This window comes from Hemitrygon akajei, unplaced genomic scaffold (genome assembly GCF_048418815.1).
Source record: "Hemitrygon akajei unplaced genomic scaffold, sHemAka1.3 Scf000089, whole genome shotgun sequence".
Taxonomy (NCBI): domain Eukaryota; kingdom Metazoa; phylum Chordata; class Chondrichthyes; order Myliobatiformes; family Dasyatidae; genus Hemitrygon; species Hemitrygon akajei.
In genome coordinates, this window is record NW_027331975.1 from 437,874 (window position 1) to 509,962 (window position 72,089).

Sequence of the window (72,089 nt, forward strand, 5' to 3'; positions counted from 1 at the left end):
GAAAACAATGATATGTCAACAACCTGTGCTTAAGGCACCTTACTTTGAAAAACCTTTTTCATTAGCTGTAGATGCTAGTGATGAGGCTGCGGGAGCAGTATTAATGCAAAGGAATGAGGGTGATGAGGTTGATCATCCAGTAGCTCACTTTTCTAAGAAATTTAATAAGCATCAAAGAAACTATCCGACAATAGAGAAAGAATTGTTATCTCTTGTTTTAGCTTTAGAACATTTTGACGCATATGTTGGTACAACTCAAAAACCACTTATTGTTTACACTGATCATAATCCGTTAGTGTTTCTGAGTAAGATGAAAAACAAAAACAGAAGGTTATTAAATTGGAATTGGATGTTACAAGAGTACAACATTGTGATAACTCATATTAAAGGTAAAGATAATGTGGTTGCTGATTGTCTATCTTGATGTTGAATGTACAATGTAAATTTTTTTATGGATTGCTTTTTTACAATTGTAACATTCCTACTGTATTGTAAGTTGTAAGATGTTATACGATGATTCTATGTATACTGTGTATGTTATAAAATTTATACATTTGTTTTTTTTGTAAATAATTGTTAAAATTTTGTTCTTGACAGACAATTTTTTTTGAGGGAGGTGTTACGTACCCGTGGGTATCTTGTACTTGTCATGTGACAGTGGTTTTGAAGCTATACTGGACTTAAGGTAATGGTCTTGTGATGGTGGAGTGACGTCATTTTCCCGCCAGTAGAGGTCATGTGACAGTTTTTTTTACAGGGTATAAAAAGAGGATCCCTCCCTGTGAGGAGGGGCAGTCCGTGGCTGGATTTGCCATTTTGATTCCATGCTGCTGCGTGGTCCAATGTTATGACGCAGTTTGGTTGGAAGTTGGAGTTTTATTTAATGCCTAAAGTTTAAAAGGTCATTGCCGGCAGTTACATTATAATACTGCCTGTTAAAATCAGTGGAGAATCAAGATCGGAGTTCGGGAGCTAAAAGATCGAGGAAAGTCGATTTCGACGGTGAAACAGGTTCGACCGTGTTTGCTCCTCATTCCGAAGGTATTCGTTGGCTGTCCCTAGGGTAACCCCTGCAAATAGTAGCAGAAAGGGTTGGGTACAGTTTTGTAAAGGAAAGGTCAGTGCCTTTAAGCCGTTTCATTTTCATCTTCGTAAATTCTCTGGGAAAAGTATATTTCGACTGGGAACCGCAGCAACACGACGTGAAAGAGAATTTAAATCGTCTGAAATTTATCTCCTTTAATGGACTGTAAGCATTTTGAACGTTTGCAGTACTACTTTGAAGAACTGTTTTTGCAACATCGCTTTAAGAACTGTTTTCGCTTTATTCCTTTAAAAACCGTTTAAGCTGCCGCACAGCAGCTGATTTCCGGTTACGTTTGTGGTTTGTTTACTTTTGGGGGGGGGTTTGTTTTTCAGTGTTTAATAAATGTTTTATTTGTTATAAAAACCCTGCCTCACTTATATATTTGTTGTTGCTGAATCCGTAACATAAATATGATAATACTCCTTTCAAAGTTATGGATTCCTTTACATATCTCGACGTTGTATTCACTAAAAAAGAATAAGGATCTATATAAAGCTAATTTTGTTCCATTGGTAGATTATATGAAGTATTTATTTAGCATATGGAACCCACTTATTTCACTTGCTGGCCGCATCCATATAGTCAAAATGATGATCTTACCAAAATTTTATACTTTTTCAGAATACCCTGTTTTTTGACGAAGGAGTTTTTTGATCGAATTGATTCTATTATCTCAAGTTTTATTTGGAATAATAAAAGACCACGAATTGGTAAATGTCACAAAAATTGAAAAAGGACGGAGGTCTTGCTTTGCCTAATCTAAGAATGTATTACTGGGCTGTTAATGTGCGATGTACGCCCTTTTGGTTACATTGGGTTGATAAGAATGAGCTTGGCCAATTTGGGTAGATTTGGAATGGAAAGCTGTGAAAAATTTTTTAACCTCGTTATTCGGAGCTGCTCTACCTATACGATTACCTAAAGTTGCTAATTTAAATGTATACCCTGTGATTAAGTATTCTTTACAAATTCGGCTCCAGTTGCGTAATTTTTCTAACCTTAAAAAAATTAAACTTTGTGGTTTAATTTATCGAAACTATTTTTAAGCCTTCTTTAAGTGATCCAAAAATTTTTTCTTATTTCGGTAAAAATAAAGGTATTAATTCTTTTTTGGATCTATTTAAAGAAGATAGACTAATGTCTTTTGAAGAATTAGTTGATAAATACACTCTTTCTTATTCACACTTCTTACAATACCTTCAAGTTAGACATTTCCTACAAAAATATTTAAGTAATTTTTCTTGCAAATTAGAGGCCCAACCTGTTAGATACTATTATGTGTATGAACCCTTTGATGAAGGGTTACATTGGAAGAATTTATAATTTACTATTACAATGGGATAAGCGCCGTTTTGTAAGATTATACAAGATTGGGAAAAGGTACCTAATTTGACTTTTATAACAGAGGACTGGATGCGGATCATTAAGATGGTTAACTCTTCTTCGATGTATGTTAGCCATTCATTGACACAATTTTAAATTGTTAATCGTTACTATTTAACGAAGGAGAGATTGTCTAAAATCTTTCCTAATGTTGATAGTTATTGTGATGGATGTAAAACTGAGAGAGCTACACTGACACACATGTTTTGGTCTTGCTCTATACTGGAACAGTTTTGGAAGTCAGCCTTTTCTACAATTTCTGCAGCACTTAAAATTAATTTACAACCTAACCAATTAACTGTGCTCTTTGGAATAATACCTCAAAATATCCGCTGTATTTCTTTGTCCGATCACCTTGTCATTGCGTTTGTTACATTGATAGCCAGGAGGGTCATTCTGTTGAAGTGGAAGGATACGTCGGCTCCCACTCTGTCACAACGGTTCTCTCAAGTGATGTTATGTCTTAGTTTGGAGAAAATCAGAAGTCAAACCTTCGAACCTATGTTTGATTTTGAGAAAGGATAGGATTCATTTGCTCGTTGCTGCAATTTGAGTTAATTATTAGATTTCCTTCACGATCTAATTGTAAATTTTGGTATATTTCTTTCTTGCTGGCGGTTTGATATTGATCTTTAGAGGCTTTTTTCCATGACACATGCCTCCTCGGTTGAACACCTAATGGGTTCCTTTATTTTCGTACCTTTTTCTTGTTTCAGTAGGGTGGGTTTTTTTTTTCTTTTCTTCTCGTTTTTGTGTCACCATATTTTTCAATCCTTAATATTGTTTCTTTTTTTCTTTTCAGACATCGTAACTGTTACTTACTTCGATGTACTCTTGTTATTTTGGATAATAATAAATAATAATAATAACAATAACAACAACAACAACAATAATAATAATAATAATAATAATAATAATAATAATATTTGAAAATAAGAATAAATGTTCCCCTTTAGTAAAGAATTGTTTTCCATTTCCTCTGTCAGACCGAACTCCTCCACTGATTTTCAGAAGCAAATGTGCTCCGTTAAATGTTACAAAATAAATCGACTTCAAGATAAATGCCTTTTAAAAGCAACACAGATATATATATATTATATATATATTAACTGAAGCCAGGTTTCATGGAAAATAACATGGTAAGTTCGCAGCTCATTTTGTTTTAAAGTAAATAGATTGCAATATCCCTTGAGGAGTTAAATTAGTGATACGGGAACAGTGAGTAAAAATAGTTTAACGTAAATGTTTGTGCAGTTGGTTGTCAATAATGTCCCTACCGTGATAGCCACGCTAAATGCCTCAGTGGAATTGTTCTCGCATCAATAAAAGTCTGCTCAACCGATCACCAGTTCATCTGAGCAGCTGAAACGCTGCTTCTGACCGAATATGGGATATTCGACAATTTACTACATCGCGGCCATTTTCTATCCCACTCTTGTAGCGGTTGGTGTCCCCGGTAAGATGCCGGAGCAGGTTACTTTATGTATGGTGCCGTCGTTACTCTGCTGCGGTATCCGCACTGTTACTAAGCACAGATGCTACCGTCGGCTGAACCGTGTTTCCGGAATGGAGGATTCAGGCATCTAATGGTTTTATTTCCATTTTCCATATTTCGCTCCCAGTGTTTTCTTCTTTTGTCAGTTAAGTTGGTGCTGATATTGTCAATGTTTCATAATTTCAACTCGCTCGGCTTTCTGAAGTGATGCGGGTCTTTGCTTTTCTAGGTCCGAGTCTCGATCAGTGCAGACACTTCGATCTTATTTAAATGACGGTCCAGTTTATTTTCGACACGTAGGACTGTTCTTCCGTGAGTCAGTAAATGAGAACTCGGACTTTATATCTCTACGATGTCAAGTTGTCACCGCTACAAATAATCCCGTCAGCTCTTTCACCTCTAATAATGGAAATGGTGCTGCTTACAGGAGCGACGGACTGCTCACCGATCCGTGAGTCATGGAACTAGGAAGCCTCGCTTTAAACTGTGGGAAGATCGCCAATCCACTGACACTCACATCCGTCGTTGTCCTCCAGCCGGAGTGCAGCGACCGAGACCGCACACACTGGATTCCCGCTTTCCACTTCCAAACAGACCATACCCTCCAAAGCATCGGTAGAATGGGGACAGTCACGGAGCTGACCGTATTTCTATTTTGTTTTCAAATTTCTTACAGTTAATTTAACGGCGATTGTGATCCTATCTCGGGGAAATTGCGGACTCTCCAAATGCATCACCCGTTACCTGGTTGGAATGGCGACAGCGGATCTGATGGTGGTTATCGTTGTTGCTTTAGTGGAACAGACCAACAATATCTACATTTATTCCAGATCCCTGCTCATCACTCCTGTATGCGCTCTGACACTTGTATTTCGGGTTGTAACGCGGGACTGTTCTGTTTGGTTCACGGTCAGTTTTACCTTCGATCGCTTCATCGCAATATGTTGCCGAAAGCTGCAGGAACGATACTGCACCGAGAGAACAGCAACGGTGGTTATAGTGACCGTGGTTATAGTGAGCTGCGGGAAATGTGCCCCGTTTTACCTTGCCCTTGAGCCATACGTCATCATTGACAACATGCCGTGGCGGTGCACCATCACATATGAATACGCTACTTCACCCGTGTGGAGAGGATACGCATTACTGGACCGTATTTTAACACCATTACTACCAATCGGCTTAATCCTGGTGTTTAACGGGTTAACCGTAAGTCATATCGTTGTGGCAAATAGAGTCCGTAGAAGGCTTCGGCACAGCGGCGACAATCAGAAAGATGCCGAGGTGGAAAAGCGCAGAAAATCGATGATTTTGCTGTTTTCTATATCAGCGAATTTCATATTATTTTGGGTGCCCTCTGTAGCCCATTCCCTGAAATGGCAAGCGCAAAACTATTTTTACGAGGACAGACATTTGAGTTCCCCGGTATACATCCTACAACAATTTGGGTTCATGTTGCAAATGCTCAGCATGTGTACCAATACTTGTATCTATACGCTGACACAGAGGAAATTCAGAGAAGAGCTGAGGAATGGAATGAAGTATGTGTTTACATTAAATGGCCATCGGTGCAGATAACGCCCCCGTCTAATGTCAATTCAGCGGAGTTTTCAAATAAAGCCGTTTTACAATGAACAGGTTTGGCAAATATGTCAAAAGTTCAAAAACCATATGCCTGGTCATCCGGAAATTGCAGAGTTGGCGGAAGATTGCTGACTTTATACAGTTCAGGTAAATAGCAATACAAACGCTCAATGCTGCTGGCCTGATTGTCATTTTGGTTAAAGTATGTTTCAAACTATCACAGACACTCGACTGTCACAAGGGCAGGGTTGGCTTCAGGGCTTTACGCATTTCAGATGTTCCAAAATGGACAGCGTCGGGTAACGGAGTGTGAAGGGAGTGCGATGAGAAACCAGGGATAGTATCGCAGCTACAGAAAGGGAGGACAACGTGGAGCGTTCGTTTCCTAATAGATAGCGAGACTAACACAGAAACATGAAGGGCGCGAACACCCCATTTGGTGTATTTTGTACAGCCGCCCACCAGTTTAACAAAAATACTGCAATGGTAACAGTGGCAACCGATCGGGAAGCGGAACCTGGACATGTGCAATGTTATTGGAACGGAAAACTAAAAGTTCCACAATATTACTTGGCACTTCCCCAGGGTAAAAGGTTTAGGTCTGGCATAATTTCTCAGTTGTGTCCAGGAAGGATTCATGTCACTATATGAAGAAAGGCAGACTGACGAACAGTCCATACCGGATCTAATATTAGAAAAGGGAACGGATCTCTCGGTGGGTCAGCATGTCAGAACGACAGAGCAGAACTCCCCGACATTCACCTTGCACAGGGATCGGGCCAGGAGGCGTGGAATGTGTTTAACTGGGGGTCTGCGATGTGTGGTGCTACCTGGCAAGAACTTGGGAACATACATTGGGAAATGATGTACTCAGGGAAATACGCAACAGATATGTGGGGATTGTTCAGGGAGCACTGACATGGGGTTTAGTATAGGCTTGTCTCAGTCAGGCTGGGAAAGAATGATGGCGTAAAGTAACCCTGAGTGACAAGAAAATTGGAACGAGTCAAGTGGAAGAAAGAAAGATAAGATTTAGGAAGAAAGGCTCAAGTAGGGACAGGAAGGAATTTAACAATAGGCTTAGATTAAGAAGGGGATTTGAGAAGTCCTTGGCGAGTTGCACTGTGAAGAACAGGAGGTGACTGGAGAGAGTGTGGGCAGATCAGAGGTAAAAGAGGAAAACTTGTGTCTGGAGTTCAAGGAGGCGGTGAAGCTGCTCACTGAATATATTGATCACTGTGAACACCGCGTAAAAAGGCAGATATGCTAGAACATGCCAACGCTGAGAATGAGGATGTGCAGGAAACTTGGAAAACATTATGATAGATGATTCCCCGGTGCTGAAAGGGATATAGTCCAGGTAGTAGATGATTTCCCGATACCGGAAGAGATATAGTCCAGGTGATTTCGGAAAGCGAGAGAAGAGATTACTGAGCTTTTATACAGGATAATTGGGTCTTCACTTGCTACGGAAGTAGAACTAGAAGACTGGAGTGTGGCAAATGTTATTCCTTTGTTGACGAAAGATAATAGGGATACTCCTTTGAATTATAGAACAAGGAGTCTTCCGTCAGTAGTAGGTACACTATTGGAGATTATTGCAGACTGAACTTATGAGCGTTTAGAGAAACGTAATTTGGTAAAGGAGATTCAACAACGGTTTTTGAGGGGCATGTTGTACTTTATTAGCCAGATTTAATGATTTGTAACAGTGAAAAACAAACAGAAGTATCAGAACAGTCGATGTGGGTGCATTAATTTTGGTCCGGCGTTTCATCAGTTCTCCATAATAGACTCATTCAGAAAGTCAGGAGGCATGGGATCGAGGGAAACCTGGCTGCGTTGATTCAGAATTATCTTCTTAACAGAAGACAGATGATGTAGTAGATAGAGTGAATTCTGGATGGAAGACAGCGGGCAGCCGTGTTCCGCACCAAGGATCGAAATTTCGGCACACTTTACTACTATTTTTGGACTCTGCATTTCCGAGAAACAGGGCTGAGGGGAATAACCGATTTTATCTGATCACGCAGCAGCACCTGGATAATTTATAGTATCAGGGCTGATGACGTATGCAAATCTCTGAGCTGTTGACTGCACAGCCACGTTATCTAAACTGACCTGCCATTTACATATTATAGGACAGATGCTACAATGAACGCAAAGCAATCTTTTCCAATGGATCCCTGCAACTTAAAACCAGCATTTCAAAGTGTTCAGCAGCAGCTTTTGCTGCTCATTAAAAGCACCATCCTTCCAAAATGCCAATTCCAAATTCCCAATTCAAGTACACACCAGTTTATCCCAATACTAGTTTACTTTTGAATCGTGGTTTTATCATATCAGGTGTAGATGCGCTCATATATCGATCTATTTATCCCTGAATCTGCATGGCCGGTATGAAATCCGAGTCTTCCTCTGAAATCAATAATAAATGAAACATACGAAACGACACAAACTGTAAACGCGGCGAGAGCAAAACGAATATCGGGTCTCAGACTTGTCTCCCTTCAAAACCTTCGCAGGCAATTGGAGAATAGAGAACAAACAACTTCCAAAGCAAAAGGCCTCAGCACGTATTCTACAGAACTTAGGAGAGTGAGATGTGGAGGGCTGAGGCTCACATACACTAACACTTCATAGAATTCCGGAAAGATACGCAGCCTCCGAATTTCGCATCAGTTCCTGGAAATCACTTCCCGCAAGGTGACGCAAACATTTTGTCACACGTATAGTGAAGAAGAAGATTAATTCAATCGTTCCCCAAGACAAACTAAGGAACATACGACTCACATAAAGCTATTTATGGCCGTAATCTTTCGCTCTCTCTTTCAATTGCACTCACTTATGTCCAAACCGTATGTTATAATTTAAATCCACAATGCATTCATATTTGCAAAATATCGCAGAAAATGGCGTGCCCTTGTTTGTTCAATTGTTAACAAATATCTGTAATAGCAACGATACAACATTTAATAAAGCCTTTCGACTTCAAGACAAAGAGACACCGAAAGCAATGTATTGTATTCAATTAATATTCGACACAATTGAAATATGACGTATCTACAACTCCAAGCATCCAACGACTGCCAAGATTTCCCACCTCCAATTTCTTTAAGGATAGGATTCGGATGAAATGACCCCTTTGTTGTATAGTATAGTATAGTATAGTATAGTATCGGGACGAATGATCCCCATTGCCACAGCCGAAGCAACAGATTTATTCACTGTACCGGGACCATTGTCACACCCACCTCCAGCCCGGAACTACTGTCTTTACTGAAGGAGTGAAGGTAAATTCCTGTAGGGTGATACTCCCTTTATCATCTCACATCTGCACTTCCATCTGCACACGCTGTAGCCATCCATTTTACTCAGTCTCCATGCTTCAATGTGTGCAAGAAAAGAGGGATCGAACAGTATCAACGACTTTCTAGATTGGTCGGTGCTGGAAAATACTGACGTTGTAACCCGGACATGCAGTCAGTCAGGTACAGGGAACCACTGCACAGAAACAGGGTCTCCAGACCGTCAGGTCTGTGAAGAACTATTTACACTGCCTACTCCCATCGACCTGCACCCGGACCGTGGCCATCCATGTCCCTCTAATCCATGTACTCATCAAATCACCTCTTAAACGTTGAAACCGGAATCTTAATAACCACTTGCGTGAGCCTGAGCTTTTAGGCTTCTGTACCTCCTTCCCGATGGTAACACTGTGTCGAGGGCGCGTCCTGTTAGTGGGCAATGTTAATGATGGAAGCCACTGTGACAAGAATCATCCCTTGTAACAATGATCAATGGGATACAGATAATCTGTATTTACCAACAATTATCTGTTATTATTTATACTAAAAGCACGTAGATTTACACACTATCTTCCTGTGTGCACCCAACTGGAAACCCTGACACTCCATGAAGAGTCAATGAAGAGAAAAGTTATTATCCGGGAAAAGAGTCTACGCTTTCCATAGAAACGTAGAAAACATAGAAAATCTACAGCACAATACAGGGCCTTCGGCCATAAAGTTGTGCCGAACATGTCCCTACCTTAGAAATGACTAGGCCTACCTATAGCCCTCTATTTTCCTAAGCTTTCATTTACCTATCCAAAAGTCTCTTAAAAAGACCTTATCCTATCCTCCTCCACCACTGTTGCCTGCAGCCTATACCACGCACTCTCCACTCTCTGAGTAAAAAAAAACCCTGACATCTCCGCTGTACCGACTCCCCAGCACCTTCAACCTGTGTCCTCTTGTGGCAACCATTTCAGTCCTGGGAAAAAGCCTCTGACTATCCACACGATCAATGCCTCTCATCATCTTCCGATCCTCATGTTCCCGATCTCCACGTGTCCGTGTGGTCCTACTTTTCGGCAATGGTTGGTCTCTGGCCGCTGGAGAGTTATCACCCCGGCATACATGAAGCTCCAGAACCTTATATTGTTCCTCATCAATTGAACCATTGGATCTCCAAACCATTGGCTCAAGGTCACCTGACCTACCTGGGTCACCTGGTTACTGATCATTGTACAGAGCTACAACCAACATATTTTACGTGGCTCTGCCCACCCCAGCCTTGGGTATTCATATCTTTGCACCCTGTCTGGCCCAAACCAGTTAAATGAGGCAACCCAGACAGAGTCTAACGAGGCTACAGATTGCTTCTTTGATATGTCTGTCATTTTACATAACAAGTAGCTGCTCCTCTGAGCATGGTCTCAGGTTTATTGCTCTGATTAGATTGTCCCAGAGTCAAGAATCAGTTCAGAGTCCACACCCTTCACATAACAAATGGCGACTTGTTTGAGAATGGACTCAGGTTTAGCAGATCATTACCTGAAGCTTCCTGTGTCCACATTCGGTTCCACTAATTAAATTACTAGACAATAGACAATAGGTGCAGAAGTAGACCATTTGGCCCTTCGAGCCTGCACCGCCATTTTGAGGTCATGGCTGATCATCAATACACGGTTCCTGCCTTGTCCCCATATCCCTTGATTCCCCTATCCATAAGATACCTATCTACCCGCTTCTTGAAAGCATCCAGAGAATTGGCCTCCACTGCCTTCCGAGGCAGTGCATTCCAGACCCCCACAACTCTCTTGGAGAAGAAGTTTTTCCTTAACTCTGTCCTAAATGACCTACCCCTTGTTCTCAAACCATGCCCTCTGGTACTGGATTCTCCCAGTATCTGGAACATATTTCCTGCCTCTATCTTGTCCAATCCGTTAATAATCTTATATGTTGCAATCAGATCCCCTCTCAATCTCCTTAATTCCAGCGTGTACAAGCCCAGTCTCTCTAACCTCTCTGCGTAAGAAAGTCCTGACATCCCAGGAATTAACCTTGTGAATCTACGCTGCACTTCCTCTACAGCCAGGATGTCCTTCCTTAACCCTGGAGACCAAAACTGTACACAATACTCCAGGTGAGGTCTCACCAGGGCCCTGTACAAATGCAAGAGGATTTCCTTGCTCTTGTACTCAATTCCCTTTGTAATCAAGGCCAACATTCCATTAGCCTTCTTCACGGCCTGCTGCACTTGCTCATTCACCTTCAGTGACAAATGAACAAGGACTCCTAGATCTCTTTGTATTTCTCCCTTACCTAACTTTACACCGTTCAGATAATAATCTGCCTTCCGGTTCTTGCTCCCAAAGTGGATAACCTCACATTTCTTCACATTAAACGTTATCTGCCAAGTATCTGTCCACTCACCCAGCCTATCCAAGTCACCCTGAATTCTCCTAACAACCTCATCACATGTCACACTGCCACCGAGCTTAGTATCATCAGCAAACCTGCTGATGTTATTCTCAATGCCTTCATCTAAATCGTTGACGTAAATCGAAAACAGCTGTGGTCCCAATACCGAGCCCTGTGGCACCCCACTTGTCACCACCTGCCATTCCGAGAAACACCCACTGACCGCTACCCTTTGCTTTCCATCTGCCAACCAGTTTTCTATCCATGTCAATGTCTTCCCCCCAATGCCATAAGCTTTGATTTTACCCATCAATCTCCTATGTGGGACCTTATCTAATGCCTTCTGAAAATCGAGGTACACTACATCCACTGGATCTCCCTTGTCTATCTTCGTGGTTACATCCTCGAAGAACTCCAATAGATTAGTCAAGCATGGTTTACCCTTGGTAAATCCATGCTGGCTCGGCACAATCCTGTCACTGCTATCTAAATATGCCACAATTTCATCTTTAATAACGGACTCTAGCATCTTCGCCACTACTGATGTTAGGTTGACAGGTCGATAGTTCTCTGTTTTCTCCCTCCCTCCTTTCTTAAAAAGTGGGATAACATTAGCCATTCTCCATTCATCAGGAACTGATCCTGAATCTAAGGAACATTGGAGAATGATTACCAATGCATCCTCAATTTCCAGGGCCACCTCCTTTAGTACCCTCGGATGCAGACCATCTGGACCTGGGGATTTGTCAGCCTTCAGTCCCATCAGTCTACTCATCACCGTTTTCTTCCTAATGTCAATCTGTTTCATTCCCTCTTTTACCATATGTCCTTGGCCCATCCATACATCTGGGAGATTGTTTGTGTCTTCCTTAGTAAAGACAGATCTAAATTCGTCTGCCATTTATCTGTTTCCCATAACAGTTTCACCCAATTCATTCTTCAAGGGCCCAACATTGTTCTTAATTATCTTCTTTCTCTTCACATACCTAAAAAAGTGTTTACTATTCTCCTTTATATTCCTGGCTAGCTTGCCTTCGTACCTCATTTTTTCTCCCCGTATTGCCTTTTTAGTTAAGTTCTGTTGTTCCTTAAAAATTTCCCAATCACCTATCCTCCCACTCACCTTAGTTCTGTCATACTTCCTTTTTACAATGCTATGCAATCTCTGACTACCTTTGTAAACCACTGTGGCCCCTTTCCCCCCTTTGAATCCTTCCTTCTCCGGGGGATGAACTGATTTTGCACCTTGTGCATTATTCCCAAGAATACCTGCCATTGCTGTCCCACTGTCTTTTCTGCTAGGATATCCGTCCAGTTAACTTTGGCCAGCTCCTCCCTCATGGCTCCATAGTCTCCTTTGTTCAACTGCAACACTGACACCTCCGAGCTGCCCTTATCCTTCTCAAATTGCAGATAAAAACTATTCTAGTGAAAGATCAGTTCATACTCCACAAAATGGGGGGAAACAGAGAGAATTGGTTTATCTGCTTCCCCTGTCCTTGATCAGACTGTAGTTTCTTCTGGCCAACAGTGTTTTATGAGCAATTCAAGCTGACGCGATTGTATCTTTCTCGGGTCTGCTGTCGTCTGAATGCACCAGGGTTGATGATGGAGGTTTTGCAGAGATGCCGAGTGCTGTAGGGGTCGACCGGTTTTACAGAAATGCGGTGTGATGTAGGGGTTGCAACGGTTTTGTTACGTGCCCCGTAACGGGTTAAAAGAACCAGCAGAAATGGAACACACCTGGAGTCTGGTATTGTTACAAACAAAACACTATTTATTAGTATCTACGTAATATAGTATTATAAAACCAGATAAGTCAAACTTGTTAGCAGAGTTTTTGCATATATAAATGTGTAAATATAAAACCCCAAACTCCTTCAGGCTTATGTAGTAAATGATGTAGTCTTATGATGGTATAGGAATGACGTCAGTTAAGTTCTTGATATTAAACTGTGTAGAATTGAGGGGGGGGGGGGGGAGAGAGAGAGGTGATTTGTTTTCGTTGTTATCGATCTTTCCGTTGTGCTCCGAAGACCTGTTAAAGTTATCGACTGTGAGCACACAAAAGGATACCTTGTTCACCTGGTAAAGCTATCAACACAGTCAAGGGTTAAACACATCGATAGCATTCCACCGGTCCCCTCTTTTCCACACTGAGAGCAAAACCCATTCTTTCGTGGGCACTGACAGCTCATCCAGTGTCTATTTCTTCTGTATTTCTGTCCGTGTCTTCCGTGTGTCTGTGTGCCTGTCTGAAAAGCCAGCTGACATTGTATATATCCTAAACATGCTGAACGCCAGCTGCCCATTATATAGCCCCACCCTTCCGTAACCATGGAGACTCACGAGCTGTTCGGTGCTCTCTCTCTCTGATTCAGTGTACAGCTACTCTCTCTCTTTTTAAAGGCACATTCCATATTGAATAATGCTTAGGATCTCGTCAAATCTCTCTCTCTTGTTGGGAAAAGATTTTGCTCAAGGAGCAAAATTCTTGTCTAACTGCAGATTACAGAATATAAAGCAATACATATCTGATTTACATGTAGCAGACTAGAGAAGCGTATAAAAATTCTAGTTTCTATTTCATTCTTAAACTTAACATCCAGACAATAAATCCAACTTGTTATTGTCATCACCTTTCACATACTTAGTTATAAAACCAAATCCTGTTACATTCAAAATGGCGTTTGATCACCCATTTTCTCTTTACCACTTCACCTCAGAACAATTAACCATCACGTGATCAGATCCAGCAGGGGTTTCAAGGACGGCCTGAACATTATCTTGCACAAGTGCTAACTCCTCACTCATGTTTTCTAAACCAAGCCCATTCGCTTAACTTCCAAATAACTCCTTTATTCCAAACAAGTCATTAATTCTGTCTCCAAGATCTTTAGTTCTGTATGTTTCCATAAGATTTACAAAATAGCCGGGGACAAACCGAAGAATGGAATTATGATAACTAGAGACATTTACAAAAAGTCTGCAGTAAATTTAAGGAAAACCCCAAGCCATTCTTGATGTATGTGAAGAAAAGGATAACTAGAGTGAGTGTAGGACCTATTGGGGATACAAGATGAAACAAGCCCCTGAAGTCGGGGGAAGAAGGGCAGGTCCTGAATGAAGTCTTCAGTACAGTATTCACCAATCAGAGGGACGTTTGTGAGGAGAGCGTTAAACGGGTGATGTGCGACAAAATATCGAAGTTAAGAGAGAGGATGTGCTGGAACTTCTGAAAAAAAAAACATTAGGATAGGTAAGTCCTCTTGTGTGGTCAGGGAAATCCCTGGGTGACTGCTGGAAGCGGTGAGTCCTACTTCAGTGCCGGCAAATTATTGGAGAACATTCTTAGACACAGGAGTCAGGAGAATTTGGAGAAGCATTACCTGATTTGGGAGAATCGGTATGGCTTTGTGAGAGGCAGATCATCTCTCACGGGCCTGGTTCAATTCTGTGAGGATGAGGCGGTCATCCTTCGGTTAAACATGGTAGGACCTTTCAGAACGTTAGAAGACTTGGCATCCTGGTAAAGGTGGCTTGCGGATTCAGGACTGACGCCTAAGAAGGCAGAGAATAGTTGTGGATGGAGCGTTTTCCCTTTGGATGCTGGTGCCAGTGGTGCCCTGCACAGATCTGTTATGAGACACCCCGGATTTCTGTGCTTTAAAACTGATGTGAATAAGGAAGTGGAACGGTGAGTTATTGTATTTCCAATGATGTGGAAGTTGGAGGAATTATGGATAGTATAGAAGATAATCAGAGTTTACAACAGGACAGTGACAGGACGCAGAGCAGTGCTGAGAAGTTACAGGTGGTGCTCAATCCGGAAAAGTACGAAATGATTCACTTCGGAAGGAGGAATTTGAAGTCAGAGAGGTGATACTTCTCGAGTCAACCGAGGGCCTCACGTTAGTACGAGTTCCACAATGGAAATAGAGTGATGAGACTTTCTCCAATAAGCCGAGGGCCGCATATCGGAACGAGAACCACAATCAGCACGGAGCAGTGCGCTGCAGGAGCAGAAGCAAGTGTGATTGACAGGTGAGCTTGAACACTTCCGCTGTTCTGCACATGCTCATAGTGACGCACGAAAGGCAATATACCTGACAGTAAATCAGGAGAAAAAAATACAACTTCGTGGCAAGTAATAGAACAGCCTTGGAACCTGCGGAGGATTCACAGATTTCACTTGCTACTTTTGTTCAAAGAGGGAATGGTTGGAGAAATAGTGGTAAAATTGTGGCAGGTTTGAAAATATGTTTAAAGTTAAATAGACTGCATCGCAGGTCACGGGTACGGGGTGGTCAGGTCATTCACTGGCAGAGGTCAAGTTCCTGCCAAACGGCCCATGTGTGCGCTGGAAAACATTGTTCTTCAAACTGTCCACAGCCCTCGCTAATTTCCCGAAAATAAGTTCCCTTTTTGATCACAGATCTCTGGAATATCGCAGTGGATCTTTTAAATTGTGAGGTGGAATACATGTACAGTATATTTTATTGTAACACGTGTCAGCTGTCACTGTGATTTCCAACACTCAAACCGCCCGGAATGACTGCAACGAACGAAGGAAAAGAATGAACGGATATTCCCCTTTAATAAAGAAGCGTTCTCCATTTCACCCGCCAGAACAAGCTCCTTCCCACAATTTCAGAAGCGAATGCGCTCCGTCAAATGTTACAAAATAAATCGACTTCATTATGAACGCCTCCATAAACACTGATACAAAAATGTCCTGTTTAAATAGCTGAGGTCAGTTATCATGGAATTTAAATTGGCAAATTCACATTATACTTTGTTTTAAAGTAAGTAGATTGCAATGTCCCTTGAGGAGTCAAATTCATGGCACGGTGACAGAGTGAGTAAAAATAGTTTAACGTAAGTGTTTGTGCAGTTGGTTGTCACTAATGTCCCTGACGTGATAACCACGCTAATGGCCTCAGTGGAATTGCTCTCTCCTCAATAAAAGTCTGCTAAACCGATCACCAGTCCATCTGAGCAGCTGAAACGCTCCGTGCAACTGAACGCTGCTTCTGGCGGAATATGGGATATGCGGCGATTTACTACATCGCGGCCATTTTCTATCCCACACTTGTAGCGGTTGGTGTCCCCGGTAAGATGCCGGAGCTGGTCACTTTATGTTTGGTGCCGTCGTTACTCTGCTGCGGTATCCACACTGTTACTGAGCACAGATGCTACCATCGTCTGAAACGTGCTCCCGGAATGGAGGCTTCAGGCATCTGATTGTTTTATTTTCATTATCCGTACTTTGATAGCAGTGTTTTCTTTCTTTTGTCAATTAAGTTGGTGCCGATATTGTCGTTGTTTCACAATTTCACATCGCTAAGCTATCTGAAGTGTTGCTGGTCTCTGCTTTTCCAAGCCCGAGTCTCCATCAGTGCAGACAGTTCGACCTTATAACAACGTGGCATCTTATTTAAATGACGGTCCAGTCTATTTTCGACACCTAGGTCCGTTCCTCTGTAAGTCAGTAAATGAGAACTTGTGCTTTATATCTCATTGACTCCACTTTGTCACGGCTACAAACAGTCCCTTCAGCTATTTCACCCCTAATAATGGAAATCGTGTTGTTTACAGAAGCGATCGACTGTTCTCCCGTACGTGAGTCGTGGAACTCGGATGCCTCGCTCTAAACTGTGGGATGGTCGCCAATCCACTGACACTCACATCCGTCATTGTCCTCCAGCCGGAGTGCAGCGACCGAGACCGCACACACTGGATTTCCACTTCCCACTTCCAAACAGACCATACCCTGCATAGCATCGGAAGAATGGGGGCATTCACGGAGATGCTGCTGACAATATTTCTATTTTATTTCAAATTATCTTGTAGATAATTTAACAGCGACTGTGATCCTCTCTCGGGGAAAATGCATCACCCATACCTGGTTGGAATGGCTTTAGCGGATCTGATGGTGGTTATCGATGTTACGTTAGTGGAACAGACCAACTTTATCTACATTTAGTTAATTATATTTCGTTTTGTTTTTTCAATTTCGTGCAGTTAATTTAACGGCGATTGTGATCCTATCTCGGGGAAAATGCGGACTCTCCAAATGCATCACCCGTTACCTGGTTGGAATGGCTACAGCGGATCTGATGGTGGTTATCGTTGTTGCTTTAGTGGAACAGACCAACAATATCTACATTTATTCCAGATCCCTACTCATCACTCCTGTGTGCGCTCTGACAATTGTATTTGCGGCTGCAACGACGGACTGTTCTGTTTGGTTGACGGTCTGTTTTACCTTCGATCGCTTCATCGCAATATGTTGCCGAAAGCTGCGGGAGAGATACTGCACCGAGAGAACAGCAACGGTGGTTATCGTGACCGTGGTTATAGTGAGCTGCGGGAGATGTGTCCCGATTTACTTTGCCATTCAACCTTACGTCATCATTGACAACACGCCGTGGCGGTGCATCCGCACATATGAATACGCCACTTTACCCGTGTGGAGAGGATACGCAATACTGGACTGTATTTTAACGCCATTGCTACCAATCGGATTAATCCTGGTGTTTAACGGGTTAACCGTAAGACATATCGTTGTGGCAAATAGAGTCCGCAGAAAGCTTCGGCACAGCAGCGACAATCAGAAAGATGCCGAGGTGGAAAAACGCAGAAAATCGATGATTTTGCTGTTCTCTATATCAGCTAATTTCATATTATTTTGGATGCCCTATGTAGCCCATTCCCTGAAATGGCAATTGTAAAACTATTTTTACGAGGACAGATATTTGAGTTCCCCGGTATACATCTTACAGCAATTTGGGTTCATGTTGCAAATGCTCAGCATATGCACCAATACTTGTATCTATACAGTGACACAGAGGAAATTCAGAGAGGAGCTGAAGAATGGAATGAAATATGTGTTTACATTTAATGACCATCTGTGTAGATAACGCAACTGTCTAATGATAAGTCAGCTGAGTTTTCAATTAAAGCCGTTTTACAATGAAATAGTTTGGCAAATATGTCATTAATTCAAACAATCATATTCCGGAAATTGCAGAATTGGCGGAAGATTGATTACTTCATACAGTTCAGGTCGGTAGCAATGCAAACGTTCAATGCTGCTGGCGTTAGTGTTACATTGGTTCAAGTCATCACAGACACTCGATTGTCACAAGGGCAGGGATGGCTTCAGGACTTTCCTGGTTTAAGATATTTCAAAATGGATAGGGTCGGGTAACAGGTTCAGGTATGGTTTAATTTCTCAGTTGTGTCCAGGATGGATTCATGCCACTATAAGAAGAAAGGCGGACTCGCAAACAGTCGATCCCGGATCTAGTATTAGAGAAGCAAACTGGCCCGGTGACAGATCTCTCTGCGGGTCAGCATTTCAAAACGATAGGGAGAACTCCCCGACATTTACATTGCACAGTGATAGGAGAAGGGAGCTTGGAATTTGGGGTCTGCAATGTATGGTGTTACCTGGCAGGAACTTGGAAACGTACATTGGGAAATGATGTACTCAGGGAAATGCGCAACAGATATGTGGAGATTGTTTCGGGAGAACTGACATCGGGTTTAGTATACGTTTGTCTCGTTGACGCAGGGAAAGGATGATAACGTAAAACAACCCTGGGTGACAAGAAAGTTGCAGCAACTCGTCAAGAGGAAGAAAGAACGAAACTTAAAGATTAGGAAGAAAGGATCAGCTAGGGTTATGGCGAGTCAGAATGTAAATAGGAAATAATTTAACAATGGACTTAGAAGATTTAGAAAGGGACTTGAGAAGGCCTTGGCGAGTAGCACTGTGAAGAACAGGAAGAGACTGGAGTGAGTGTGTGCAGATCAGAGGAAAACTCGTCTCGGGAGTCCAAGGAGGCAATGAAGCTCCTCACTGAATACATTGATCAATGTGAACACAGCGTAAAAAGGCAGATATGCCAGAACATGCCGCCGCTCAGAAAGAGGATGCGCTGGAAACTTGGAAAACATTGTGATAGATGATTTCCCAATAACAGAATTTGGGATACCAGGTAATTTGGGAAAGCGAGCGAAGATATTTCTGCACTATTGGACATTATATGTGTGTCTTCGCTGGCCACGAAAGTCGAACTAGAAGATCGAAGGGTGGAAAATGTTATTCATTTGTTGACGAAAGATAATAGGGATATTTCTTGGAATTATAGACCAAACTCTTGTCAAACTCTTCAACTACCTCTTTCTGAACCCTGGGGTGCACATCATCAGGTCCAGGAGTCTTATCTACCTCCAGGCGTTCCAGCTTCCAAAGCACATTTTCTCATTAGTAATGGCATCTACACTAACTTCTGTCCTTGAATTTTTGGCTTCTTTAGAAAAAGAAGATGATGTCAGAATAAAAAATGGGCAGAGGAGGAAAATTAACAAGGAGGTGAATTCATCGGTGAAACTGGGAGAAGGGGAGGGGTGTTAATTTAAAAAGAAACCTCTTCAGGATGTTTTTCTTAACGAAACCAGAATTGAACACTGCATGCCGGCATGTGTAAAACTAATACAAAATACACAACACTAAACTTAAATGACAGCACAATCCAGAAACATGAAGAAATGGTCACTGTGGAAGATCAAGTGAACCACTCATGTCCATCCATAGAAGACATCCCAGCGATCTGAGCACACAATTTCTTAGCCAACTGAGAAATGAGAAAAATCTTCGCGATGGCTCTACCTCAAGTTATACCACCTTGAGCTAAAAACAATTAAAACATAATAATAAGTATTATAGGTTGACAAACCCTGTATAGGCAGTCGATCGCTCCTTCATCATCAAAGATATAAGAATTATTTAAATAATTGGCAGAACTATATTCTAAAGATATACGCAAGAACTTTAGACAGGACAAGTGTAGGCCACTTCGTTATATTTTGAGATTAGTTCAATCAATATAGTATCATCGGCAAATTTACTTAACAGACTTGAGCTGTGGGTGGCGATACAGACATTGGAATATAGAGAGTAAGGGAGGTACTCAGTACATGGCACTGAGGGGCTCCTGTGATGAAAGTCAGAGGCGTGGAGGTGAGGGAGCCCACTCTTACAACCTGCTGGCGATCTGAGAGGCAGGGTCAAGGACGAGATCTCTGAGCTTCCTGTCGAGCCTGGGGGGAATTATGGGTGTTGAATACTAAACTGTCGTCCAAGAATAGCATCCCCACATAAGCATCCTTCTTCTCCAGATGTGTAAGGACGGTGTGTAGAGCAGTGGCCATTGCGCCGTCTGTGGATCGGTTGTGTCGGTAGACAAATCATAAGGGGTCTAGCACCCTCCATTTCGTAAAAGGGTTACATACACTAATCACACAGGCCCGGGTCAGTCACCAAGTAATCTCAATGCCCCGCTGTGTCCCCACAACCTCGGGTCATTCCCCATACCCATCCCATTGCCTCACTCTCTGCCCACTGCCCCGTGTCAGGGTCCAAATTAATCACACTGCCCGCTCCCATCCCACAGCCCCATGTCTGTTCCAAAAGTTATTAACAGAGTAATTGGAATTATAATGATATTAGGTTGGAACATCAAAACATAAATTAGGAAAGGATATGTCTTGGGAAATACACAACGGAAATGTGAATATATTTTAGGCTACACTTACACGGGGTTCTGGACAGGTTTGCCCCATTCAGACAGGGGAAGGACTGTAGGGTGAAGGAACCATGGTTGACCAGAGATGTGAAACATCTGGTCAGGAGGAAGAAAGAATCTTCAGGAAGCTGACCTCAGGATTAGAAAGCAAGGATCAGGCATGACTGTAGATCTACAAAGTAGCCGGGGACAAACTGAAGAATGGAATTAGGATCACTAGAAACGTCTACAGAAGGTCTGCAGTGGCATTCAGGAAAACCCCAAGCCATTCTAGGTGTATGTGAAGAAAATGATGACTGGAATGAATGTAGGACCGGTCGGGGATAGAAGATGAACCAAGCCCCTGAGTCGCGGGAAGAAAGGAAGGTCCTGAATGAAGACTTTAGTTCAGAATTCACCAGTGAGAGGGATACTTGTGAGGAGGGCGTTAAACAGGCCGATGTGCGACAACATACCGAAGTTAAGAGAGAGGATGTACTGGAACTTCTGAAAAAAAAATACAGTAGGTTAAATACGCCTTCTTGTGTGGTCGGGAGAAAGCCTGAGTGACTGCGGGAAGCGGTGAGTCCTACTTCAGTGATGGGCAAATTATCAGAGAGCTTTCTTAGAAACAGGATTTACGAGAATTTGGAGAAACATTACCCAATTTTGAAGAGTCAGTATGGCTTTGTGAGGGGCAGATCATGTCTCACGACCCTGGTTCAATTCTGTGAGGATGTGACGCTTATACTTACGGTTAACCATGGCAGGACCTTTCAGAAGGCTTGGTATCCTGGGAAAGTTGGCTTGAGGATCAGGACTGACGCCCCAGAAGGCAGAGGGTAGTTGTGGATGGAGCGTTTTCTCCCTGGATGCTGGTGCCAGTGGTGTCCTGCAGAGATCTGTTCTGAGACCCCAGGATATCTGTGCTTTAAAATTATGTGAATAAATATGTGGAAGGGTGGTTTATTGCATTTGCAATGATGTGGAAGTTGGTGGAATTATGGATAGTATAGAAGGTAGTCAGAGTTTACAACAGGACAGTGACAGGACGCAGAGCAGCGCTGAGAAGTTACAGATGGAGTTCAACCCGGAACATTACGGAGCGATTCACTCTGGAAGGATGAATTTGAAGGCTGAGGTGATACTTTCTCGAGTCAACCGAGGGCCGCTCATCGGTACGAGAACCACAATCGGGACGGAGCGGTGCGCTTCAGGAGCAGAAGGAAGTGTGATTGACAGGTGAGCGTGAACAACTCATAGTGACCTCTCGAAAGGCAATATACCTGACAGTAAATCAGGAGAAAAAAATACAACTTCGTAGCAAATGATACAACAGCCTGAGAACCTGCTGATTGATCATAGATTTTGCTTACTATATTTGTTCAAACAGAGAATAGATGGAGAAATAGTGGTAGAATTGTGGCAGGTCTGAGAATATCTTTAAAGTTAAACAGACTGCATTTCACGTCACGGGTATGTGGTGGTCAAGTCATTCACTGGCAGAGGTCAAGTTCCTGCCAAACGGCCCATGTGTGCGCTGGAAAACATTGTTCTTCAAACTGTCCACAGCCCTCGCTAATCTCCCAAAGACACTCTTCCTTTTTGACGACAGGTCTCTGGAATATCACTGTGAATCTTTTACAGTATTTGGAGGAATATGTGCAGTGTATTTTATTGTAACACATGTCAGCTGTCACTGTGATTTCCATCACTCAAACCGCCCGGAATGACTGGAACGAACGAAAGAAAAGATGATGAATGTTCCCCTTTAATAAAGAAGTGTTCTCCGTTTCACCCGCCAGAACAAATTCCTTTCCTCAATTTCAGAAGCGACTGTGCTCCGTCAAATGTTCCAAAGAAATCGACTTCAAGCTGAATGCCTGATTTAAAAGCAACAATGACAAAATATATCTTCATTTCAATAGCTGAAGCCAGGTATCATGTAAAATAACATGAAAAAAAAAACACATCATATTTTGTTTTAAAGTAATTACATTGCAAAATCCCTTGAGGAGTCAAATTAATGACAAGGGGATTGAGTGAGTAAAAATAGTTTAACTTTAAGTGTTTGTGCAGTTGGTTGTCACTAATGTCCCTGACGTGATCGCCACGCTAATTGCCTCAGTGGAATTGCTCTCTCCTCAATAAAAGTCTGCTAAACCGATCCCCAGTCCATCTGAGCAGCTGAAACGCTCTGCAAAACTGAAAGCTGCTTCTGACGGAATATGGAATATGCGGCGATTTATTACATCGCGGCCATTTTCTATCCCACACTTGTAGCGGTTGGTGTCCCCGGTAAGATGCCGGAGCTGGTGACTTTATTTATGGTGCCGTCGTTACTCTGCTGCGGTATCCGCACTGTTACTAATCACAGATTTTTCATTTTTGTATTTTGCTCGAAGTGATTATTCTTTTGTCAATTACGTGTGTGCCAATATTGTCGTTGCTTCATAGTTTCACCTCGCTGGGCTTTCTGAAGTGATGCTTGTCTCTGCTTTTCTAGGTCCGAGTCTCTATCAGTGCAGACAGTCCGGACTTATAACAACGTGACAGCTTATTTAAATCAATGTCCAGTCTATTTTCGATACGTAGATTTGTTCTGACACAAGTCAGTAAATGATAAATTGTTTTGTACCTTTTGATTCCACTTTGTCACCGCTGCAAACAATCCCTTCGTTTCGCCACTAATAATGGAAATGGTGTTGCTTCCGATCTTCCCATCACCGGTCCGTGAGTCGTGGAACTCAGATTCTTTGCTCTAAACTGTCCAGCTGGAGCGCAGCGACGGAGACCGCACACACTGGACTCCCGCTTTCCATTTCCAAAAAGACCATACACTCTATAGCATCGAAAGAATGGGGGCATTCACGGAGATGCTGCTGACCATATTTCTTCTTTGCTTTCAAATTTCTTCCAGTTAATTTCACGGCGATTGTGATCCTCTCTCGGGGAAAATGCGGACTGTCCAAATGCATCACCCGTTACCTGGTTGGAATGGCGACAGCGGATCTGATGGTGGTTATCATTTTTGCTTCAGTGGAACAGACCAACAATATCTACATTTATTCCAGATCCCTGCTCATCACTCCCGTATGCGCTCTGACACTTGCATTTGCGGCTGTGAAGCGGGACTGTTCAGTTTGGTTCACGGTCAGTTTTACCTTCGATCGCTTCATCGCAATATGTTGCCGAAAGCTGCGGGAACGATACTGCACCGAGAGAACAGCAACGGTGGTTATGGTGATGGTGGCTATAGCGAGCTGCGGGAAATGTGTCCGTTTTACTTTACTATTGAACCATACATCATCATTGACAACATGCCGTGGCGTTGCACCCTCACATATGAATACGCTATTTCACCCGTGTGGAGAGGATACCAATTACTGGACAGCATTTTAACACCATTGCTACCAATCGGCTTAATCCTGGCGTTTATCGGGTTAACCGTAAGACATATCGTTGTGGCAAATAGAGTCCGCAGAAGGCTTCGGCACAGCAGCGACAATCAGAAAGATGCCGAGGTGGAAAAACGCAGAAAATCGATAATTTTGCTGTTTTCTATATCAGCTAATTTCATATTATTTTGGATGCCTAGTGTAGCGCATTCTTTGAAATGCCGAGTGCAAAACTATTTTTACCAGGACAGATATTTTAATTCCCCGGTATACATCCTACAGCAATTTGGGTTCATGTTGCAAAATCTCAGCATGTGCACCAATACTTGTATCTATACACTGACACAGAGGAAATTCAGAGAAGAGTTGAGGAACGGAATGAAGTATGTGCTTACATTAAATGGCCATCTGTGTAGATAACGCCCGCGTCTGATGACAGTTCAGCGGAGTTTTCAAATAAAGCCGTTTTACGATTACTAGGTTTGGCAAATATGTCATAAATTCAAACCATCATAAACCTGTTCATCCGGAAATTGCAGAAATGACGGAAGATTGCTTACGTCATGCGGTTCAGATAGGTAGCTGTACAAACGCTCAATGCTGCTGGCGTGATTGTTTCATTGGTTGAAGTATGTTCCAAACTATCACAGACACTCGACTGTCACAAAGGACAAGGATGGCTGCAGGACTTCCTGTGTTTTAGATGTTTTAAAATGGACAGGGTCGGGTAACGGAGTGTAAAGGGAGTGCGATGGGAAACCAGGATTGGTATCGCTGCTGCAGAAAGAGAGGACAACGTGGAGCGTTCGTTTGTTAGTAGACTGTGAGCCGAACAGAGATACATGATCACCCCATTTGGAGTATTCTGTACAGCCGCCCCTCTAACAATAAATAAATAAATAAATAAATAAATAAATAAACAAACAAGTAAATAAATAAATAAATAGATAGATAAATAGATAAATAAATAAATAAATAGATAGATAAATAGATAGATAGATAGATAGATAGATAGATAGATAGATAGATAGATAGATAGATAGATAAATAAACAAACAAACAAACAAACAAACAAATAAATAAATAAATAAATAAATAAATAGATAGATAAATAAATAAATGAATAAATAAATAAATAAATAAATGAGACCTGCAAAGGGAACAGTGAGGAACCGATCGGGAATCGGGACTTGGACATTTGCCATGTTATTGACATGGGTAACTTAAGCTTCCATAATATTCGTTAGCACCTCCCCAGGGTAAAAGTTTAAGTATGGCATAATTCCTCAGTTGTTTTCCAGGAAGGATTCACGTTACTATATGAAGACAGGCGGTCTCGCGAACAGTCCATACCGGATCTAATATTAGAAGAGGATACAGGTTAGGTGACAGATAAATCTGTGGGTCAGCATTTCAGAACGATGGGGCAGAGCTCCCCTCCATTCAGCTTGCACAGGAATAGGACAAGAGAGCATGGTATGTGTTTAATTGAGGGTCAGCGATGCATGGTGCTACCTGGCAGGAACTTGGGAAGGGAAATTGGGAAATGATGGATTCAGGGGAATCTGCAAGACATATGTGGAGATTGTTTAGGGAGATTGTTTACTTACATGGAGCTCAGTATAGGCTTATCTCAGTGAGGCAAGGAATGGATGATAGCGTAAAGTAACCCGGGGAGACAAGAAACTTGGAACAGCTCGTCAAATGGAAGAAAGAACGATACTCTTGGACAGGATATTTCTGTCTTCACTGACCACGGAACCAGATGACTGGAATGTGTCAAATGGTATTCATTTGTTGTCGAAAACTATTAACGATACTCCTTGGAATTATAGACCGAGTCTTACGTCAGTAGTAGGTACACTGTTGGAGACGTTTATTGTAGAGGGAATTTATAAGTATTTGGAGAAACGTAGTCTGCCTACGGAGAGTCAACATGGTATGTTGTCCTTTATGAGTCAGATTGAATTATTTGACAAAGTGAATATAAAACGAACAGAAGAATCAGTACAGTCGATGTGGATGTATTAATTTTGGTTAGGCGTTGGAACAGTTGCCCACAGCAGACTCAGTCAAAAAGTCAGGAGGCAACGGATCCAGGGAAACGTGACTGGTTGGTTCAGAATTGGCTTACTAACAGAAGGCAGATGATTAGAGTGCATTCCGGCTGGAAGACAGAGGGCAGCCGTGTTCCGCAAGGAGGGTTGAAATTTCGGCACACTTCACAACTATATTTGGAGTCTGCAGTTACAGTGTTCCGAGAAACAGGGCTGAGGGAAATAACGGATTCAAACTGACCACCCAGCAACAGCTGGATCATTTATGGAATTAGGGCTGACGACGGAAGCAAATCGCTGAGCTATTGACTGCACCGCCTCTTTATCTAAACCGACCTGGCATGTATATATTACAGGGCAGATGCTACAATAACTTCAAACTAATCTTTTCCAATGGAACGCTACAAATTAAAACCAGCATTTCAAAGTGTTCAGCAGCAGTTTTTGCTGCTCATTAAAAAAACAATTCTTCCCAAATACCAATTCCAAATTCCCAGTTCAAGTACAAACCAATTTATCCCAAAGCCAATTTACCTCTAAATTGTGGTTTTAATGTATCTGGTGTAGATACGCTCGTATTTCGATCGCTTTAACCCTGAATCCACGTGGCCGGTGTGGAATCCGTGTCTCCCTCTGAAATCAATAATAAATGAAACACACAAAACTACACAAACTAAAAGCGCAGCGATAGCAAAGCAAGTATCCGGGCTCACACTTGTCGTCCTTTAAAACCATCGCAGGCAATTGGAGAATATAGAATAAACAATTTCCAAAGCTTCCACCTTCTCATGCTGTAACCATCCATTAACTCAGTCTCCACGCTTCAGTGTGTGCAAGGACAGAGGGATCGGACAGTATCAACGGCTTTCTAGATTGGTCGGTGCTGTGAGACACGAAAGCTCTAACCCAGACATACAGTCAGACTGCCAGAGGAAACCACTGCACAGAAACAGGGTCTTCAGCCCGTCCAGTCAGTGAGGAATTATTTAAACTGCCTACTGCCATCGACCTCACCCGGACCGTGGTCATCCATATCCCAGTATAACATATATAACAATCACAGCACGGAAACAGGCCATCTCGGCCCTCCTAGTCCGTGCCGAACTCTTAATCTCACCTAGTCCCACCTACCCGCACTCAGCCCATAACCCTCCAGTCCTTTCCTGTCCATATACCTATCCAATTTTACCTTAAATGACACAACTGAACTGGCCTCTACTACTTCTACAGGAAGCTCATTCCACACAGCTATCACTCTCTGAGTTAAGAAATACCCCCTCGTGTTTCCTTTAAACTTTTGCCCCCTAACTCTCAAATCATGTCCTCTCGTTTGAATCTCCCGTACTCTCAATGGAAACAGTTTATTCACGTCAACTCTATCTATCCCGCTCAAAATTTTAAATACCTCGATCAAATCCCCCCTCAAGCTTCAACGCTCCAATGAATAGAGACCTAACTTGTTCAACCTTTCTCTGTAACTTAAGTGCTGAAACCCAGGTAACATCCTAGTAAATCGTCTCTGCACTCTCTCTAATTTATTGATATCTTTCCTATAATTCGGTGACCAGAACTGTACACAATATTCCAAATTTGGCCTTACCAATGCCTTGTACAATTTTAACATTACATCCCAACTTCTGAACTCAATGCTCTGATTTATAAAGGCCAGCGTTCCAAAAGCCTTCTTCAACACCCTATCTACATGAGACCCAACCTTCAGGGAACTATGCACTGTTATTCCTAGATCTCTCTGTTCCACTGCATTCCTCAATGCCCTACCATTTACTCTGTATATTCTATTTGGATTATTCCTGCCAAAACGTAGAACCTCACACTTCTCAGCATTAAACTCCATCCGCCAACGTTCATCCCATTCTTCTAACCGGCATAAATCTCCCTGCAAGCTTTGAAAACCCACCTCATTATCCACAACACCTCCTACCTTAGTATCATCGGCATACTTACTAATCCAATTTACCACCCCATCATCCAGATCATTTATGTATATTACAAACAACATTGGGCCCAAAACAGATCCCTGAGGCACCCCGCTAGTCACCGGCCTCCATCCCGATAAACAATTATCCACCACTTCTCTCTGGCATCTCCCATCTAGCCACTGTTGAATCCATTTTATTACTCCAGCATTAATACCTAACGACTGAACCTTCTTAACTAACCTTCCATGTGGAACTTTGTCAAAGGCCTTGCTGAAGTCCATATAGACTAAATCCACTGCCTTACCCGCGTCATCATTCCTCGTAACTTCTTCAAAAAAATCAGTAAAGTTTGTCAAACATGACCTTCCACGCACAAATCCATGCTGGCTACTCCTAATCAGATCCTGTCTATCCAGATAATTATAAATACTATCTCTAAGAATACCTTCCATTAATTTACCCACCACTGATGTCAAACTGACAGGTCTATAATTGCTAGGCTTACTTCTAGAACCCTTTTTAAACAATGGAACCACATGAGCAATACGCCAATCCTCCGGCACAATCCCCGTTTCTAATGACATCTGAAAGATCTCTGTCAGAGCTCCTGCTATCTCTACACAAACTTCCCTCAAGGTCCTGGGAAATATCCTGTCAGGATCCCGAGATTTATCCACTTTTAAATTTCTTAAAAGCGCCAGTACTTCCACCTCTTTAATTGTCATAGGTTCCATAACTTCCTTACTTGTTTCCCACGCCTTACACCATTCAATATCCTTCTACTTAGTGAATACCGAAGAGAAGAAATCGTTCAAAATCTCTCCCATCTCCCTCGGCTCCACACATAGCTGACCACCCTGATTCTCTAAGGGACCAATTTTATCCCTCACTATCCTCTTGCTTTTAATATAACTGTAGAAACCTTTCGGATTTACTTCCACCTTATTTGCCAAACCAAACTCGTATCTTCTTTTAGCTTTTCTAATCTTTTCTTAAGATTCCTTTTACATTCTTTATATTCCTCGAGCAATTCCTTTACTCCATGCTGCCTATATCTATTGTAGACATCCCTCTTATTCCGAACCAAGTTTCTAATATCCCTTGAAAACCATGGCGCTTTCAAACCTTTAACCTTTCCTTTCAACCTAACAGGAACATAAAGATTCTGTACCCTCATAAGTTCACCCTTAAATGACCTCCATTTCTCTATTAACATCCTTCCCATAAAACAAATGACCCAATCTACTCTCTCTAAATCCCTTCGCATCTCCTCAAAGTTAGCCATTCTCCAATCAAAAATCTCAACTCTAGGTCCAGTCCTGTCCTTCTCCATAATTATATTGAAGCTAATGCTATTGTGATCACTGGACCCGAAGTGCTCCCCAACACATACATCTGTCAGCTGACCTATCGCATTCCCTAACAGGAGATCCAACACTGCCCCATCTCTAGTCGGTACTTCTATGTATTGTTGCAAAAAACTATCCTGCACACATTTCACAAACTCTAAACCATCCAGCCCTTTTACAGAATGAGCTTCCCAATCTATGTGTGGAAAATTAAAATCTCCCACAATCACCACCTTGTGTTTACTACAAATATCTGCTATCTCCTTACACATTTGCTCTTCCAACTCACGCTCCCATTAGGTGGCCTATAATGCACTCCTATCAGTGTTACTACACCTTTCCCATTCCTCAATTCCACCCAAATAGCCTCCCTAGAGGAGCTCTCTAATCTATCCTTCCAAAGCATTTTCCAAAGTAATTATCCAATCATCTCTTAAACGTTCTCAATTGCTATTTGCCTTGGCAACGCTGTCTACACTCTGACGACTCTCTGAGTGAAGATGTTTTCCCTCATGTCTCCCTTAAATATTTCACATTTCACCATTCGCCCAGATCTCTAGTTGTATTTGCCCAACAGCAGTGGAGAAAGCCTGCTTGCATTTACACTCGCCATCCGCCTTATATTGTTGTATACCTCTATCAAATCTCCCCTCAGACCCCTACACGCTCGGGAATAAAGTGCTAACATATGTAATCTTTCCTTCTTATTCAAAACGCCCAGTCCCGGCAATAGCCGGTAGTTGAGCAAAATCGTACACATTATGCTTCCAAATTAGGCCTCAATAAAGTCGGAAATAGCATCAACGTAACTTCCCAACTCCAGTACTCAGTACTTTCCTCTATGAAGGCCAAAGTGCGAAAAGCTGTTTTTACGACCCTGTCTTACTGTGCCGCAACTTTCATTGGATTATGGACCTGCATTCCCAGATTCGTTTGTTCTATCGTACTCCTCAGTGCCCTGTTTCTCATTGTGTCAGACAAACCCTGGCTGGTCCGCCCAAAGGGCAACATCTAACACTTGTCTGCGTTAAATCCGATCAGATATTTTCAGCACATTGTTCCGGCTGATCCAGATTCCGTTTCATGCTCCGGTACTCTTCCTCGCTGTCGACTACACCCGTAATGTTGTTCTCATCGGCAAATCATACGTCGCCAAAGTTAACGACATTATTATCCAGAGAGTTGATATAAATTACGAATAACAACGAGCACAGCATCGATCCCTGGGACACTCCAATTATCACAGGTCCCCAGTCAGAGAGACAACCATCCATTACCACACTCGAGCTTCCGCAACGTACCCAATGGCTAATCCAATTTACTACCTCATCGTGAAAGCCAACCGACTGAACCTTCTCGAACATCCTCCCCGACGGAACCTTGAGAAATTCCTTGCTGAAGTCCCTGTAGACGGCATCCACTGCCTTGCCTTCCACACCATTCCTGGTAACTACCTCGTAAAGCTCTGTGAGATTGGTTAGACGTGACCTACTACTCACTGGCCCATACTGACTATCGCTAATGTTCCTGTTTGTCCAGATACTTCTTTTCATACCCCATGACCAGCGTAGTCTGAACACCGAGATCAATTCATCATTACATAATACTTGGCGAGTCCCTTCCGATCAAAGATATCGAGATCATCCAGCGGTCAGTACTGATATTTATGGTCTTTTTAAAAAATTCTCCTGCACTTTATTATCCGACGCATTGAGAGTAGTCTGGAAAAGCAAGGTGTGATAGCTTTAAATAATTAATCGACTTACTTAACTATAGCAAGATATGGTACACTCGACCGAGCACAGAACATAGAATATTACAGCACAATACACGAGGTTCTGATAGGCTTTCAACTAATGGAAGTTCGATCTAACAAATCCCCCTGCATCTGAATCAGAATCAAAGGTTTCAAAGGTGCATTTAAAGAATCAGAGCCAGATTTAATAGCACAGACATACGTCGTGAAATTGTTAACTTTACGGTAGCAGTACAATGAAATACAGGATAAATAAATATAGAGAAAACAAAACTGAGATACAGGTGGCAGCGGGGAAACACTGTTCCTGAATCGCTGAGCCTGAGCTTTCAGGCTTCTGTATCTCCTTCCCGATGGTAACACTGTGTAGACGGCACGTCCTGTTAGTGGGCAATGTTAATGATGGACGCCACTGTGACAAGAATCATCCCTTGTAACAATGATCAATGAGATACAGAGAATCTGTATTTACCAACAAGTATATTTTATTATTTATACTAAAACCACGTAGATTTACACGCTATCTCCTGTGCGCACCTTACTGGAAACACTAACACTCCATGAACAGTCAATGAAGGGAAAAGGTATTACCCAGGAAAAGAGTCTACGCTGGCAAGACATTCCATAGAAACATAGAAAACATAGAAAATCTACAGCACAATACAGGGCCTTCGGCCCACAAAGTTGTGCCGAACATGTCCCTGCCTTAGAAATGACTAGGCTTCCCCATAGCCCTCTATTTTTCTAAACTCCATGTACCTATCCAAAGGTCTCTTACGAAAACCCAATCGTATCCGCCTCCACCACTGTTGCCGGCAGTCTGTTCGAAGCCCTCACCACTCTGAGTTAAAAAAAAAAACTTACCTCTGACATCTCCTCTGTACCGGCTCCCCAGAACCTTCAGCCTGTGTCGTCTTGTGGAAACCATTTCAGCCCTGGGAAAAAGCCTCTGAATATCCACACGATCAATGCCTCTCAACATCTTCCGATCCTCATGTTCCCGATCTCCACGTGTCCGTTTGGTCCTACTTTTCGGCAATGGTTGGTCTCTGGCCGCTGGAGAGTTATCACCCCGGCATATCTGAAGCTCCGGAATCTTATATTGTTCCTCATCAATTGAACCATTGGAGCTCTGAACCATTGGCTCAAGATCAGCTGACCTACCTGGGTCACCTGGTTACTGGTCATTGTACAGAGCTACGACCAACATATTGTACGTGGCTCTGCCCACCCCAGCCCTGTGTATTCGTATCTTTACACCCTGACTGGTCCAAACCGGTTAAATGAGGCAACCCAGACAGAGTCTAACGAGACTACAGATTGCTTCTTTGATATATCTGGCATTTTACATAACAAGTAGCTGCTCCTCTGAGCATGGTCTCAGGTTTATTGCTCTGATTAGATTGTCCCAGAGTCAAGAATCAGTTCAGAGTCCACACCCTTCACATAACAAATGGCGATTTGTTTGAGAATGGTCTCAGGTTTAGCAGATCATTACCTGAAGCTTCATGTGTCCACATTCAGTTCCTCTGATTAAATTATTCCAGTGCAAGAATCAATTCATAGTCCACAAAATGGGGGGAAACAGAGAGAACTGGTTTGTCTGCTTCCCTGCCCTTGATCAGTCTGTAGTTTCTTCTGGCCAACAGTGTTTTATGAGCCATTCAATCTAACACGATGCTATCTTTCTCGGGTCTGCTGTCGTCTGTATGCACAGGGGTGGATGATGGAGCTTTTGCAGAGATGACGAGAGCTGTAGGGGTCGAAGAGGTTTACAGAAATGCGGTGTGATGTAGGGGTTGGAACGGTTTTGTTACGTGCCCCGTAACGGGTTAAAAGAATCAGCATAAATGGAACACACCTGGAGTCTGGTATTGTTACAAACAAAACACTACTTATCAGTATCCACGTAATCTCGTAATATAAAACCAGATAAATCAAACAGGTTAGCAGAGTTTATGCATATGTAAGTGTGTAAATATAAAACCCCAAACTTCTTCAGCTTAGGTGGTAAATGTTACAGTCTTACGATGGTATAGGAATGACGTAAGTTCAGTTCGTGATATTAAGTTGAGTAGAATTGAGGGGGGAGAGAGAGAGAGAGGTGATTTGTTTTCCAAGTAAGCTGATGTCGTCGATCTTTCCGTTGCCTTCCGAAGTCCTGTTAAAATTTTGTGGTCACACAAAAGAGTACCACCTTCACGCAGTTAAGCTATCAAAGGTTAAACACACCGATAACATTCTACCGGTCACCCCTTTCCCACACTGCGATCAAAACCCACCCTTCCGTGGGCACTGAAAGTTCATCCAGTGTCTATTTCTTCTGCATTTCTGTCCGTGTCTTCCGTGTGTCTGTCTGAAAAGCCAACTGACCTTGTATATATCCCAAACATGCTGAGCACCAGCTGTCCATTATACAGCCCCGCCCTTCCGTAACCATGGCGACTCACGAGCTGCTCGGTGCTCTCTCTCTCTCTCTCTCTCTCTCTCTCTCTCTCTCTCTCTCTCTCTCTGAATCGCTGTACACCAACTCTCTGTCTTTTTAAAGGCACAGTCCATATTGAATACACCTTAGCATCTCGTCACAGTTTTTACAGATAGCGAGGGGTGTCAGCACACTTCTCCACCAATGTGGAAATGTAGTTTACTTGTAGTACCAAACTGGCATTTCTGTCTGTAACAAAATGAAACCCGTCTTGTGTCGGAGTGTTTTGCTAATAATGTTCGTGCAACATTGTGCTGAGTGATCCTGAGTACCTGACTGCAGACCGCAGTCCCTACACTATAATGGCAGAATATGGCATTAAAGGCAAAACTTTTGACAGTGCGGAGGATCAGAGGGATCTTGGGGTCCGAGTCCACAGAACACACAAAGCTGCTACACAGGTTGTCTCTGTGGTTAAGATGGCATATAGTGCATTGGCCTTCACCAATTGTGGGATTGAGTTTAAGAGCTGAGAGGCAATGTTGCAGCTATATAGGACCCTGGTCGGATCCCACTTGGAGTACTGTGCTCAGTTATAATTGCCTCACTACAGGAAGGATATGGAAACCATAGAAAGGGTGCAGAGGAGATTTACAAGGATGTTCTCTGAATTGGGGAGCATGCCTTATGAGAATAGGTTGAGTGACCTCGGCCTTCTTCTCCTTGGAGCGATGGAGGATGAGAGGTCGCCTGATAGAGGTGTACAAGATAATGAGAGGCATTGATCGTGTGGACAGTCAGAGGCTTTCCACAGGGCTGAAATAGCTGGCATGAGAGGGCATAGTTTAAGTTACTTGGAAGTAAGTACAGAGGAGATGTCAGGGGTAAGTTTTTTTTTACACAGAGAGAGGTGAGTGCGTGGAATGGGCTGCCGGCGGCGGTGGTGGAGGCGGAAACGATTAGGTCTGTTAAGAGACTCCTGGATGGTTACATGGAGCTTAGAAAAAGAGGGCTATGGGTAAAGCCTAGGTAGGTCTAAGGTAGGGACATGTTCGGCCCAGCTTTGTGGGCCGAGAGGCCCATATTTTGCTGTAGGTTTTCTGTGTTTCTACTCAGACGCCGGCCACTGGGTTTGTCCCACCTTCCTTTAATTCGCTCTTACTAATCAATCCCAAATGTCGATTGGCCACTAGTTGATTGGTCACCGATTGCTCTATTGCACTGCCGTGAGCTGCCCCTCGGACAATGAGCCTTATTGAAGTCCCCTCCTCTCCAGCTTTCCGATGTCCAGGTTGGCCACTAGTCAAAGCTACCGGACTTACCTCTCAGTGATGGCCGGGTCAATGACAGCAACATGACACTGGCAACCGAGTACATTGTCCTAGACAAGACTCCTGCCAAATCTAATGCCACTCCCCTTCCCACTACATATCGACTGCCGTCTATGTATGCATATTGATCTGTTGTCCCCACATGTTCATTCATCTCTTTCCCTCTCTGCAATGTGAATACTCCAGTTAAAGCCATCTCCTGCGTGTGTGCTTCTATTTGATATGTAGTTGCACAGACACAACGCAGGCTGACATTTGAGTACAGAAGTGATGACCATAAGTTTCTCTATTTCTCCAACCTGAGACAATTCTAGATCTAGATTCTTTGTTGTTCTCACAGTTCCAGTCCAATAAATGCATTTGTCTCTTTCACATTTTGCAAGGGACATGTAAGCAACGGCAAGAAGAAAATACACAGATATAACTGTTACTAAAAATTTTATTGGTGGCTTATTATACAAATGCCCCAAGTGAAGATGCTGAACCTATCTACACGCAATGCAACAAGGACTGCTCACTTGGAATAACTTTACAATTGACTTAAATTGTGATGCTCCTGACAATATTGTAATGTCATTATGGGTGCAGTAAGAATTAGGCTGAGTGATGACACCTGACAGCTTTTCAAACATTTGTGGAATGTAGAAAGGCACCAACCCTATGAATTAATGTATCCTCCAATGTAATTTAGGAATTGAGCTTCTTACATTGCATAAACAACTGATTAACACATGTTTACAAACTGCATTGCATTCCAACAGTTGCTACATTCTCTCATGACTCATGTGGTCCTTTTCGTGAGTGCAGACTTCTGGGGAGCACGAGCACACTTCAGATTGGCATCATGCACCGCATCCCACATCAATAGAAGTTCGAAAGGCCGAAAACGGTGCACGAGCAGTAACTCACGGTAATAGCAAGGATTGAAAGAGTCATCTTGGGTTGAAGGAACACTGATTCCAGCTGTCCTGAATCCGCTATGGGAGTCTGGGGCTAGTCCAGCCTTGGCCAGACACATCCCCAAAAATACATCATCAATGGGGTATAGTTCAAGGTCTTGGGCTATGTGGTAAATGATATGAGCTGTATACACAGACATAAGTATCCCCCCTCCACCAGCGTATGGTGGGTACGAGTTGATGGTGGTGACTATTTCTGGCACATAATACTTGCTCGACTTCTGGCGAATGGGCCCAACCCCATAAATGAGATGGCCCACAAACAGGTGTTGGTGAACCTTCATGCCTAGCAAGTAATCAACCATGTTATCTGTGTTAGCAAAAACATCATCATCTCCATTGAAGATGAATTTGGCACTGGGGCAAAATTCACTGACCCACTGCAGCAACTTGTATTGTTTGAGGGTGAGGTTGAAAAAGGTATCCAAGAAATCCCATTGTAGGACATCTCTGTGTTCTCGGTTTTCCATTGCTAACAGCTGATTCAATTTCCTCCTTTCTTTTTGGTCAGGAGAGACACCAGAGATAAAGACTCTCTTATAAGGACCCCATTGAATTCGCGTTCTTTGCCCCAGGTCTTCCTTACCATTTCCCGCCGATCCTGGTTGAAAGGGTCAGATTTGATCACCAGGAGCAGGAAGACATTCTGAGATCCTTCTCGACCACCACATTTGTTTGGGACGTTTTGAATCATGTTAAATTCTCGACAGTGTTTATACATCAAGAAGTTTTTTATGTGCTCTTTCTCTTGATGAAATGAGGACAGGTGCAACAATGTCCTGTTCGCGTGGCACTTTGGCTTGAGCACTGATTCAGTTGCATCAGCAGTAACAACCTTGGGCAGATCTTTGCGATGAACAGTTTCTGCAACATTATCAGTCTCTCGACATTTGTCATTATCCCGGAACATGAAGAACAATCCCAGTGTAATCAAAACAGTCAACACTACGTTCTCATAGAATCGCCGATATCTTCTCATCTTTCACCTGAAGTAGAGAAAAAGATATGGATTAATTCAAAGAAAACTTTACATTTACATGATACTTGAGAAGAATGGGAAGTTTCAACTGTAATGAGGTTCACTAATGCTTTGTAATATTGACCTCAAACTGATGGTGAGGTAAGGAATAGGCAGGGCACTACACACTGTTGAAAGTTTAATTGACCTGAAGCATTCCATTCCAGCAGAAAAACAAATCTACCTATGGGATACCATCTCTGTCATTAAACTGAAAATCGCATAGTTTCTTTCTGGGCATTAAAGATATATGATTCCAACGGCTGTATTCCACCTCTCTTCACAGCTCTCATCACTCCTCTTGGGGCTTAAACTGAACTGAGACATAGAGCAATAGAGCACAATGCAGGCATTTTGGCCCATGATGTTGCACCGACCATTTAATCTGCTCCAAGATCAATTTATCCCTACTCTCTCAAATAGCTCTCCATTTTTCCTTCATCCATGTGTCTATCTAAAAGCCTTTTAAATCTCACTGATGCATCTATCCTTATCACTACCCAGGCTGTGCATTCCATACACCCACCATTTTGTTTTTAAAAAAATACTACTTCTGACAATCCCCTAAACATTTCTCTAATCACCTTAACATTATGCCCTATCATATTAGCCCTTTCTGCCCTGGGAAAATGTTGTTGGCTCTCCATTCTATCTGTGCATCTTATCAGCTTATACGCCTCTATCAATTCACTTATCCTCCCCCTTTGCTCTAAAGAGGAAGGCCCCAGCTCGCTCAACATTCAGTTTGAGTTCACAGGTTATTGATACTATGGAAGATGATCTGTTATTGATCTGTTATATTAGTAACCGAATATATGGCAGTGCAGGGAAGGTAACGTGTTAGTACAGCTACTGAAAGCATCTGATTTCCAGGGCACTTCAACCTGGTCTATGTATGCCTACAATAGGAGAAACAAAGAGAAGTATACTCAAGGACCTTGGCTTCCCGCTTCTATTTTAACCAGAGAATTGTATACAAAGTTAAATTAGCAGTGGCCCACCCACGCTGCCATCCATTGGTCAAGCCACTTTATGGAAGGCTATAACTAAGGCATAACTAGTCCCAAAGGCAAGGCTACTTCCACCCAGACATTCAGTCGTTAGCAATTGTGACAAGACAGCGAAGCCATCGCAAACCCATATCTATTGAAGGAAAACGGCACCAGCATCACCAATGGCAGGAATTTACGCTTCATGAAGAGCAGTGAACCTTGGACTCCAGGAGCCAAGAGAAAGCACAATTAACTGACAGCAGAACAGGGCAGATAGTTAGAATGATCCACAATGTGTATGAGTAAAACCTTGGATGCCATGAGCCCTGAAAAGACGCCAGTGACTGATAGCAGAACGATGTGTACAAGTAAAACTATTTGCACAGGGATGCAACTTGTGTCACTTTAGAATTATGGAATCCTAGAGTAATGCGATCTAAACAAGCCCTTCGGCTCAACTGGTCCATACCAACCACAGCATCCTCCCTGCTAGTCCCAGTTGTCTAGTTTGGCCCATAACTCTCCAAGCCTCTCCCTTCCATGTACCTGTCCAAATGCCTGTTAAATGTTGCAGTTGATCCCACTTCAACCACTTCCTTTAGTAGCTTCTTCCGAGTACTCACGGTCCTCCGTGTACAGAAGTTATCCCAAGGTCTCTTTTCAATTTTTCCCCTCTTCTCTTCTATCTGTGGGCTCTCATGTTGTACTCTCCAACTCTCCAATAATGACAATCCACCTTACCAATACCCCTTATGATTTTAAACTTCTGAGGTCGCCTCTCATTCTCCAAGGAATAAAGGTCCAGCATGGCTAAACTCTGTGTAACCCAGGCTCTCGAGCCCAAAAAGCATCCACGTAAATCTCTTCTGCACCCTCTACAACTTTGCAGCGTCTTTCCTATAACAGGGTAACCAAAATTGTACATAATATTCCAAAAGTGGTCTCAACAACAACTTATGTAACTGCAATTAAAGCCCCGCCCTTAAATTCTACACAATAACTGATGAAGGCTAGCATGCTAAACGCTTTTTTCACTATCTTGCTTTTCAGTGAACTGACTTGTCAGCGCCTTGCCTTTCATTGCACAAGTTCTACATCATTTGAATGTCCATCACCTCACATATAACCATATAACCAGATAACAATTATAGCACAGAAACAGGCCATCTCAGCCCTTCTAGTCCGTGTCGAATGCTTACTCTCAGCTAATCCCACCGACCTGCACTCAGCACATAACCCTCCATTCCTTTACTGCCCATATACCTATCCATTTTTTAAAAAATGACAATATCGAAACTGCCTCTACCACTTCTAGTGGAGCCTTATTCCACACAGCTACCACTCTCTGAGTAAAGAAGTTCCCCTTTGTGTTACCCCTAAACTTTTACCTCCTGACTCTCAACTCATGTCCTCTTGTTTAAATTTCCACTACTCTCAATGGAAAAAGCTTATCCAAGTCAACTCTATCTATACCCACTCATAGTTTTAAAAACCTCTATCAAGTCCCCCCTCAAACTTCTACGCTCCAAAGAATAAAGATCTAACTTATTTAACCTTTCTCTGTAACTTAGGTGCTGAAACCCAGGTAACATTCTAGTAAATCTTCTCTGTACTCTATTTTGTTGACATCCTTCCTATAATTCGCTGACCAGAACTGTACACAATACTCCAAATTTGGTCTCACCAATCCCTTGTGCAATTTTAACATTACATCCCAACTCCTATACTCAATGCTTTTATTTATAAAGGGCACCATACCAAAAGCTTTCTTCACCACCCTATCCACGAGATTCCACCTTCAGGGAACTATGCACGATTATTCCTAGATCACCCTGTTCTACTGCATTCCTCAATACCCTACCATTTAACATGTATGCCCTATTTTGAATAGTCCTACAAAAATGTAGCACCTCACATTTATCAGCATTAAACTCCATCTGCCATCTTTCAACCCACTCTTCTAACTGGCCTAAATCTCTCTGTAAGCTTTGAAAACCTACTTCATTATCCACAACGTCACCTATCTTAGTATCATCTTCATACTTATCGATCCAATTTACCACCCCATCATCCAGATCATTAATTTATATAACAAACAACATTGGACCCAGTACTGATCCTTGAGGCCGACCACTAGTCACCGGTCTTCAACCTGACATACAGTTATCCACCACTACTCTTTGGCATCTCCCATCCAGGCACTGTTGAATCCATTTTACTACTTCAATATTAATACCTAACGATTGAAACTTCCAAACTAACCATCCGTGTGGATCCTTGTCAAAGGCCTTACTGAACTCCATATAGACAACATCCACTGCTTTACCCTCGTCAATTTTCCTGGTAACCTCTTCAAAAATTCAATAAGATCTGTCAAACATGATCTTCTTTGCACAAATCCATGTTGACTGCTCCTAATCAGACCCTGTCTATCCAGATAATTACATATACCATCTCTAAGAATACTTTCCATTAATTTGCCCACCACTGACTTCAAAATTACAGGCCTGTAATTGCTAGGTTTACTCATAGAACCCTTTTTAAACAATAGAACCACATGAGAAATACGCCAATCCTCCGGCACCACCACCTATTCTAGTGAAATTTGAAATATTTCTTTCAGAGCCCCAGCTATTTCTACACAAACTTCCCTTAAGATCCTAACGAATATCCTGTCAGGTCCGGAGAGTTATCCACGTTTATATTCCTTAACAGCGCCAGTACTTCCTCTTCTTTAAACAGCTCAGGTATTTGTAAAGTAACGGTGATAGCGGAGTAACACACCGACGGGAGTAATGTAAATAGACCCGGTAGTCATGAAAGTCATCTGATTGATAAGGTTATTTTTTTCCCAGTAAGTGAACACTAATCTGTTTGTGAAATAGGTTGCATTCGTTTGGATGTGGTTATCTATAGTTTGCAATCACCACATAGCTGTTGTCTTGCTCATCAGTTGTAATGGCCCCATTGTGGACAAATATTTAAGATTGCTTTATAAAGTTGTTGACTCTGAGATCGGTGCTGCTCCAGGTTGCCGAGGCACAGTTAGATATGGCGAAAAGGAATGTCCAGTGTTCAAAAGATTATTCGAAAATTGTAACTTTTTACCAGAGTTCACATGGCCCATCCTGCTGCTGTGTCTTTCCTATAAGCCCACAGCGATTTCTGCCCTCAGCTGTCACTGAAGTCTACAGTCGGACAGTCAATTGGTCCCAAAGTAAACAATACATTAATGCGATGACACCACCCGATCTGAACCAGGATGCGGGTCGCGGTTTCTCCCTGGAGCTGATCGATTTGTCGTAAGATACTGTATGTAATTTTTGTCGCCGAAATTAAGCCTGGATCGAACAGCATATCGGAACAATTGGCTCGAATGAGTTTTTGTGTCGTTTAGTTCTGGCGCTGTGGAGCAGGGTCTGGAGTACGTGCTGGTGAGTGTGACGTCCAGGTTTATGTGTGTGTTGTCAACTAAATATTGTCCAGAGTGTGTTCACTTACTGTTTGGTCCCACAGAATTCCGGTGCTCGGATGCGCTGGAACCAGAATCAGGAGCTCAGCATAGAGTAAACACAGAGACTGTACTGGGTGGGCAACGTTACGATGTGTTAATACGCCCCCTTGTGACGGCAGGAATTCTAGTTTTTCTACCATTTAATCACTGTCTTTAAAATTGTGTGGCTTTGCGGATCCGCCTGATTTTTCTGCAGGAGTGAGTGTGCTATTCCAGCAAAGACAACAAGTATCTGTCAGTGATATTTAAAATAAAACTTTATGAGTTAAATCTCATTGGCTGTTGATAACAAATGGCTATGTGCACTGTATTGTGCTCCTCCGGTACCTAATAATACGGCCACTGATTGTATGTCCGTTGTTTTCTACTGCCGTAGCCCGTCCAGTTCAATGTTCGACACGTTACGCGTCCAGTGATGCCTCTCTGCACAGTGCAGCAGTTCGTGATTATTTGAGTTACTGTCGTCATCCTGGCAGATTAAATCAGACCCGCCTTTCTCCACTAATCTCTCATTAACAAAACGTTTTTGCTCTCAGAATTACCGTTACTTGATTTCTTTTTCCCAGCACCATTCTCCGCAAACTGAGACTGTTGAACTTGGCAAACCCAGGAGTTACTATTCTTTTTTTTTTCTCACGTTCACAAAAAATATTCAGAAATCGATTACTTCATAGTTGATCCCCGATTTTAGTCCAAAGTCCAGAAATGTGAATATGATGCTATAGTTCTTTCGGATCATGCGCCTTTAATTTAGCTTTTGAATTGAATGATGCCGTTATTGCAAATTTGCCTTGGTGTTTTCCTGAAAATTTATTACGAAGTCTGGATTTTGTCAAATTTGTTGAGACTCAGATAAAAGATTTATTTTTCTTTTTAGTATTACGTATCCCATAACTGGATCACTTGCCAGCAAAGATAGAGAGATCCGTTGAAGTCTGATTGCACTATCTTTTAGAAGTTTTTATTTATAAAGGGGCACAAAAGTAAGGTTAATACAAATATTCAGATAACATACGTCGTCAATACTCAATCTAAAGCGCAGGAATAGTAATAATCAATAAGAAATAAGCTCGATCGTTGTCTAGGGGTAATATTTTGTCCAATGAAAATATAAAAAGTCTCTCGAGGTCACTGCAGTTCCACCAGCTGCAGTCTTTTGGGTGTCGCGGTGGTGCACTTTGTTGGAGAGAGAGAGAGATAGGTATAGAATGGAACAGTTACCCGGCGGGTTTTTCCAACCTTTATGAGTTCGATCCGTCGGAGTCTCGTTGGGGGGTGGCCGTTCAATTATGGCCTCTCCCGTAGCTAAAGCCATTCTTCCGATGTGAGGTCGCCAATCCCAGGCAAGGAAAAGACGCACACGAGCCCCCCACCGGCTGTCGCTATTAAACGCTGTCACAGGATTTCTAGCGTGTTTTCTGGTGCGTCTCTGGGGGGGGGGCTTCTTTACAACCCCTCTTTTATCTGAACTCACGGGGTCTCAGATGTCAATCAGGTTTGGATCATGCAATCTCTCTCCGTCTCTCCACCCATGTTGCCCTGAGGGTATACACGTAGTACAGTTCCCAGTTCACAAAGGTGTCTCCACGAGACAATGACCACAGTCGCCAGCTTTTGCCTCGCCGTGAAACGAGGGACACCGCACGTATCTTTCTCTTCTCTTAGGTCATTGAACCCCCTTCACTAGGGCTCTTGCGATTCTCACAAAGGAGGGGGCTGGGATCATAACATTAGCAATACGTGAGATGTTTCAAAATTGCTTATATGGGATACATTTAAAGCATATCTGCGCTGTCAGATAATTTCCTATTCAGCTAAGCTTACGAAACAGACAAAAACATAGTTAGAGAAGATTTCCAAACAAATAAAAGACTTGGATAATATTTATGCAGTCTCTCCTAACATTGATTTATTTAAACAAAGAGTTGAACTCCAATTGCAATATAATTTATTATTAACTTATCCTATTAAAAGAAATTTACTAAAATTGAAATGTCAATTTTATGTGTTTTGAGATAAAAGTAACAATCTATTAGCATCTCAATTAAAAGCAGCTGGAGCTAAAAGAGAAATTTTTAAAATTCGTATGGGAGATGTTATTTAGTATGCAATTATGAAAATATTAATAAAAATTTTCAAGACTTTGATATTGAACTTCAGAAATCTCAGTTTCCAGTTGATTCTTCTAAAATGAATGCCGTTTTACAAAAGACTGATTTTCCTCAAATTTCTGCTGCGGATCAACAAACTCTTGATGCTCCTATTACTGAAAGGGAAATTTAGAAAGCTAATTTTTCATTGCAATCTCGTTAAGCTCCTGGACTGGATGGGTATTCTGTAGGATTTTATAAAAATTTGAAAAATTGCTCTCTTCATATATGTTGGAAACATTTAAAAATTCTTTTTTGACAGGAGAGTTAACTCCCACATTTGATGAAGCTTCTATTTCTTTAATTCTTAAGAAAGATAAAGATTATACTGACTGTGCTTCATATAGACCAAGTTTATTATTAAATATGGATGCTAAAATTCTCTCAAAAATAATGGCTAATCGGTTGGAACATATTTTAGCTAAAATTATTTCTCAAGATCAAACAGGTTTTATAAGGCTTAAATTTCCAGCATCCGCAGATTTCCTCGTGTTTAGGTTTAATAAAGGGCCGTTATTCCTTTTCTAATGTCCAAAGATTGTTAAATGTTATAGATTCATCCTTCTTTAAGGTTTCCCAATGTGTCGTGTCTCTTGATGCTGAAAGGCATTTGATAGAGTTGAATGGAGATACTTATTTAATGTTTTAGAGAAATTCGGCTTTGGTATTAATTTTAATGTGGATTAGAATGATATATAAAAGCCCTATTGCTACTGTTATTACTAACATTTGCAGATCTTTTTTCGGCTTTCATTGGGTATGAGACAAGGATGTCTGTTAAATCCTTTGTTATCTAATTTGGTGCTGGAACCCTTGGCTATTGCACTTTGTAAAGCTAAAGATATTCATTGAATTTTTATAAATGGGATTGTTCATAAGATCTCTCTTTATGCTGACGATCTTTTAGTTTTATTTCGAATCCTGAAGAATCTATTCCTGGCTTATTGAAACTATTAAATGATTCTGGAAAGTTTTCAGGATTTAAACTAAACCTTCATAAAAGTGAATTATTTCCTCTGAATGATTCTGCTTCTATATATGATGACATTCCTTTTAGACTTACTGACTCATTTCAATATTTAGGTATTATTATCACTAAAATTATAATTATCTTTATAAAGCTAATTTGGTTCCTTTAGTGGTTTTTAAGAAGCAATTATTTTGTAGATGGAATCCACTTACACTTTCGTTAGTCGGTCGAACTTATGCAGTTAAAATGATAATTTTACCAAAATTTTTATATGTATTTCAAAATATCCCTTTTTTAACTCAGAATTTTACGATCAAGTTGATTCCATTATTTCAATATTTTGGTTTCCGATGTAACCAAGAAATTGGTACTTTTTTACATTCTACTTGGTCTTGTTCTAAAATTCAACCTTTCTGAACAAATTTAAGAGTTTTACTGGAACAAATTATTGGAACACAACTTCCACATAACCCAATATTATTTTTATTCGGCGATATTGAAGGGATAAAACTGAAACCCTAATTGATAAATATCAGAAAGAATTCATAAAAATTGCACTGGCAGTAGCCAAAAAGGCTATTGCAGTTACTTGGAAATCGGATTCATACTTAAGTATAGATCGTTGGAAGAATGAAATTTCCATCTGTGTTCCACTTGAAAAAATTACTTATAATTTAAGAGATAAATATGAAACATTTTTGAAAATTTGGCGCCCTTATTTACAAAAGACAGGATTAAATATATAGGTGCTCGGAAGATAAAATAATTGGTTATTTGGGGAAATAAATAAATATATATATATACTAAAGTTATTATGAACTCCGTGGAGCATGTGGGGATCTTCCAATATCCAGGCATTCTTTCTTTCTTTCTTTTTTCTTCTTTTTCTTTTTCTTTTCTTCTATAGGGATGTTAGGGGGAGGGGTTAAGGGGAGGGGGAAGGGTAGATTTATTTTCTTTCTGTAATCATTTGAAAACTCAATAAAAAAAATTAAAAACAAAATACAGTCGGAAATATATATGTGGGAAAACGGGTTTGAGCCGGAGGGTAGGGGTCGCCGGGGGTGTAGGAGGTGGCATAGTTCCATCTATTGAAGTCTGCTCTTTCGTGTCCCCAGGAAAATACCTCCCTGTTTTGAAAGGACTCTGCTTGTTGCTGAGAATATAGTAAACCATCACTATCACTCTCCTGGTACTGCCCATCAACACCGCTTTGCTCTGGGTTACTGTCTGCCTACCTGGTCAACCCCTTCCTCAGCAAATCTCTGGCACATCTCACAAAATGCTGCAGGTACTCAGCAGGTCAGGCAACATCTATGGAGGAGAATAAACAATCAACGTTTCAGGCCAAGGCCCTTCATCAGACTGGAAATGAGGGGACAGAAATTCTAGATATTGTCACATTACTTTCTATTCCTTGTGGTCCTGATCTGAAATGTTGACTGTTTATTCCTGTCCATGGATGCTGCCTGACCTGCTGAATTCTGCGAATATTTTGTGTGTCTTTTTGTTGCCAGAAACTTTCAGCATCTGCAGAATGTCTTGTCTTCTGGAGTAACTCGCTATTTTAATGTGCATCGCAATCTGTTAGAGGAGCAGGAGCAGATGATAAATGTACTCCTTCCACGTGTGACTGTATTTCCCCAGAGATGTCAACTCTCTCTCTCTCTCTCATCTCCCTGCTCAGTTTTCACAAATATTTTGTGAATTGCCTATATTGCATTAAATCCAGACGCAGAATCCGCAGAGTATTTATAAATTTAAATAATTCGCCAACATACCCGTGTCCTTTCCTGATGTTGACGTCACTGGAACTCCTCCACTGCTCGAACCTTGACGCATTTTGGGGACAGGCGTGATCAGTTTTTACTGTTCTGTAACAAAACAAAACAATAACAGGAGGGTCAGCCATTAATTAAAGGAGAATACTGTTTTGTTTTTAAACGGAGGCAAACTCTTCCAAAAATCTTGGGCCGATCCACTGAACACTTGAGGGTAGGGTCCACCTGATCCACCTGCGCCCATCCACCCACAGTCACACAATGTCCATTTTCGATCTCTCCATGGATTGTACACTCGACCAGGATTCTCCAGGGTATCTACTCTCTGTATTGCAGGCAATTCCCTTTTTGGAACCAATCTTTTGTCCTGGACCAGGAGTGTTGCGTCTACGGAATGGCAAGGCAGTTGAGCAGACAGCGCCCACTGCTTTGGTCCTCCTACCACTGGTGGCGCTGTGGTGAGTAATGGACAAGTGTTTCAGCAGTGTGGGCTGAAACATTTCTGCTGACGATGAGACGATGCTGACGATTCCTCTCGTCACTGCATTATACAGATTTCTCAGCCACACCTGATTCTCACCGTCTCCTTTCAGTTTAACATCGCCTGGCATTGACACCTACGGCAATATAGGATTTGAGTTTATAGAGAGACACTCTGACATCCTGAACAATGCAATATCACCTATAACATCCTGACATCTTGTCCTGAACCACTATAGTTTTTTTTCCAGCAGGACTTTAAGACCATTATCAGCACCAAAATTTGGTTAAGATTTCTTTGAGCCTATCACCTGGCTATTATCAGATAGTTAGTTATATGACACCTTGTTAAACACAATGTCAACATGCCATACATCCAAAACAACAAGTTGGGAAAAATCATTAACATAAATAAGATGCTGGAATTATTCAACAAGACAGAGAAAATGTTAATATTTCAGGTGGCAGACCCTGTATCAGAGCTGAGTCTGTGTGTAGGAGCCGTGTATCGGTTCTCTATCAGCATTGCATCCTGCGTTGTGTATTTATGATGTTTTTTTATGGTAACTAGTTGCATCAGTGGGGGTGTGGTACACGCAAAGGGAGTCAGTTATATATTTGTGCTTTGTTCCATGCAGTACACAGTCCTAATGCCCTTCCTTCAGACAACATTGGTGGCGTAAGAAAGATCTTCCATAAGAAAAAAAACCTTGCCCAGGCTTGCGCCCTGGAAAATTTCCAAGGTGCAAATCCATGTCTATCGAGACTAACGGAGGCCTACTACATTACCCAGCTGGGGACTGACGGATGTCATATATTTTGTTATTATCCACTCAGATACGCTGAACTTAAACTTGGGTACAGATCAGTTTCATCGCTTCAAGATTGTATGTTTACTGATTGCTAATAAAGGATCGAATACTTATCACTGACATTTGTAACAATCATTATTGGATTTGAGGGCACATCATGTAAGTAGAACAAACCTGTGGGGGGGTCGCCAGCAATGGCAATTAGCTTGGTTACATTTCACCGCTACATTCTCAACAGATATTTCTCAACCTGCCGATCATTTGAATATTCTGAGATACTGAGTATTTTGCTTCCGTTTTCACCAGTGAAAAGGACCTTGGCAATTGTGGGGATGACTTACCGCAGACTGAAACACATGAGTGTATGGACTTTAAGAAAGAGCATGCGCTGGATCTTTTGAGTGCTTTTAAGTTAGATAAGTCGCCGGGACTGAACGAGATATACCCCATGCTACTATATGAATCGAGGGAGGAGATTGCTAATCCCCTGACGATGATCTTCACATCATCAATGAGGTGGGGAGATGTACCAGAGAATTGGAAGTTTGCAAATGTTGTTCCCTTGTTTAAGAAAGAGAGTAGATAACTGAGGAAATTATAGACCAGTAAGCATTTGGAGAGACATAATCTGATTAGGGATAGTTAGCATGAACCTGAATGAATTGATTCTTTGAGGATGTAACAAAACACATTGATGAAGGTAGAGCAGTGGAAGTACTGTATATGGATTTCAGTAAGAGGTTAGCTACGGTTCCCCATGGAAAGTTCATTCAGAAAATAATGAGGGATGGGATACAAGGAGACCTTGCTTTGTGGATCCAGAATTGGCAAGCCGACAGAAGGCAAAGGGCGGTTGTCGATATTTTGTATTCTGCATGGATGATGATGACCGATAGTGTTCCATTGGGTCTGTTCTGGGAACCCTTCTCTTTGTGATTATTACAACTGACCCGGATGAGGAAGTTGAAGGATGGGTTAGTAGGTTTGCTGAAGACACAAAAGTTGGGAGTGTTGTGGATCGTCAGCAGGGTTGGCACATGTTACAGTGCAACATCGATAGGATGCAGAACTGGGTAGAGAAGTGGCAGATGGAGTTCAATACTGATAAGCGTGAAGCGGTTCATTTCGGTCAAATTTCAAGATAATATAATATTAATGGTAATACTCTTGTCAATCTGGAGGATCAGTGAGATCTTGGGGTTAGTATCGATAGAACACTCAAAGCTGCTGCCCACGTTGACAGTGTTGATAAGAAAGCATATCAGTTGACATTTATCAGCCATGGAATTGAGTTCAAGAGCATGAGGTAATGTTACAGATATATAAGACCTTGATTAGACCCCGTTTGGGAGTACAGTTTTCAGTTCTGGTCACCTCACTACAGGAAACGATATGGCTGCTATAGAGGGAGCACAGAGGAGATTTACAAGGACTTGCTTTGGATTCAGAATAACAATTATTTTGTTCTCCTTTACACTTGTAAACAATCTTGAATCTTGAACCCTGGGGATAATACCACAGTCCACCATTATCTATGCCACTTGATTTCATAAACTGCTACAATGTCACCCTCATTCTCCTCTCGAATAAAGATCCAACTCGGCCAACCACTTCCAATGACTCGGCCCTCTAGTCCAGGCAACATCTTCAGCAATCTCGCCTGCTCCCGATCCAACTTGATAGTATATTTCCTACAGCAGGGTCAACACAACTGTACAGAATACTCTGTGTAGCCACACCAACAATATAATGCCCATCATCCAGAACTCAATGCCCTAACTGATGAAGGCCAGCATGATTAAATCCTTCTTTTCCACCCTCTATACTTGCACGTACACTTTCAGTTACTGTACTCTTGTACTCCCAGGTCGCTCTGTTCCACAACTCTTGGTGCCCTCCCATTCACTATACCAGCCCCGCTTAGTTTGACTGTCCAAGATGCACCATCGCTCACTTGTCCAAGTTGAAAACCATTTGGCATTACTCAGCCCATCTCCGTAACTGACCAAGATGTCTTTGAAATTCAGTGTCACCTGTTGCCTTATAAACCAGTCTCCCGAATTTAGCCTCCCTGTATGCACATGACTGTGTCGCCACCCACAGCTCTAATCTGCTAATTAAGTTTGTCGACGACACCACATAGATTGGCCTCCTCTCAAGCAATAAGGAGGTGGCCTACAGGGAAGAGGTCATCTCTCTGACACAGTGGCGGCAAAGTAATAACCTTCCTCTCAATGTCGCAAAAACAAAGGAGCTGGCTGTGGACGACAGGAGGAATGGAGACGGGCTAACCCTTATTGACATCAATCGATCTGGGGTTGAGGGGGTGAACAGCTTTAAGTTCCTCGGCATCTACATCACCGAGGATCTCACGTGGTCTGTTCACACCAGCTGTGCGGTGACAAAGGCACAAAAGCACGTCTTTCACTTCAGACGGTTGAGGAAGTTCGGTATCGGCCCCCAAATCCTAAGAACTTTCTACGGGGACACAACTGAGAGCATCCTGACTGACTGCATCTCTATCTGGTATGGGAACTTTACTTCCTTCAATTGCAGGACTCTGCAGAGAGTGGTGCGGACAGCCCAGCGTATCTGTAGTTGTGAACTTCCCACTATTCAGGACATTTACAAGGACAGGTGTGTAAAAAGGGCCCGAAGGATCATTGGGGACTAGAGTCATCCCAACCACAATCTATTCCAGCTGTTACCATCCGAGAAATGGTACAGCAGCATAAAAGCCAGGACCAACAGGCTCCGGAACAGCTTCTTCCACCAGGCCATCAGACTAGTTAACTCACGCTCAATTGAGTGTACACTATAGTATATGGACTGTTCAATATATTATAAGTTATTATACATTACTTTCATTGCACATTTTGACCGAGACGTAACGTAAAAAAATTTATTCCACATGTATGTGAAGGATTTAAGAAATCAATTCAATTTAATTCAATTCAAACTTGCTCACCGTGCCATGTACATTCATATACAAATCAATGGCATGAACAGTGAATTACAGAGGTCTCGACACTGACACACACATCCCACTCATCACAGGGCTCAATTCGCTAAAATCATCTTTAATCATCTCCCTCTGTTTCTTGTTCTCGAGCCCGGTGTGATTCCACCTCGCCAGGTCCCCGTGAAACCCACGTGACCGAACCTTCCCGATCAGCTGCCATGCGGGATCTTGTTACAGACTTTACCAAAGTTCAGATGAACAACATCACTGCAAACCAACAACAACCCAACTCCCCAGTTAACTCTTAAATAATCTCCAAAATACTTGACAGATATGATGTCCTATTAGGCAGTGTAGATGGTGATTATCCGATAACCAATGTCCAACATCCCGAGACTTCAGCTTCACTGCGGACTGAGAAAATTCCGATCCCAGCTGCAGAATTACCAACATGGACTGAAGCCCGTAAACTGCCAGTTCCATATCCTCAGAATCACCAGCCCAATATTATGACCCATACAAAGACGATTTGATGCCGGCGATTTTCCGTGGTGTTCCTGCCATTTCCGATTCACAGACTAAGGTGGAATTGGAGCCAAATGACCCCCTGCCGGAGCCGGTGCTCAGGGTGGTTCCACGATCTGTATAGAGGATACGGATACACTTCAGCCTGATCCCAGCAGCTAAACCGAGCACATTTGATTACAATCTTCCTGCTGTGTGGGATCTTGCCCAGCACAGCTGGCTGCCATGTTTCCTGCAGTGTAGCAGGAACAAAATATAAAATTATAAAGTAGAAAATGCTGGGAACTCAGTACATCAGACTACATCTCTGAAAGAACAAATGGTGGAAGGCCCAGTTCCGTAACTGAGACTGTCCAAGATGCTGCCGATCTGCTGAGCGTTTCCAGTATTTTCTGCTCTTCACTTTAAATTTCCTGCAACTGTAGTATTTTCTCCCTCTTCATTTTAATGCACAGATAGTAAACTGATTGCCACCCTGAACTGTAAATGCCACCCCACCCCAACCACTCTGTTAGATCTGAGTTCATTCTGACCCTGGTGTAATACATCCCACACAGTCAATGCTCACGGCATCCTTTCCTTCCACTATCACTCTGTTACATTTGCTCCCGAGGCCACTGTCACTACGCTGAGAGACGGTGACCACAGAGCGATACAAACTGCAACACTTGCTGCAGCTCTGACGGGCCGTTACCATGGAAACAGAGGAAATGTCTCACCGAAAATAAACAAAAAATGAAATAACAACCTCAACTTCAGATGCTATGGGTTACATTATGGCAAAGGTTAACACTGTAGCCATTTTGTAACGGTGAAACTAAATTTGAAATGGCTGCTTTTACCCTGCCACGTGCTGTGTTCAATTAAACCTCTGGTAGTCCTAACTGTCAAAAGAACAATTCTGGAAAAGATGCAAAGCAAAACTTCACATGAAGACAAAGTTTGAAGGAGAGATTGCTGAAATATATCATTGCAGCAATGGGAGCAGTCTGGGCAGAGGTTGAACAAGATGGTTGATATATATCATTGAGGTGGTGGGATACAGACTGGACCGAGGATTAACAAGATGGTTGATATATACTGATGGGATACAGGTTGGACAGAGTTTGAACAATATGGTTGATATATATCACTGAGTTGGTGGGATACAGATTGGACAAAGATTGGATAAGATGGTTGATATATATCACTGAGTTGGTGGGACAGAGGCTGGACAGAGGTTGAACCAGATCGGCAGGGAATGAGCAGATGGAGCCTGAAGGGGGAAGGGGATGAAGGGCGATCTCTGATGTTCCTCCCGCAATACACAGACCCTGAAATAATAGTACGCACGAGTAGATGACAGATTCCAATTCTACAAAACCAGAACAAACAATAAGAATTTTGGTATATGCCATTTTCTACTCGATACACTTTATCAATTCACCGCAGTAAGTATCACATCCGAAACTTAACATCTTCATATAGCTACTGCTCTTCCTTTAATTGAATGAAATAGTGGAGAACAGAGATAGAGCTGAGTACGTAATAGAAACCAACCTCCCCCCCATGGACTCTGTCTATTCTTCCCACTGCCTCAGTAAAGCAGCCAACATAATGAAAGATCCCCACAACCCTGAACATTCTCACTTCTAATGCTCCATAGGGGCGAAGTTAAAATAGAACAGAAACATGCCACCGGACTCAAGGACGGTGTCCATTCTGCTGTTAGAAGCGAACAGCGGGATGAGTGGACTCCTGACCTCACAGTCTAAATCGATGAGACCTTGCACCACATATCTACCTGCACTGCACTTTCTCTGTAACCAGAATGATTTGTTTTACCTCAATGTACTGCTGCAATGTATTGATCTGTGTGGAGAATACCGGAGACACGATTTTCACTCTACCTCTGTACATGGAAAACAAAATAAAGATTCCCCGTTCCAATCGTGTGGGAATATCAGACAGCCTGGGTTGCTCCTTTGGAAATTCCGGAGAGAGTGTACACATTTCCGAGAAACCCAGATAAATGAAGAAGACTTAATTCTCGCATTAATAGGGCCAGATATCGGGAAACCCTGTCAGCATTTCGGCAAGTCGTAGCAATGGAAAGAAGATGGAAATAAGCTTCCCAGTCCCCTGAGAGGATGTGAGAGATCTGGATCTCACTGTCCTGTCTGAACTGGGAAAGATGGAACTTCTCATACACGTGGAGGAGTCTCCCGAGGGTGCGATTACTCTGTTTAACCCTTTGTCTGCAAGAACACAACAGGCCGAACAGCTGCTTCCAATGTGCTGGAAATATTTAAAATATTATCGACGCCAGGCGTCGATCCAGGTGAAGTTTGTATCCGATACCGGGCCGGGTGATGGAGGTAAAGTTCACCGGGTACATCTTAATGGATGGGTTCAGTCTCGGCATCACCACCTCATCCCACTCCTGGGACCAGAACACCAGGGGTTGAGCGGCAGCACATCTCAGGCGGTTCGGAGTGAAGGTCCCATAACCCGGACCGACCACGACAGGTTGTGGTCAAGCAAGCCGGACGAGGCCGCCAGTTCAGGGAAGTTAACGGGACTCTCTGCCCAACATCAGGTTTCCCTCCCCCGGGATCGGCTTCAGTACTCACCGTTGGGAAATTGTCGGTCGCGTTCAACCCTAGTAACCGGCCTCAATACTGACCGATGAGAACTTGATCAATTTGTCCCGGATAAAAATCGGTCCACCCGCTCCCAGCAGACGATCCGCTTCAACAGAGAACGGAACGAAAACCCCGCCCTTCCGGAGACTGCGAGAGCGGGGGCGGGGCATCGGAAGCGAAAACCTGAGATTCTGCAGATCTGCGTTTGAAATGGGAGCGAGAACCTGGGTCACGTGACGGGTTGAGGGTCTCCCGTCTGAACCGGTGACTCTGCTCCTCGCCCCTCACACGCTGCCCGACCCATCCGCCACATTTTACACCAGCTACATTTTTGATTTTTCCTGCTGTATCTTCCCATCCCCCATCTCTCCAACTCCCGGTTCTCAGAGTTACGAGTTCGATTCATATCCCTGTCCGTTCCACAATTCCCTGCCGATTTGTGCAGGTTTCATTGAAGTCGCCTCTACATTTATAAACACTAATTTCTACTCACATTCCTCCGGAGCCTCACTGGACAGAAACACTGAAACACCAAGTGAGAAACAGCAGCACCAACACCGTCAGCAAGATGGCGGCTACTCTCCCATCCCAGCCATGTATTTCTATCCAATCCTCGATCCCGTTCGGTCTCCACGCATCTGTTGACCTCTGTCACTATTTCCACCTTCCCACCTCCCCCTCACCTGGATCCACCTCTCGCTCCCCAGCTCTTGCCCCATCACCACCCCTCGCCTCTTTTCTCTGACTATTTCCCGTCCACTCTCAGTCCAGAGGGAGGGTCTCGGCCCGACATGTTGACGATCCATTTCCCTCCAAAGATGCCGCCCGACCCACTGGGTTCCTCCGGCAGTTTGCTCTTTGGTCTATATAATCCGTGTTAGTATGGGGAGCGGGATTTTACACCAAATACTCTGCAGGTGCTGGGGTCAAAGAAACACGCACAACACGCTGAAGGAACTCAGCAGGTCGGGCAGCAGTCGTGGAAAGGAGCAGTCAACGTTTCGGGCCGAGACCCTTCGGCAGGACTGAGAGGGAGGGGGCAGGGGCCCTATAAAGAATGTGGGGGAAGGGTGGGAAGGAGATGGCTGGTAGGTGCCAGGTGAAAATGTAGTAAAGGGAAAGATTAAGGGGTGGGGATGGGAAAGCAGAGAGGTGATAGGAAGGAAAGGTAAAGAAGGTAAAGCACTATATGTAGTAGAAGAAGGCAGAACGATGAGAGAGGTGATAGGCAGCTGGAGGAGGAGGCAGAGTGAAACTGGGATGGAGCCACATGCAAAAATGTTATTCCCTATTCCCAGTTCCTCGGTCTCCGCTGCATCTGCTCCCAGGATGAGGCTTTCCGTTCCAGGAGATCTCTAATTTCCTCTTTATTTAAGAATCGTGGTTTCCCTTCTGCCGTCATCAATGATGCTCTCACTCGCACCTCCTCCGTTTCCCGCACTTCGGCCCTCACCCCATCCTCCCTTCACCACAACAGGGACCGAGTTCCCCTTGTCCTGACATACCACCCCACCAACCTCCGGATCCAGTATATTATACTCCGCAACTTCCACCACTTTCAACAGGACCCCACCACTAAGCACATCTTTCCCTCTCTACCCCTCTCTGCTTTTCGCAGGGATCGTTCCCTCCGCGACTGCCTGGTCCCCACGTTCCTCCCCACAGATCTCCCACCTTGTACTTATCCTTGCAAGCGTAAGTGTCTACTACACCTCCTGTCTTACCACCATTCAGGGTCCCAGAACAGTCCTTCCAGTTGAGGCAACACTTCACTGGTGAGACAGTTGGGGTCATCTATTGCACCCGGTGCTCCCGGTGCGGCTCCTCCTCATCGGCGAGACCCGACGCAGATTGGGGGACCGCTTCTTCGAGACAGGATCTGCCGGTTCCCATTCACTTCAACTCTGCTTCACATTCCCATTCGGACATGCTCATGCATAGCTTCCTCTACCGCCACGATGAGGCCAAACTCAGACTGGAGGAGCAACACCTCATATACCGACTGGGTAGTCTCCAGCCCCTTGGCATGAACGTTCAATCCAAAGCAACACGCACAAAATGCTGCAGGATCTCAGCACAACAGACAGTGTGTATGGAAAAGAGTAAACAGTCGACATTTTGGAACACCAGCCTTTTTCATTCCTGAGGAGGAGGGGAAGTGATCTGAATGAAAAGGTCGGGATGGAGAAAGAGGGGAGGTGGAAGGTGATTGGTGAAATCAAGTGATGGGCAGGTTAAGGGCTGGAGAATAAAGAATCGGAGAGTTGTCAAAAGGAGAAAGGGAAGGAGGGGACCCGGGGGAAGTAATAGGCCGGTCAGCAGAAATGGAAGTTCAGAGTGGGGAATAGAGAAATGGGTGGGGGTCGGGATTTGTTTACTGGAAGGAGAAGTCAATATTCATACAATCAGGTTGGAGGGTACCCAGATTGAATATAAAGTGTTGTTCCTCCACCCTGAAGCCGGTCTCATCTTGGCACAAGTGGAGGCCATAGCTCAAGCGTCGGAATGGGAATCAGAATTAACATGTTTGGCCACTGCAAAGTCTCCCTTGTGGCAGATGATACAGAGATGCTCGACAAAACGGCCTCCCAATTTATTGCGGGTCTCACCAGTGTGAAGGAGGCCGCATCGGGAGCACCGGACACAATAGATGACCCCAGACGATTCCCAGGTGAAGTGTTGCCTCACCTGGAAGGACTGTTCTGTGTCTGAATGGAGGTGAGGGAGGGGGTGTACGGGTAGGTGTAGCACTTAGGCCGTATGCAGGGATAAGTATCTGGTGGAAGATTAGTGAGGAGGAATGTATGAACAAGGGGATTGTGGAGGGAGTGAACCCTGTTTGTGACGTCCTTAACAGATTTGCATAAATGCATTCCCTACAATCATTAGTTATCTTTTTATTGCAACATAAACATCATATATTCCATGCAGTGATTGCTCAAAGCATCCGGGCCTCCACACCGGCTCCTGAGGCCACTGAGGGGCAGTGACCAGAGAGCGATAAAAATGTTCAACACTCTGCAGCTCTGCTGGGCTGTTACCCTGGTGATGGAGGAAGTGGCTGAGCAGAACTAACTGAAAATAGGAAATAAGGAACAACCTCACATACGTTGAGTTTAATTGTGACAAAGATGAATACTGAGCTCTCAGCCATTTTGTAATGTGGAGCTGAAATTCTAATGGCTGTTTTAACCCTGTCATGAGATGCCTCCAGTAAATCTGTTTGTAGTTTCATCTCGACAGAACTTCCAGCAGTGCAGAAGCTGTTCCAAAATCAAAACACATTGTTGGATGCGGCCTGTCTGTTTCAAATGTCAGCTATAGGATATTTACAAAGGACATCACACAATACATTGTGGTGATTATCGTTAAGTGTCCTTCCTTGTTCAATTAAGTGGTTAAAAATTCCATTAAATTCTTGTGTCTCCGAATAACCAAAGCAACAACCCCACCCCCCACCAAACAAAAAACGTCTGGAACCCCCACCGAACACTTAGGCGTGCAGCAATGCATCAATAAAAATACAGATTTGCAGTACCATGTGAATACAGGCCTGTGCAACCGGGTGTTGGACTGTTGAAACAACCGGCTTTAGAAAGTCAGGATGTACAACTGCTCCTCACTCCCAATCATCCTCAACACAGGCTGTGTGCTGAGCCCATTGCTGTACACTCTGTTCACACATGACCGCACGGCCAAACACCCGGGGAATCACATTGTCAAGTTCGCCAAAGACACGACAGTTGTGGGGTCCATCACATATCAATGAGATGACGTAGAGAGAGAAGGGCTCAAGGCCGGCTACACCCCAACCCACAAACTCACCCCACCACACCCTCATTACCCCGAGTTTAACATTTCCTGGCACCCACCATATGTACAGATACTCCTGTGCCTAACGTCACTTTATGGACATACTACCAATGTTTTAAGCTATGAGATGTTTTTATATAATGCTGATATTTATCTCTTTGTGATTTTTGTTCCTGCATGAGATCCAGAGCAACAATGATTTATGTTCCCCTTTATTTGTCGATTTGTGGAGTTTGTTGCAACAGATGGTGATTGAGGCTCTCACTAGGTGTATTCACGGCAGTGGTTAATATATTATTGATCGCTAAGTATTGATCATTTTTGTTAGCCAGAGCTACTAGACGATTAATTGAATGTAGCACGTTAAAGGCAGACTTCACAATTTTTAGATTCTTCATTTCAAAATGGCTGCAGTGTTAAATTTTGTCATAACTAAACTCACAGCATACGATGTTGAGTTTGTTAATTCCCTTTTCGGTTATTTTTGGTGAGCCACTTCCTCCGTTTCCAGGGTAACAGCCCACCAGAGCTGCAAGAAGAGTTCCACATTTTTATCGCTTTGTGGTCACTGCCGCTCAGGGCAGGGAGAGTGGCCTTGGGAGTAAATGCAACAGAGTGATAGTGGGAGGAATGGATGCTGTGAGCACTGACTGTATGGAATGAACTGAGAACACAGAAGCATAGAAACATAGGGAACCTAGAGCATAGTGCACAGGCCCTTCGGCCAACAGTGCTGTCCCAAACATGAACTTACTTTAGAGATTTCCTAGGGTTACCCATCAGCCCTCCATTCTTCTAAGCTTCACATTACTATCCAGAAGTCTCTTAAAAGACCGTCCTGTATCCGCCTCCACCACGGCCGCCAGCAGCCCATTCCTCGCACTCACCACTGTCTGCGTAATAGAAACTGAGCCCTGACATCGCCTCTGTACCTACTTCCAAGTATTTTAAAACTCTGCCCTGAGAAAAAGCCTCTGACAATCCACACGATCAATCCCTCTCATCATCTAATACACCTCTCTCAGGTCACCTCTCATCTTCCATTTCAAGAAGAAAAGACCAAGTTCGCCCAGCCTATTCCCATAAGGGTTGCTCTCAATCCAGAAAAATCCTTGTAAATCTCTTTTGCACCCTTTCTATGTTTTCCACATCTTTCCTGCAGTGAGGCGACCAGAAGTGAGCACAGTACAGTAGGATCCTATATAGCTGTAATATTACCTCTTGGGTCTTGAACTCAATCCCACGATTGATGAAGGTCAATACACCACATGCCTTCTGAACCACAGAGTCAACCTGCGCAGCAGCTTTGAGTGTCCTATGGACTCGGATCCCAAGATCCCTCTGATCCACCACACTGCCAAGACTCTTGCCATTAATACTATATTCTTCCATTATATTTGACCTAACAATGTGAACCACCTCACAATTATCTTGGTTGAACTCCATCTGTCACTACTCAGCCCAGTTTTGAATCCTATCAATGTCCCGCTGTAACCTCCAACAGCCCTCCACACTATCCACAACACACCAAATTTTGTGTTATCAGCAAATTTACTAACCCATCCCTTCACTTCCTCATCCAGGTCATTTACAACAATTACGAAGAGAAGTGGTGCCAGAACAGATCCTGGAAGCGCAGCACTGGTCACCGTTCTCCATGCAGAATGTGACCCATCTATAACCACTCTTTGCTTTCTATTGGCAAGCCAGTTCTGGATCCACAAAGCAATCTCCCATTAGATCCCATGCCTCCTTACTTGCTTAATAAGCCTTGCATGGGGTACCTTATCAAATGCCTTGCTCAAATGCATGTACACTACATCTACTGCTCTTCCTTCATCAATGTGTTTAGTCACATCCTCAAAAAATTTAATCAGGTTCGTAAGGCACGACCTGCCTTTGACTAACCCAAGCTGACTATTCCTTATCAATTTATTACTATCTAAATGTCCGTGAATCCTGTCTCTCAGGATCTTCCCGATCAATTTACTAAACTCTGAAGCAAGGCTCTGAGTTCCCAGCATTTTCTATTTTATAATTTTAAATTGTGTTTCTGCTACCCTGAGGGAAACATCGTAGCCAACTGTGCTGGGCAAGATCCCACAGTGCAAGAAGACAGTGATCAAAGATAGTTTAGCCGCTGAGACAAGCTGAAGTGTATCCGTATCTTCTCACAATCTACAGCCCGGTAAACCAGCCTGAACAACAGCACAGGCAGAAGGTCCTTAGGATCCCCTCTCACCTTAGATTGTGAATCGAAAATGGCAGGAACACAACGGCAGATCGCCGGCAACAAAGCAACTGTGACTGGGTTATAATGTAGGGATGGAGTCTCTATGAACATGCAACTCACAGTATATGGACTTCAATCCGGGATGGTAATTCTACAGCACGGATTGGAATTTCATCAGTCTGCAGTGAAGCTGAGGTCTCGGGTGGTTAGACAGTGGTTATGGGGTAAATACCGTCTGCAATTCCCAGTGGGGCATCATACCTCTCAAATATTCTGGAGTTGTCCGAAATGGTAACGATGGAGATAGATGACGTAGGGCAGAGATTTTGTCTAAGTGGACTTTGGTGAAGCCTCTAACAAGATCCTGTGTGGCAGCTCATCTGGAAGGTTCGATCACGTGGGATTCGCGGGGACCTTGCGAGGTGGTTTCACACCGGGTTCAATGACAGGAATCAGAGGGAGATGACTGAAATTGGATTTAGCGAATGGAGGCCTGTGAAGAGTGGGATATGCGTGTCAGTATTGGGACCTCTGTAATTCATTATTAATGCCGTTGATTTGGCATGAATGTACCTGGCACCTTTAGCAAGTTTGATACTAAATTTGCGAGTCTTTTTTCATATTGCAACAGGTTACAAATAATTTCAAGGGGCCCTTGAGTCAGTTATAGAGATGGGCTGAGAAATGGCAAATGGTTTCGACTTGGACAAGTGAGAGATGGTGATTTTTGGCAGTCAAACTAGGGTGGGACTGGTATAGTGAATGGGAGGGCATGGAGTGTTGTGGAACAGAGCGATCTGGGAGTACAAGTGTACGGTTCACTGAAAGTGGATGTGCAGTACCGGGGGTGAAGAAGAAGGCTTTAATCATGCCGGCCTTCATCAGTTGGGGCATTGAGTTCTCGATTATGGACATTATATTATAGTTATATAAATTGTTGGTAAGACTACATCGAAAATTATGTAAAAACACAAAATGTTGGCAGAACTCAGCAGGCCAGACAGCATCTATGGGAGGAGGTAGTGACGGCGTTTCGGGCCGAAACCCTTGATCAGGAGTTCTCTTCATCTTCAGTAGGGTTGATGAAGGGTTTCGGCCCGAAACGTCGTCACTACCTCCTCCCATAGATGCTGTCTGGCCTACTGAGTTCTGCCAACATTTTGTGTTTTTATTTATTTCCAGCATCTGCAGATTCACTCGTGTTGCCATCGAAAAATACGTGTTTTCTTTTCATACTATCGTAGGAAAGCCATTATCAGGGCGCAGACGAGTTTGGTTACGATGATACCTGGACTAGAGTGCCGAGTTATAGGGAGTGGTTGGCCGATCTGGATCTTTATTCCACAGGAGAATGGGGGGTAACATTGCAGGAGTTTATAAAATCAGGAGGGTGTATAGATAATGTGGTTGGTCGTAGTATTTCCCCCAAGGTTCAAGATTCAGAATTGTTTAATGTCAATCCAGTGAACTGTTGTAAAAGGGAACGAAATAATTGTTGCTGTGGATCTCATGCAGGAACAAAAATGAGGAGCAGCTGTATATTCTGACTTTCTGAAGCCGGTTGAGTCCGTAGTCCAACACCCAGTTGCACAGGGCTGTATTTAGATGGTAGAGTTGGAGTTTGTTACAGAGCGGTTCTGTCAGTAACACTCACACTGGGTGAGTAACCAGTGTGGCAGGATTGGAGTTTTTGATATGTGCCATTACCGGCCGTTTCACGCTCTTTGTGATGACTGGCGGCAGTTCCACCGGGTGGTAGTTGTTTCATTCTGAAGGTGTAGAGTTCCTGGTGCAGAGATGATGCTGGCTGATTTGAAGCCTGCATAAATGAAGTGTTAACAATGGCCGTGAAGCCATCAGTGAGCTGGTGTGCACACGGCCGGAGCACTCGTCCTGGGATGTTTACCGGCCCGGCAGCCTCACAGGGGTTGGATCTCTGCAGGGTCCTTTCATTGTTGTTACAGAGAGTGGCTCTCACCTCTTTCTCCCTAATTAGGTGGGGGGAGAGAGAGTGAGACAGAGAGACAAAGACAGAGAGACAGAACGGGAGAGAGGGAGAGAGAGAGAGAGAGAGAGAGAGAGAGGAGAGAGAGAGAGAGAGAGAGAGAGAGAGAGAGAGAGAGAGAGAGAGAGAGAGAGAGAGAGAGAGAGAGAGAGATGGGGGGTGGGCCTGTGGTGTGTCGAATTACCAGGTAAAATTTGTTTTTGGGGTACTGCAAATCTGTGTTTTTATTGATGCTTTGCTGCACGCTTGAGTGTTCGGTGGGGGTTGCCGATGCATTTTTTGCTGTTGGGATGGTGGAGTTGCTGCTTTGCTGCTGCTCATGCATGGGAGGGGGAGCTTGGGGGGCGGCTTTGGGGTGCTAACATTTAACTGTCATTCGTTCCTTAGGGCACTCCTCTGTTTTGGTGGATGTTTGCGGGAAGAAAGTAGTTTCAGGATAAATATCGTATACATTTCCCTGACTTTAAATGTACCGGTTGAAATCCGTTCAAACGTAGGAAGGTGTAGCTTTCGTGGCTGGTTTGTGTTGTTTGCCTCGAAGCATTGTTTAGAGCAAGGTGGTGGGGGGTGGGAGGAGGTGTGAGGGCTTCACTGCTACAGTCAGAGCTATTTTCCCTAACGTAGTCTGCAAAGCCGTTGATGCCCAGTCAAATATACCAAGGATTATTCCCCAGGGTTGGGGAGTCCAACCCCAAAGGGCACAGATACAATAGAGCGGCGAGATCAGAGAGACCAGAGAGGAAATCTCAATACACAGAGCGAGTGAGTACCTGGAACGAGCTGTGTACTGATTGCATCGTTGGTTATCTACCTCGGGTTCCGTATTCTCACCTGTCGCCTATTTGTGAGCAGCTGGAAATTAAAGGAACACTCGAGTTATTGGAGACCTGAAATCAGGTCAGGAATTGCTTGAAGCCATTCCGACACAGGGGGCTGGAGCTGAAGCATTAACTTTGTTCCTCTCCACAGATATTCTTTATCTCCAGAGTGTTTCTTGTGTTTGCTGCGTTTTCGAACATTGCTTTGAAATGCTTTAAGGCTCCTGGGAAATAGACTTGCGTACAGCGCACAATGTAATCCCTTCTCTTACAGCACAGAAACAGGCATTTCGGCCCATCTGGTCTGTGCCATTCTCTGCCTGGACCCATCCACATGCACCCAGACCATATTCCCCAATACCTCCCTCATCCATACAAACTTCTCCTATATACTGCATTTGAAACCTGCATCCGCATTCGTGCCACCCTCTGAGTGAAATAATTCCTACTCCGATTCCCCTTAAATATTTCACTTTTTGCCCCAAACACATCACCACACCGAACGGGCAAAAGCCTACCGGCATTCATCCTATTTCTACCATCATAGTTTTGTATACCTCTAGCAGGTTTTCCAAACCTGGGGTCCACAGGCCCTCCCGTCACTGGTAGGTGTCTATGACAAATAAAAGCTTGGGAACCCCTGCTGGCATCTCCCCACATTCTCCTCTGCTCCAGGGAAACAATTTCGAACCTGTTCATCCTACCCCTGTGACTCTACTCCTTAAATACCAGCAACATCCGTGTCCGGCAGGGCTCCTGCAGCCTCTACCTTATTGGTGGGGATTTATCCATCCTAATTCACCTCAAGACAGCAAGCACCTGTTGTGTAATCCTTGCACAATCCACGACTTGACTGACTTTCGTCATTTCTACAGTCTCTTTCTGTCTCCCAAGGAAACACAGGCAGAGAGAATTTGTTGCAAATCTCTCCCATCTCTTTCGACTCCATGCATAGATAGGCACATTGAACATTGGGAGATATTTTGTGATATTTTGTGATTTTGTGACTCAAACTACCTGCGTCTCAATATCACCAAGACCAAGGAGATGGTGGTGGACTTTAGGAGATCTAGGCCTCATATGGAGCCAGTGATCATTAATGGAGAATGTGTGGAGCAGGTTAAGACCTACAAGTATCTGGGAGTACAGTTAGACGAGAAGCTAGACTGGACTGCCAACACAGATGCCTTGTGCAGGAAGGCACAGAGTCGACTGTACTTCCATAGAAGGTTGGCGTCATTCAATGTCTGTAGTGAGATGCTGAAGATGTTCTATAGGTCAGTTGTGGAGAGCGCCCTCTTCTTTGTGGTGGCGTGTTGGGGAGGCAGCATTAAGAAGAGGGACGCCTCACGTCTTAATAAGCTGGTAAGGAAGGCGGGCTCTGTCGTGGGCAAAGTACTGGAGAGTATAACATCGGTAGCTGAGCGAAGGGCGCTGAGTAGGCTACGGTCAATTATGGAAAACCCTGAACATCCTCTACATAGCACCATCCAGAGACAGAGAAGCAGTTTCAGCGACAGGCTGCTATCGATGCAATGCTCCTCAGACAGGATGAAGAGGTCAATACTCCTCAATGCCATTAGGCTTTACAATTCAACCGCCAGGAGTAAGATATGTTAAAGTGCCGGGGTTGATTGTATTTAATGTATTTAAGTAAACTACTTAAGAACTTTTTAAAGGCTATTATTAATGCTTTTATTAAATCTTTATTAAGGTTTTGCTACAACAAGTGTATGGGACATTGGAAAAAATGTTGAATTTCCCCATGGGGATGAATAAAGTATCTATCTATCTATCTATCTATCTATCTATCTATCTATCTATCTATCTATCTATCTATCTGTTAAAAAGGCAGTAAGGAAACAGACAGACAGACAGACAGACAGATATACTTTATTGATCCCGAGGGAAAATGGGTTTCGTTGCAGTCGCACCAACCAAGTGTAGTCTAGAAATATAGCAATATAAAGCCATAAGTAATTAAATAATAATGTTAATAATGTCAAGTGGAAATCAGTCCAGGACCAGCCTATTGGCTAAGGGTTTCTGACACTCCGAGGGAGGAGTTGTAAAGTTTGATGGCCACAGGTAGGAATGACTTCCTATGACGCTCAGTGTTACATCTCGGTGGAATGAGTCTCTGGCTGAATGTACTCCTGTGCCTAACCAGTACATTATAGAGTGGATGGGAGACATTGTCCAAGTTGGCATGCAACCTGGACAGCATCCTCTTTTCAGACACCACCGTCAGAGGGTCCAGTTCCACCCCCACAACATCACTGGCCTTACGAATGAGTTTGTTGATTCCGTTGGTGTCTGCTACCCTCAGCCTGCTGCCCCAGCACACAACAGCAAACATGATAACACTGGCCACCACAGACTCGTCGAACATCCTCAGCATCGTCCGGCAGATGTTAAAGGACCTCAGTCTCCTCAGGAAATACAGACGGCTCTGACCCTTCTTGTAGACAAACTCAGTGTTCTTTGACCAGTCCAGTGTATTGCCAATTCGTATCCTCAGGTATTGGTAAACCTCCACCATGTCCACACTGACCCCTTGGATGGAAACAGGGGTCACCGGTGCCTTAGCCCTCCACAGCTCCTTAGTCTTTTTCACATTAAGCTGCACAGTATCTGTGCACAGAAAACACAGCTTCCCGCAGTAAATTATTCTGCCACCAACTTGTCTGTTATGCGTAGAAATGTGCTCATTACAGTTGTTTACAAATCTCACAAGAGAGATTCTGGAATGAAAAGTTTTAAGTATGAGGGAAGGTCGGTGTCTCTGAGGCTGTTCTCAATAGAGGGGTTGTGACTCTGGAACTACAAATGTCAATGAAATCCAGAGGAGTGGATAGAGTGATATGGACACGATATTTTCAACAGGATCGGAGTCCAGGATCTGAGATCACAATCGCAATATATTCTGTTGTATCTGGGGACCTTCTCTTCCACCCTTCTGTCCGGGAGCAGGTTCTGAATATCACCTATATCAATGCCGGGGATTGATCGTAGTTATAGTTTATTCGCAGACACAGGAATATAATGTAATTTTTAACCACTTAATTGAACAAAGAAGGACACTTAACGATAACACCACAATGCATTGTGTGATGTCCTTTGTAAATATCCTATAGTTGACATTTGGAACAGGCAGGCCGCATCCAACAATGTGTTTTGATTTTGGAATACCTTCTGCACTGCTGGAATTTCTGTAGAGATGAAAGTACCGACAGATTTACTGGAGGAACCTCTAGACAGGGTTAAAACTGCCATTAGAATTTGAGCTTCCACATTACAAAATGGCTGAGAGCTCAGTATTCATCTTTGTCACAATGAAACTCAAAGCGTGTGAGGTTGTTCCTTATTTCCTATTTTTAGTTAGTTCTGCTCAGCCACTTCCTCCATCACCAGGGTAACAGCCCAGCAGAGCTGCAGAGTGTTGAACATTTTTATCGCTCTCTGGTCACCGCCCCTCAGTGACCTCAGGAGCCGGTGTGGAGACCCGGATGCCTTGAGCATCCACTGTATGGAATATATGATGTTTATGTTGCAATAAAGAGATAACTAATGAATGTAGGGATTGCATTCATGCAAATCTGTTTAGGATGTCACAAACAAGGGTCAACAGAGATCACTCCATCCACAATCCCCTTGTTCATTCATCCCTCCTCATTAATCTTCCTCCAGATACTTATCCCTGCATACGGCCTAAGCGCTACACCTACCCGTACACCCCCTCCCTCAACTCCATTCAGACACAAAACAGTCCTTCCAGGTGAGGCAACACTTCACCTGCGAATCTGCTGGGGTCATCTATTGTGTCCCGTGCTCCCGATGCAGCCTCCTTCACGCTGGTGAGACCCGCCATGAATTGGGAGACCGTTATGTCGAGAATCTCTCTATCATCTGCCACAAGGGGTTCTTTGCAGCGGCCAAACATTTTTATTCTGATTCCCATTCCGAAGTCTTGATCTATGGCCTCCTCTTGTGCCTAGATGAGACCGGCCTCAGGGTGGAGGAACAACACTTTATATTCCATCTGGGTACCCTCCAAACTGACTGTATGAATATTGAATTCTCCTTCCAGTAAACAAATTCCGACCCCCACCCATTACTCTATTCCCCACTCTGAACTTCCATTTCTGCTGACCAACCTATTAATTCCCACCGGGTCCACTCCTTGCCTTTCTCCTATTGACAACTCTCAGATTCTTTATTCTCCAGCCCTTAACCTGTCCATCACTTGACTTCACCAATCACCTTCCACCTCCCCTCTTTCTCCATCCCGACCTTTTTATTCAGATCACTTCCCCTCCTCCTCAGGAATGAAAAAAGGCTCATGGTCCAAAATGTCGACAGTTTACTATTTTCCATACATACTGCCTGTTGTGTTGAGATACTCCAGCATTTTGTGTGTGTTGCTTTGGATTTAACGTTAATGCCAAGGGGCTGGAGACTGCCCAGTTGGTATATGAGGTGTTGCTCCTCCAGCCTGAGTTTGGCTTCATCATGGCGGTAGAAGAGACCATGTATGGACGTGTCCGACTGGCAATGTGAAGCAGAGCTGAAGTGAGTGGGAACGGGGAGATCCTGTCTCGAAGAAGCGGTCCCCCAATCTGCGTCGGGTCTCGCCGATGTGGAAGAGCCGCAGCGGGAGCACCGGGTGCAATAAATGACCCCAACCGACTCACCAGTGAATTGTTGCCTCACCTGGAAGGACTGTTTTGGGCCCTAAATGGTGGTAAGAGAGGAGGTGTAGGGACAGTTGTAGCACTTACGCTTGCAAGGATAAGTACCAGGTGGGAGATCTGTGGGGACGTGGGGGCCAAGTAGTTGCGGAGGGAACGATCCCTGCGAAATGCAGAGAGGGGTAGAGAGGGAAAGATGTGCTTAGTTGTGGGGTCCTGTTGAAAGTGGTGGAAGTTGCGGAGTATAATATACTGGATCCGGAGGCTGGTGGGGTGGTATGTCAGGACAAAGGGAAATCGGTCCCTGTTGTGGTGAAGGGAGGATGGGGTGAGGGCCGAACTGCGGGAAATGGAGGAGGTGCGGGTGAGAGCATCATTGATGACGGCAGAAGGGAAACCACGATTCTTAAATAAAGAGGAAATTAGAGATGTCGTGGAATGGAAAGCCTCATCCTGGGGGCAGATGCAGCGGAGACCGGGGAACTGGGAATAGGGAAAAACATTTTTGCATGTGGCTCCATCCCAGTTTCACTCTGCCTCCTCCTCCAGCTGCCTATCACCTCTCTCATCGTTCTGCCTTCTTCTACTACACATAGTGCTTTACCTTCTTTACCTTTCCTGCCTATCACCTCTCTGCTTCCCCATCCCCACCCCTTGATCTTTCCCTTTACTATTTTTTCACCTGGCACCTACCAGCCATCTCCTTTCCACCCTTCCCCCACCTTCTTTATAGGGCCCCTGCCTTCTTCATACGGGATATGAATCGAACCCGTAAGTCTGAAACCGGGAGGTGGAGAGATGGGGACGGGAAGATACAGCAGGAAAAATCAGAAATGTAGCTGGTGTAAAATGCGGCAGGTAGGTCGGACAGCGTGTGAGGGGCGAGGAGCTGAATCACCGGTTCAGGTGGGAGACCCTCCACCCGTCACGTGATCCAGATTCTCACTCCCATTTCAAACGCAGATCTGCAGCATCTGAGGTTTTCGCTTCCGAGGCCCCGCCCCCGCTCTCACAGTCTCCGGATGGACCGGGTTTTCTTTCCGTTCTCTGTTGAAGTGGATCGTCTGCTGGGAGCGGATGGTCCGATTGCTGTCTCCGGGGCAAATTGATCACGTTCCCATCGGTGAGTATTGAGGCCGGTCACTAGGGGTGAACGCGACCGACAATTTCACATCGGTGAGTACTGAAGCCGATCCCAGGGGAGGGGAACCTGATGCTAGGCAGAGAGTCCCGTCAACTTCCCTGAAATGGCGGCCTCGTCCGGCTTCCTGGACACAACCTGCCGTGGTCGGTCCGGGTTATGGGACCTTTACACCGAACCGCCTGAGGTGAGCCGCCGCTCAGCCCCTGGTGTTCTGGTCCCAGGAGCGGGATGAGGTGGTGATGCCGAGACTGAACCCATCCATTAAGATGTACCTGGGGAACTTTACCTCCATCACCCGGCCCGGTATCGGATCCAAACTTCACCTGGATCGACGCCTGGGGTCGATAATTGTTTTACATATTTCCAGCACACTGGAAGCGGCCGTTCGGCCCGTTGTGTTCTTGCAGACTCGAGCGTTAAACAGAGTAATCGCACCCTCGGGACACTGCTCCACGCGTATGAGAAATTCATCCTTCCCCCGTTCAGACAGGACAGTGAGATCCAGATCTCTCACGTCCTCCCGGGGTGCTGGGAAGTTTATTTCCATCTTCTTTCCATGACTACGACTTGTCAAAATGCTGAAAACTTTTCCCGTCATCTGGCCCTATTAATTCGAGAATTAACTATTTTTTTCATTTACCTGAGTTTCTCTGAATTGTGCACACTCCCTCCGGAATTTCCAAAGGAGCAACCCAGGCTGTCTAATATTTCCACACGATTGAAATGGGGAATCTTTGTTTTGTTTTCCATGTACAGAGGTTGAGTGAAGATCGTGTCTCCGGTATTCTACACACAGATCAATACATTGCAGTAGTACATTGAGGTAAAATAAATCATTCTGATTACAGAGAAAGTGCAGTGCAGGTAGATATGTGGTGCAAGGTCACATCGATTTAGACTGTGAGGTCAGGAGTCCACTCATCACGCTGTTCGCTTCTAACAGCAGAATGGACACCGTACTTGAGCCTGGTGGAATGTTTCTGTTTTATTTTCTCTTCTCCCCTATGGGGCATTAGAAATGAGAATGTTCAGGGTTATAGGGATCTTTCATTATGTTGTTTGCTTTACTGTGGTAGTGAGAAGTGTTGACAGAGTCCACGGAGGGGAGGTTGGTATCTATGATGTGCTCAGCTGTGTCCACAGTTCTCCACTCTTTTATTCAGTTAAAGGAAGAGCAGTAGCCGTACGAATATATGAAGAATCGGGATGGAATACTTTCTGCGGTGCATTGAAAAAGTGTGTAGGGTAGAAAAGGACATATACCAAAGTTCTTATTGTTTGTTCTGGATTTGTTATATTGGAATCTGTTATCTACTAGTGCGTACTATTATTTCAGGGTCTGTGTATTGCGGCAGGAACATCAGAGATCGCCCTTCATCCCATTCTCCCATCTGGCTCCATCTGCTCATCCCCTGCCGATCTGGTTCAACCTCTGCCCGGCCTGTATCCCACCTCCTCAATGAGAAATATCAACCACCTTGTTCAATCTCTGTCCAGCCTGTATCCCACCACCTCATTGAAAAATATCAACCACCTTGTTCAACCTCTGTCCAGCCTGTATCTCACCATCTCAATGAGAAATATTAACCATCTTGTTCAACCTCTGTCCGGACTGTATCCCACCAATGATTATTCATCAACAATCTTTCTCCTACCGTTGTCTTCATTGTGAAGTATTTTGCCTTACTGAGTTATTTCTGAATTTTGTTTTTGTTACCAAGAAATACCAGAGAATTTGTTGAATGCAGCACAAGGAAGGGTAAAGGCAGCCATTACAATCTTAGCTGAAACGTTACGAAATGGAAAAGGAGGGAATATGGTGTTGAAATAAATATCAGCCATGGTTGAGTGGTGGAGCAGACTCGATGGACCGAATTTCCTAATTCTGTTCCTCTGTCTTGCGTCTTTCCATGACTGGACGAAGACTCATACCATATCAGGTTTTATTACGTGTGATGGACAAATACAGATTTGTTCACTGAGGGATGTCCCAGTGGGTGTTGTAGGGACCGGTGCTTGGAGCCCACTTGTCCCCAAAGTGAGTCAACTATTTGACTGGGGAACAAAATTCAACATTTCCAAGAGCAACACGAGGTAATCTGCAGATGTTGGAAATTTAAACAATACACACAAAATGCTGGTGGAACACAGCAGGACAGGCAGCATCTATAGGGAGAAGCGCTGTCGACGATTCGGGCCGAGACCCTTCTTCAGGACTAATTGAAAGGAGAGATACTAAGAGATTTGAAAGTAGTGAGGGGAGGGGGGAATGCGAAATGATAGAAGGCCGGAGGGGATGGGATGAAGCCAAGAGCTGGAAAGGTGATTGGCGAAAGTCATACAGAGCTGGAGAAGGGAAAGGATCATGGGACGGGAGGGCTCAGGAGAAAGAAAGGGGGAGGGAAGCACCAGAAGGAGATGGGGAACAGGCAGGGTGATGGGCAGAGAGAGAAAAAAGAACAAACATCTAAGTATGTCAGGGATGGGGTAAGACGGGGAGGTGGGGCATTAACGGAAGTTAAAGAAGTCAATGTTCATGCCATCAGGTTGGAGGCTACCCAGCCGGTAAAAAAGGTGTTGTTCCTCCAACCTGAGTGTGGATTCATCTTTACAGTAGAGGAGGCCATTGACAGGCATATCAGAATGGGAATGGGACATGGAATTAAAATGTGTGGCCACTGGGAGGAGCCGGGGTCGGGATCACTCTCTGCGGGCCGGCAAATATCACTTTCCCATCGGTGAGTATTGAGACCGATCCCCAGCGGGGAGATCCGATGTTGGTCGTGAGCCCCGAACTGAGGGCCAATTACTCCTTTAGTACCCAGTTATATGGCCTCGTCAAAAATGTGTCGACTTCACTTAATCTGCATTGAATGATACAAACCAGGAGCCCAGGCTGTCTATTTCCGCAGAATTGAAATGGTACTCCCGCCAATAGGTCACGTGAGGCTGTGTGCTGCAGATCTATCCGGCCCTCCGCCTTGTGACGGAAGATCACGTGGTGTGTTGATAGTTCCCGGATGGGTGGTGATGCCTCCGCTAGGTTGTGCTGGGGAGATCTGATGTTGGCCCTGAAGCGCTCCTTGCATTTGTCCTGGACCTCTATGGCTGTTGTGTCTTCTTCCGGACTGGGGTGGGTGAGAAAGGAGAACGTCCCAGGTTGTGGGGATCTTTGATTTCACTGCCTGCTTTACCGAGGGACTGGGAAGTCCAGGGGGGAGAATGGTTTCTGTGATATGCTGATCTGTATCCAAAAGTTTCTGCAGTTCCTCACAGTCACGGGCAGAGGAGTTACCATGCAAAGTCGTGATGTATCTGGATGGGAAATTTTCTATGGTGTGTTGATATAAAAATTGGTGAGCGTCAAAGTATATATGGCAACGTTCTTATTGTTTGCTCTAACTTCGTCATTTTAGAATCTTTTATGCAGTAGTATGTACTATTAATTCAGTATCTGTGTGTTGCTTGAGGACCATCAGTGATAGTCATTGATCCCTTCTCCCACCTGGTTCC

At 43.7% G+C, this 72,089-nt stretch overlaps 1 pseudogene; it reads right to left on the bottom strand.

Moving 5' to 3' along the window:
* Positions 1-35,518: 35,518 nt before the first annotated feature.
* LOC140722802 (N-acetyllactosaminide beta-1,3-N-acetylglucosaminyltransferase 3 pseudogene) lies at positions 35,519-53,974 on the bottom strand (annotated as a pseudogene).
* Between the last annotated feature and the right edge of the window lie 18,115 nt (positions 53,975-72,089).